Source organism: Lathyrus oleraceus, chromosome 3 (assembly GCF_024323335.1).
Source record: "Lathyrus oleraceus cultivar Zhongwan6 chromosome 3, CAAS_Psat_ZW6_1.0, whole genome shotgun sequence".
Taxonomy (NCBI): domain Eukaryota; kingdom Viridiplantae; phylum Streptophyta; class Magnoliopsida; order Fabales; family Fabaceae; genus Lathyrus; species Lathyrus oleraceus.
Window position 1 is genome coordinate 144,849,333 of NC_066581.1, and position 72,089 is coordinate 144,921,421.

The 72,089-nt window shown below is 35.7% G+C and overlaps 1 protein-coding gene across 1 annotated transcript; it reads left to right on the forward strand.

The window, feature by feature from the left end:
- The first annotated feature begins 19,998 nt into the window (after window positions 1-19,998).
- Window positions 19,999-39,245, forward strand: LOC127130101 (uncharacterized). The gene is made up of 13 exons (XM_051059170.1): window positions 19,999-20,059; window positions 20,996-21,076; window positions 21,566-21,652; window positions 22,025-22,105; window positions 24,086-24,169; window positions 25,112-25,186; window positions 27,169-27,243; window positions 28,198-28,272; window positions 29,225-29,299; window positions 30,252-30,326; window positions 31,277-31,351; window positions 32,304-32,394; window positions 39,119-39,245. Exons 1-13 carry the CDS (start codon window positions 19,999-20,001, stop codon window positions 39,243-39,245), a joined length of 1,062 nt encoding a protein of 353 aa, XP_050915127.1.
- The last annotated feature ends 32,844 nt before the right edge of the window (window positions 39,246-72,089 follow it).

Below are 72,089 nucleotides of genomic sequence, written 5' to 3' on the forward strand. Positions count from 1 at the left end.
TGCTGTAGATAACCATGATCATGCAGTGAACCTGACATTGAATCAAGCTCCCTCAAAGAACCTGAACCAGAACCAGCCTGAGGAAGTTGCTCATACTGAGAACCTTCTTGCTGCAGATAACGATGATCCTATACAGAACTTTCTTGCTGCAAATAACCATCATCCTATACAGAACTTTCTTGCTGCAGATAACCATAATCATAATCATGCATGTTTTTGTGCATTTTCTAGTTTTCTTGTTTTAGAAACTGCTTATTTATATGATCTTCTTTTTCTTGAATTTGCAAGTTTGTCATGCTTACATTTTTATAGTTTTCTTGCGTTAGATAATGATGATTTTAATGATCTTTATGTTAATGGCCTTTTCTTGAATTTGCAATTTCCTCACGTTGTTAATCATTTTTTCTTGATAGGTTTTTCATGATGATATTTACATTTTTAGCCATTGTATTACTACATTTTCACTGATTTTTCTAGGTGTTTTGGAATTAATAAATGTTACAGTTCTTACATTACTATGATCTTTCCTCACATTGTATTTGTTTTTAATTTCTGTTTATCATTTTTGTTATCATATTTTTGTAGTCTCCTCATTGAGGAATTGGAAGACAAACAACGTCTAATACAGAAAAAGATAACCAAATTGGAACAAAAGCTGGAAGACTAAAAGAGGGAAATGGATGTCATAGATAGCCATATGGAAAATCTAAGTAGGCATTGTAATAATAGATTATTGTAGCTTATTTTAAATTTTCACTTTTAGTTTAGTGAAACCTATATTTTGTTTGATTTTGCAGAAGTTGATGTTGATGAAGTTTCAAGAAATAATGAAGAGGATGATGATTATAACTGCTGCCAGAATGAGGACGACGATGATGACGGTGATTATAGCGGTTGGTACCAACATCATGATGAAGCAGGTGATTACAACGGTTGTAACCAATGGATGATTGATCTTGACAATGACTTGATTCTTACCTTGACCTTTGATTGATTGCCTTTTGTGTGATCCCTTATTTGTGATTACTGCATTCATGCAGTCATGCGCATCATAACATTCATCACATGAAAATCTCAAGGAACTGAGGTATTATTTGCAAAAAAATTCAGACCATGGATTATGGACGAAGGAACACTAATAAGTACATTTTCAGATGTCCCGACTTGAAAGAGTTAAGGAAGCTAGCATCTTTTATATTAGATCCCTTGGACTTCAAACAACGTCATGGAAAGCTTCTATCTATCTTGTATACTGATGTGGTTGAAGGACTCTTGAGTGTGTTGGTGCAGTTCTATGATCCTCTCTACCGTTGCTTCACTTTTCCTGATTATCAGTTTGTGCCTACATTGGAGGAGTATTCTCATCTCTTGGGGATACATGTTTCTAGCAAGGTACCTTTTAGTGGATTGGAAGAGATTCCTAGATCTCATCTTATTGTTGAAGCTCTTCACTTGAAGAAGCCTGAGATAGAGGCTCATTGAGTGAAGAAAGGAGGATTGTTTGGGTTACCATCTGATTTCCTCATTAAGGAAGCTACTACTGTTGCTCAAGCCGGTAGTGTGGATGCTTTTGAAGCTATCTTTGTGTTGCTCATTTATGGATTAACTTTGTTCCCTAACATTGACGATGATTATAGCGGTTGGTACCAACATCATGATGAAGCTGGTGATTACAATAGTTGGTACCAACATCATGAGGAAGACGATGAACACAACGGTTTGGACCAACAGTATGCTCCCGTACAGAACCTTTATCTTGCTGTAGATAACCATGATCATGCACTGAACCTGACATTGAATGAAGCTCCCTCAAAGAACCTGAACCAGAACCAGCCTGAGGAAGTTGCTCATACTGAGAACCTTCTTGCTGCAGATAACGATGATCCTATACAGAACTTTCTTGCTGCAAATAACCATCATCCTATACAGAACTTTCTTACTGCAGATAACCATAATCATAATCATGCATGTTTTTGTGCATTTTCTCGTTTTTTTTTGTTTTAGAAACTGCTTATTTATATGATCTTCTTTGTCTTGAATTTTCAAGTTTGTCATGCTTGCACTTTTATAGTTTTCTTGCGTTAGATAATGATGATTTTAACGATCTTTATGTTAATTGCCTTTTCTTGAATTTGCAAATTCCTCACGTTGTTAATCATTTTTTCTTGATTGGTTTTTCATGCTGATAGTTACACTTTTACCCATTGTATTACTACATTTTCACTGATTTTTCTAGGTGTTTTGGAATTAATAAATGTTACAGTTCTTACATTACTATGATCTTTCCTCACATTGTATTTGTTTTTATTCTGTTTATCATTTTGTTATCATATTTTGTAGTCTCCTCATTGAGGAATTGGAAGACAAACAACGTCTAATACAGAAAAAGATAACCAAATTGGAACAAAAGCTGGAAGACTATAAGAGGGAAATGGATGTCATAGATAGCCATATGGAAAATCTAAGTAGGCAGGGTAATAATAGATCTTTGTAGCTTATTTTAAATTTTTGATTTTAGTTTAGTGAAACTTATATTTTGTTTGATTTTGCAGAAGTTGATGATGACGAAGTTTCAAGAAATAATGAAGAGGATGATGATTATAACTGCAGCCAGAATGATGACGACGATGATGACGGTGATTGTAGCGGTTGGTACCAACATCATGAAGAAGCTGGTGATTACAAAGGTTGGTTCCAATATCACGATGAAGCTGGTGATTACAATAGTTGGTACCAACATCATGAGGAAGACGATTAACACAAAGGTTTGGTCCAACAGTATGCTCCCGTACAAAACCTTTATCTTGCTGCAGATAACCATGATCATGCACTGAACCTGACATTGAATGAAGCTCCCTCAAAGAACCTGAACCAGAACCAGCCTGAGGAAGTTGCTCATACTGAGAACCTTCTTGCTACAGATAACGATGATCCTATACAAAACTTTCTTGCTGCAAAAAACCATCATCCTATACAGAACTTTCTTGCTGCAGATAACCATAATCATAATCATGCATGTTTTTGTGCATTTTCTCGTTTTCTTGTTTTAGAAACTGCTTATTTATATGATCTTCTTTTTCTTGAATTTGCAAGTTTGTCAAGCTTGCACTTTATAGTTTTCTTGCGTTAGATAATTATGATTTAACGATCTTTATGTTAATTGCTTTTCTTGAATTTGCAAATTCTCACGTTGTTAATCATTTTTTGATAGGTTTTCATGCTGATAGTTACATTTTTAGGCATTGTAATACTACATTTTCACTGATTTTTCTAGGTGTTTTGGAATTACTAAATGTTACAGTTTTACATTACTATGATCTTTCCTCACATTGTATTTGTTTTAATTTTTGTTTATCATTTTTTGTATCATTTTTTTGTAGCTCCTCATTGAGGAATTGGAAGACAAACAACGTCTAATACAGAAAAAGATAACCAAATTGGAACAAAAGCTGGAAGACTATAAGAGGGAAATGGATGTCATAGATAGCCATTTGGAAAATCTAAGTAGTCAGTGTAATAATAGATCTTTGTAGCTTATTTTAAATTTTCACTTTTAGTTTAGTGAAACTTATATTTTGTTTGATTTTGCAGAAGTTGATGATTACAAAGTTTCAAGAAATAATGAAGAGGATGATGATTATAACTGCTGCCAGAATTATGACGACGATGATGATGGTGATTATAGCGGTTGGTACCAACATCATGACGAAGCTGGTGATTACAACGGTTTGTACCAATATCACGATGAAGCTGGTGATTACAATAGTTGGTACCCACATCATGAGGAAATGATGAACACAACGGTTGTGGACCAACAGTATGCTCCGTACAGAACCTTTATCTTGCTGCAGATAACATGATCATGCACTGAACCTGACATTGAATGAAGCTTCCTCAAAGAACCTGAACCAGAACCAGCCTGAGGAATTCTTGCTGCAAATAACCATCATCCTATACAGAACTTTCTTGCTGCAGATAACCATAATCATGCATGTTTTTGTGCATTTTCTCGTTTTTTTTTGTTTTAGAAACTACTTATTTATATGATCTTCTTTTTCTTGAATTTGCAAGTTTGTCATGCTTGCATTTTTATAGTTTTCTTGCGTTAGATACTGATGATTTTAACGATCTTTATGTTAATTTCCTTTTCTTGAATTTGTAAATTCCTCACGCTGTAATCATTTTTTCTTGATAGGTTTTTCATGTTGATAGTTACATTTTTAGCCATTGTATTACTACATTTTCACTGATTTTTCAAGGTGTTTTCGAATTACTAAATGTACAGTTCTTACATTACTATGATCTTTCCTCCATTGTATTGTTTTTAATTTCTATTTATCTTTTTTGTAGCCTCCTCATTGAGAATTGGAAGACAAACAACGTCTAATATAGAAAAAGATAACCAAATGGAACAAAAGCTGGAAGACTATAAGAGGGAAATGGATGTCATAGATAGCCATATGGAAAATCTAAGTAGTCAGGGTAATAATAGATCTTTGTAGCTTATTTTAAATTTTCACTTTTAGTTTAGTGAAACTTATATTTGTTTGGTTTGCAGAAGTTGATGATGATGACGTTTTCAAGAATAGTGAAGAGGATGATGATTATAACTGCTGCCAGAATGATGACGACGAGATGACGGTGATTGTAGCGGTTGGTACCAACATCATGATGGAGCTGGTGATTACAATGGTTGGTACCAACAACATGAGGAAGACGATGAACACAATGGTTTGGACTAACAGTATGCTCCCGTACAGAACCTTTATCTTGCTGTAGATAACCATGATCATGCACTGAACCTGACATTGAATGAAGCTCCCTCAAAGAACCTGAACCAGAACCAGCCTGAGGAAGTTGCTCATACTGAGAGCCTTCTTGCTACAGATAACGATGATCCTATACAAAACTTTCTTGCTGCAAATAACCATCATCCTATACAGAACTTTCTTGCTGCAGATAACCATAATCATAGTCATGCATGTTTTTATGCATTTTCTCTTTTTCTTGTTTTAGAAACTGCTTATTTATATGATCTTCTTTTTCTTGAATTTGCAAGTTTGTCAAGCTTGCACTTTTATAGTTTTCTTGCGTTAGATAATTATGATTTTAACGATCTTTATGTTAATTGCCTTTTCTTGAATTTGCAAATTCCTCACGTTGTTAATCATTTTTTCTTGATAGGTTTTTCATGCTGATAGTTACATTTTTAGCCATTGTATAACTACATTTTCACTGATTTTTCTAGGTGTTTTGGAATTACTAAATGTTACAGTTCTTACATTACTATGATCTTTCCTCACATTGTATTGTTTTAATTTTGTTTATCATTTTTGTTATCATTTTTTTGTTGCCTCCTCATTGAGGAATTGGAAGACAAACAACGTCTAATACAGAAAAAGATAACCAAATTGGAACAAAAGCTGGAAGACTATAAGAGGGAAATGCATGTCATAGACAGCCATTTGGAAAATCTAAGTAGTCAGGGTAATAATAGATCTTCGTAGCTTATTTTAAATTTTCACTTTTAGTTTAGTGAAACTTATATTTTATTTGCTTTTGAAGAATTTGATGATGATGATGTTTCAAGAAATAATGAAGAGGATGATGATTATTACTGCTTCCAGAATCATGACGATGATGATGATGGTGATTGTAGCGGTTGGTACCAACATCATGATGAAGCTGGTGATTACAACGGTTGGTACCAATATCACGATGAAGCTGGTGATTACAATACTTGGTAACAACATCATGAGGAAGACGATGAACACAACGGTTTGGACCAACAGTATGCTCCCGTACAGAACCTTTATCTTGCTGCAGATAACCATGATCATGCACTGAACCTGACATTGAATGAAGCTACCTCAAAGAACCTGAACCAGAACTAGCCTGATAAAGTTGCTCATACTGAGAACCTTCTTGCAGCAGATAACGATGATCCTATACAGAACTTTCTTGCTGCAAATAACCATCATCCTATACAGAACTTTCTTGCTGTAGATAACCATAATCATAATCATGCATGTTTTTGTGCATTTTCTCGTTTTCTTGTTTTAGAAACTGCTTATTTATATGATATTCTTTTTCTTGAATTTGCAAGTTTGTCATGCTTGCATTTTAATAGTTTTCTTGCGTTAGATAATGATGATTTTAACGATCTTTATGTTAATTGCCTTTCTTGAATTTGCAAATTCCTCACGCTGTAATCATTTTTTGATAGGTTTTCATTTGATAGTTACATTTTTAGCCATTGTATTACTACATTTTCACTGATTTTCTAGGTGTTTGGAATTACTAAATGTTACAGTTTTTACATTACTATGACTTTCCTCACATTGTATTTGTTTTTTTTGTTTATCATTTTTGTTATCATTTTTTTGTAGCCTCCTCATTGAGGAATTGGAAGACAAACAACGTCAATACAGAAAAAGATAACCAAATTGGAACAAAAGCTGGAAGAATATAAGAGGGAAATGGATGTCATAGATAGCCATATGGAAAATCTAAGTAGTCAGGGTAATAATAGATCTTTGTAGCTTATTTTAAATTTTCACTTTTAGTTTAGTGAAACTTATATTTGTTTGATTTTGCAGAAGTTGATGATGACGAAGTTCAAGAAATAATGAAGAGGATGATGATTATAACTGCTGCCAGAATGATGACGATGATGATGACGGTGATTGTAGCGGTTGGTACCAATATTATGATGAAGCTGGTGATTACAACGGTTGGTACCAATATCACGATGAAGCTGGTGATTACAATAGTTGGTACCAACATCATGAGGAAGACGATGAACACAACGGTTTGGACCAACAGTATGCTCCCGTACAGAACCTTTATCTTGAGCAGATAACCATGATCATGCACTGAACCTGACATGAATGAAGCTCCCTCAAAGAACCTGAACCAGAACCAGCTGAGGAAGTTGCTCATACTGAGAACTTCTTGCTGCAGATAACGATGATCCTATACAGAACTTTCTTGCTGCAAATAACCATCATCTTATACAGAACTTTCTTGCTGCAGATAACCATAATCATAATCATGCATGTTTTTGTGCATTTCTCGTTTTCTTGTTTTAGAAACTGCTTATTTATATGATCTTCTTTTCTTGAATTTGCAAGTTTGTCATGCTTGCATTTTATAGTTTTCTTGCGTTAGATAATGATGATTTTAACGATCTTTATGCTAATTGCCTTTTCTTGAATTTGCAAATTCCTCACGCTGTTAATCATTTTTCTTGATAGGTTTTTCATGTTGATAGTTACATTTTTAGCCATTGTATTACTACTTTTCACTGATTTTCTAGGTGTTTTGGAATTACTAAATGTTACAGTTCTTACATTACTATGATCTTTCCTCACATTGTATTTGTTTTTAATTTCTGTTTATCTTTTTTGTAGCCTCCTCATTGAGGAATTGGAAGACAAACAACGTCTAATACAGAAAAAGATAACCAAATTGGAACAAAAGCTGGAAGACTATAAGAGGGAAATAGATGTCATAGATAGCCATATGGAAAATCTAAGTAGTCAGGGTAATAATAGATCTTTGTAACTTATTTTAAATTTTCACTTTTAGTTTAGTGAAACTTATATTTTGTTTGATTTTGCAGAAGTTGATGATGACGAAGTTTCAAGAAATAATGAAGAGGATGATGATTATAGGTGCTGCCAGAATGATGACGACGGTGATGACGGTGATTGTAGCGGTTGGTACCAACATCATGATGAAGCTGGTGATTACAACGGTTGGTACCAATATCACGATGAAGCTGGTGATTACAATAGTTGGTACCAACATCATGAGGAAGACGATGAACACAACGGTTTGGACCAACAGTATGCTCACATACAGAACCTTTATCTTGCTGCCGATAACCATGATCATGCAGTGCACCTGACATTGCATGAAGCTCCCTCAAAGAACCTGAACAAGAACCAGCCTGAGGAAGTTGCTCATACTGAGAACCTTCTTGCTGCAGATAACGATGATCCTATACAAAATTTCTTGCTGCAAAAACCATCATCCTATACAGAACTTTCTTGCAGATACCATAATCATAATCATGCATGTTTTTGTGCATTTTCTCGTTTTCTTGTTTTAGAAACTGCTTATTTATATGATCTTCTTTTCTTGAATTTGCAAGTTTGTCATGCTTGCATTTTTATAGTTTCTTGCGTTAGATAATTATGATTTTAACGATCTTTATGTTAATTGCTTTTCTTGAATTTGCCAATTCTCACGCTGTTAATCATTTTTTCTTGATAGGTTTTCATGTTGATAGTTACATTAGCCATTGTATTACTACATTTTCATTGATTTTCTAGGTGTTTTGAAATTACTAAATGTTACAGTTCTTAAATTACTATGATCTTTCCTCACATTGTATTTGTTTTTAATTTCTGTTTATCATTTTTTTGTAGCCTCCTCATTGAGGAATTGGAAGACAAACAACGTCTAATACAGAAAAAGATAACCAAATTGGAACAAAAGCTCGAAGACTATAAGAGGGAAATAGATGTCATAGATAGCCATATGGAAAATCTAAGTAGTCAGGGTAATAATAGATCTTTGTAACTTATTTTAAATTTTTTACTTTTAGTTTATTGAAACTTATATTTTGTTTGATTTTGCAGAAGTTGATGATGACGAAGTTTCAAGAAATAATGAAGAGGATGATGATTATAGGTGCTGCCAGAATGATGACGACGGTGATGACGGTGATTGTAGCGGTTGGTACCAACATCATGATGAAGCTGGTGATTACAACGGTTGGTACCAATATCACGATGGAGCTGGTGATTACAATAGTTGGTACCAACATCATGAGAAAGACGATGAACACAACGGTTTGGACCAACAGTATGCTCCCGTACAGAACCTTTATCTTGCTGCAGATAACCATGATCATGCACTGAACCTGACATTGAATGAAGCTCCCTCAAAGAACCTGAACCAGAACCAGCCTGAGGAAGTTGCTCATACTGAGAACCTTCTTTCTGCAGATAACGATGATCCTATACAGAACTTTCTTGCTGCAAATAACCATTCCTATACAGAACTTTCTTGCTGCAGATAACCATAATCATAATCATGCATGTTTTGTGCATTTTCTCGTTTCTTGTTTTAGAAACTGCTTATTTATATGATCTTCTTTTTCTTGAATTTGCAAGTTTGTCATGCTTGCATTTTTATAGTTTTCTTGCGTTAGATAATGATGATTTTAACGATCTTATGTTAATTGCCTTTTCTTGAATTTGCAAATTCCTCACGCTGTTAATCATTTTTTTTGATAGTTTTTCATGTTGATAGTTACATTTTTAGCCATTGTATTACTACATTTTCACTTATTTTTCTAGGTGTTTTGGAATTACTAAATGTTACAGTTCTTACATTACTATGATCTTTCCTCACATTGTATTTGTTTTTAAATTCTGTTTATCATTTTTGTTATTACTTTTTTGTAGCCTCCTCATTGAAGAATTGGAAGACAAACAAAGTCTAATACAGAAAAAGATAACCAAATTGGAACAAAAGCTGGAAGACTATAAGAGGGAAATGGATGTCATAGATAGCCATATGGAAAATCTAAGTAGTCAGGGTAATAATAGATCTTTGTAGCTTATTTTAAAATTTCACTTTTAGTTTAGTGAAACTTATATTTTGTTTGATTTTGCAGAAGTTGATGATGACGAAGTTTCCAGAAATAATTAAGAGGATGATGATTATATTTGCTGCCAGAATGACGACGACGGTGATTGTAGCGGTTGGTACCAACATCGTGATGAAGCTGGTCATTACAACGGTTGGTACCAATATCACGATGAAGTTGGTGATTACAATAGTTGGTACCAACATCATGAGGGAGACGATGAACACAACGGTTTGGACCAACAGTATGCTCTTGTACAAAACCATTATCTTGCTGCAGATAACCATGATCATGCACTGAACCTACCATTGAATGAAGCTCCCTCAAAGAACCTGAACCAGAACCAGCCTGAGGAAGTTGCTCACACTGAGAACCTTCTTGCTGCAAATAGTGATGATCCTATACAGAACCTTCTTGCTGCAAATAACGATCATTCTATACAGAATTTTCTTGCCGCAAATAACCATAATCATAATCATGCATGTTTTTGTGCATTTTCTCGTTTTCTTGTTTTAGAAACTACTTATTTATATGATCTTCTTTTTCTTGAATTTGCAAGTTTGTCATGCTTGCATTTTTAAAGTTTTCTAGCGTTAGATAATGTTGATTTTAACGATCTTTTTGTGAATTGCCTTTTCTTGAATTTGCATATTCCTCACGCTGTTAATCATTTTTTCTGGATAGGTTTTTCATGATGATAGTTACTTTTTTAGCCATTGTATTACTACATTTTCACTGATTTTTCTAGGTGTTTGGAATTACTAAATGTTAGTTCTTACATTACTATGATCTTTCCTCACATTGTATTTGTTTTTAGTTTCTGTTTATCATTTTTCTGTAGCCTCCTCATTGAGGAATTGGAAGACAAACAACGTCTAATATAGAAAAAGATAACCAAATTGGAACAAAAGCTGGAAGACTATAAGAGGGAAATGGATGTCATAGATAGCCATATGGAAAATCTAAGTAGTCAGGGTAATAATAGATCTTTGTAGCTTATTTTAAATTTTCACTTTTAGTTTAGTGAAACTTATATTTTGTTTGATTTTGCAGAAGTTGATGATAATGAAGTTTTAAGAAATAATGAAGAGGATGATGATTATAATTGCTGCCAGAATGATGACGACAGTGATTGTAGCGGTTGGTACCAACATCATGATGAAGCTGGTGATTACAACGGTTGGTACCAATATCACGATGAAGCTGGTGATTACAATAGTTGGTACCAACATCATGAGGGAGACGATGAACACAACGGTTTGGACCAACAATATGCTCTTGTACAGAACCTTTATCTTGATGCAGATAACTATGATCATGCACTGAACCTGACATTGATTGAAGCTCCCTCAAAGAACCTGAACCAGAACCAGCCTGAGGAAGTTGCTCATACTGAGAACCTTTTTGCTGTAAATAGTGATGATCCTATACAGAACTTTCTTGCTGCAAATAACCATCATCCTATATAGAATTTTCTTGCTGCAGATAACCATAATCATAATCATGCATGTTTTTGTGCATTTTCTCGTTTTCTTGTTTTAGAAACTACTTATTTATATGATCTTCTTTTTCTTGAATTTGCAAGTTTGTCATGCTTGCATTTTTATAGTTTTCTTGCGTTAGATAATGATGATTTTAACGATCTTTTTGTCAATTGCCTTTTCTTGAATTTGCAAATTCCTCACGCTGTTAATCATTTTTTCTGGATAGGTTTTTCATGATGATAGTTACATTTTTAGCCATTGTATTACTACATTTTCACTGATTTTTCTAGGTGTTTTGGAATTACTAAATGTTACAGTTCTTACATTACTATGATCTTTCCTCACATTGTATTTGGTTTTAGTTTCTGTTTATCATTTTTTGTAGCCTCCTCATTGAGGAATTGGAAGACAAACAACGTCTAATACAGAAAAAGATAACCAAATTGGAACAAAAGCTTGAAGACTATAAGAGGGAACTGGATGTCATAGATAGCCATATGGAAAATCTAAGTAGTCAGGGTAATAATAGATCTTTGTAGCTTATTTTAAATTTTCACTTTTAGTTTAGTGAAACTTATATTTTGTTTGATTTTGCAGAAGTTGATGATAACGAAGTTTTAAGAAATAATGAAGAGGATGATGATTATAATTGCTGCCAGAATGATGACGACAGTGATTGTAGCGGTTGGTACCAACATCATGATGAAGCTGGTGATTACAACGGTTGGTACCAATATCACGATGAAGCTGGTGATTACAATAGTTGGTACCAACATCATGAGGGAGACGATGAACACAACGGTTTGGACCAACAATATGCTCTTGTACAGAACCTTTATCTTGATGCAGATAACTATGATCATGCACTGAACCTGACATTGATTGAAGCTCCCTCAAAGAACCTGAACCAGAACCAGCCTGAGGAAGTTGCTCATACTGAGAACCTTTTGCTGCAAATAGTGATGATCCTATACAGAACTTTCTTGCTGCAAATAACCATCATCCTATATAGAATTTTCTTGCTGCAGATAACCATAATCATAATCATGCATGTTTTTGTGCATTTTCTCGTTTTCTTGTTTTAGAAACTACTTATTTATATGATCTTCTTTTTCTTGAATTTGCAAGTTTGTCATGCTTGCATTTTATAGTTTTCTTGCGTTAGATAATGATGATTTTAACGATCTTTTTGTCAATTGCCTTTTCTTGAATTTGCAAATTCCTCACGCTGTTAATCATTTTTTCTGGATAGGTTTTTCATGATGATAGTTACATTTTTAGCCATTGTATTACTACATTTTCACTGATTTTTCTAGGTGTTTTGGAATTACTAAATGTTACAGTTCTTACATTACTATGATCTTTCCTCACATTGTATTTGGTTTTAGTTTCTGTTTATCATTTTTTGTAGCCTCCTCATTGAGGAATTGGAAGACAAACAACGTCTAATACAGAAAAAGATAACCAAATTGGAACAAAAGCTGGAAGACTATAAGAGGGAAATGGATGTCATAGATAGCCATATGGAAAATCTAAGTAGTCAGGGTAATAATAGATCTTTGTAGCTTATTTTAAATTTTCACTTTTAGTTTAGTGAAACTTATATTTTGTTTGATTTTGCAGAAGTTGATGATAACGAAGTTTTAAGAAATAATGAAGAGGATGATGATTATAATTGCTGCCAGAATGATGACGACAATGATTGTAGCGATTGGTACCAACATCATGATGAAGCTGGTGATTACAACGGTTGGTACCAATATCACGATGAAGCTGGTGATTACAATAGTTGGTACCAACATCATGAGGGAGACGATGAACACAACGGTTTGGACCAACAATATGCTCTTGTACAGAACCTTTATCTTGCTGCAGATAACCATGATCATGCACTGAACCTGACATTGAATGAAGCTCCCTCAAAGAACCTGAACTAGAACCAGCCTGAGGAAGTTGCTCATCTTGAGAACCTTCTTGCTGCAAATAGTGATGATCCTATACAGAACTTTCTTGCCGCAAATAACCATCATCCTATACAGAATTTTCTTGCTGCAGATAACCATAATCATAATCATGCATGTTTTTGTGCATTTTCTCGTTTTCTTGTTTTAGAAACTAATTATTTATATGATCTTCTTTTTCTTGAATTTGCAAGTTTGTCATGCTTGCATTTGTATAGTTTTCTTGCGTTAGATAATGCTGATTTTAACGATCTTTTGTTAATTGCCTTTTCTTGAATTTGCAAATTCCTCACGCTGTTAATCATTTTTCTGGATAGGTTTTTCATGATGATAGTTACATTTTTAGCCATTGTATTACTACATTTTCACTGATTTTTCTAGGTGTTTTGGAATTACTAAATGTTACAGTTCTTACATTACTATGATCTTTCCTCACATTGTATTTGTTTTTAGTTTCTGTTTATAATTTTTTTGTAGCCTCCTCATTGAGGAATTGGAAGACAAACAACGTCTAATACAGAAAAAGATAACCAAATTGGAACAAAAGCTGGAAGACTATAAGAGGGAAATGGATGTCATAGATAGCCATATGGAAAATCTAAGTAGTCAGGGTAATAATAGATCTTTGTAGCTTATTTTAAATTTTCACTTTTAGTTTAGTGAAACTTATATTTTGTTTGATTTTGCAGAAGTTGATGATAACGAAGTTTTAAGAAATAATGAAGAGGATGATGATTATAATTGCTGCCAGAATGATGACGACAATGATTGTAGCGGTTGGTACCAACATCATGATGAAGCTGGTGATTACAACGGTTGGTACCAATATCACGATGAAGCTGGTGATTAAAATAGTTGGTACCAACATCATGAGGGAGACGATGAACACAACGGTTTGGACCAACAGTATGCTCTTGTACAGAACCTTTATCTTGCTGCAGATAACCATGATCACGCACTGAACCTGACATTGAATGAAGCTCCCTCAAAGAACCTGAACCAGAACCAGCCTGAGGAAGTTGCTCATACTGAGAACCTTCTTGCTGCAAATAGTGATGATCCTATACAGAACTTTCTTGCTGCAAATAACCATCATCCTATACAGAATTTTCTTGCTGCAGATAACCATAATCATAATCATGCATGTTTTTGTGCATTATCTCGTTTTCTTGTTTTAGAAACTGCTTATTTATATGATCTTCTTTTTCTTGAATTTGCAAGTTTGTCATGCTTGCATTTTTATAGTTTTCTTGCGTTAGATAATGATGATTTTAACGATCTTTTTGTTAATTGCCTTTTCTTGAATTTGCAAATTCCTCACGCTGTTAATCATTTTTTCTGGATAGGTTTTTCATGATGATAGTAACATTTTTAGCCATTGTATTACTACATTTTCACTGATTTTTCTAGGTGTTTTGGAATTACTAAATGTTACAGTTCTTACATTACTATGATCTTTCCTCACATTGTATTTGTTTTTAGTTTCTGTTTATCATTTTTTTGTAGCCTCCTCATTGAGGAATTGGAAGACAAACAACGTCTAATAGAGAAAAAGATAACCAAATTGGAACAAAAGCTGGAAGACTATAAGAGGGAAATGGATGTCATAGATAGCCATATGGAAAATCTAAGTAGTCAGGGTAATAATAGATCTTTGTAGCTTATTTTAAATTTTCACTTTTAGTTTAGTGAAACTTATATTTTGTTTGATTTTGCAGAAGTTGATGATAACGAAGTTTTAAGAAATAATGAAGAGGATGATGATTATAATTGCTGCCAGAATGATGACGACAGTGATTGTAGCGGTTGGTACCAACATCATGATGAAGCTGGTGATTACAACGGTTGGTACCAATATCACGATGAAGCTGGTGATTACAATAGTTGGTACCAACATCATGAGGGAGACGATGAACACAACGGTTTGGACCAACAGTATGCTCTTGTACAGAACCTTTATCTTGCTGCAGATAACCATGATCATGCACTAAACCTGACATTGAATGAAGCTCTCTCAAAGAACCTGAACCAGAACCAGCCTGAGGAAGTTGCTCATACTGAGAACCTTCTTCCTGCAAATAGTGATGATCCTATACAAAACTTTCTTGCTGCAAATAACCATCATCCTATACAGAATTTTCTTGCTGCAGATAACCATAATCATAATCATGCATGTTTTTATGCATTTTCTCGTTTTCTTGTTTTAGAAACTAATTATTTATATGATCTTCTTTTTCTTGAATTTCCAAGTTTGTCATGCTTGCATTTGTATAGTTTTCTTGCGTTAGATAATGATGATTTTAACGATCTTTTTGTTAATTGCCTTTTCTTGAATTTGCAAATTCCTAACGCTGTTAATCATTTTTTCTGGATAGGTTTTTCATGATGATAGTTACATTTTTAGCCATTGTATGATTACATTTTCACTGATTTTTTAGGTGTTTTGGAATTACTAAATGTTACAGTTCTTACATTACTATGATCTTTCCTCACATTGTATTTGTTTTTAGTTTCTGTTTATCATTTTTTTGTAGCCTCCTCATTGAGGAATTGGAAGACAAACAACGTCTAATACAGAAAAAGATAACCAAATTGGAACAAAAGCTGGAAGACTATAAGAGGGAAATGGATGTCATAGATAGCCATATGGAAAATCTAAGTAGTCAGGGTAATAATAGATCTTTGTAGCTTATGTTAAATTTTCACTTTTAGTTTAGTGAAACTTATATTTTGTTTGATTTTGCAGAAGTTGATGATAACGAAGTTTTAAGAAATAATGAAGAGGATGATGATTATAATTGCTGCCAGAATGATGACGACATGGATTGTAGCGGTTGGTACCAACATCATGATGAAGCTGGTGATTACAACGGTTGGTACCAATATCACGATGAAGCTGGTGATTACAATAGTTGGTACCAACATCATGAGGGAGACGATGAACACAACGGTTTAGACCAACAATATGCTCTTGTACAGAACCTTTATCTTGCTGCAGATAACCATGATCATGCACTAAACCTGACATTGAATGAAGCTCCCTCAAAGAACCTGAACCAGAACCAGCCTGAGGAAGTTGCTCATACTGAGAACCTTCTTGCTGCAAATAGTGATGATCCTATACAGAACTTTCTTGCCGCAAATAACCATCATCCTATATAGAAATTTCTTGCTGCAGATAACCATAATCATAATCATGCATGTTTTTGTGCATTTTCTCGTTTTCTTGTTTTAGAAACTAATTATTTATATGATCTTCTTTTTCTTGAATTTGCAAGTTTGCCATGCTTGCATTTGTATAGTTTTCTTGCGTTAGATAATGATGATTTTAACGATCTTTTTGTTAATTGCCTTTTCTTGAATTTGCAAATTCCTAACGCTGTTAATCATTTTTTCTGGATAGGTTTTTCATGATGATAGTTACATTTTTAGCCATTGTATGATTACATTTTCACTGATTTTTTAGGTGTTTTGGAATTACTAAATGTTACAGTTCTTACATTACTATGATCTTTCCTCACATTGTATTTGTTTTTAGTTTCTGTTTATCATTTTTTTGTAGCCTCCTCATTGAGGAATTGGAAGACAAACAACGTCTAATACAGAAAAAGATAACCAAATTGGAACAAAAGCTGGAAGACTATAAGAGGGAAATGGATGTCATAGATAGCCATATGGAAAATCTAAGTAGTCAGGGTAATAATAGATCTTTGTAGCTTATGTTAAATTTACACTTTTAGTTTAGTGAAACTTATATTTTGTTTGATTTTGCAGAAGTTGATGATAACGAAGTTTTAAGAAATAATGAAGAGGATGATGATTATAATTGCTGCCAGAATGATGACGACATGGATTGTAGCGGTTGGTACCAACATCATGATGAAGCTGGTGATTACAACGGTTGGTACCAATATCACGATGAAGCTGGTGATTACAATAGTTGGTACCAACATCATGAGGGAGACGATGAACACAACGGTTTGGACCAACAATATGCTCTTGTACAGAACCTTTATCTTGCTGCAGATAACCATGATCATGCACTAAACCTGACATTGAATGAAGCTCCCTCAAAGAACCTGAACCAGAACCAGCCTGAGGAAGTTGCTCATACTGAGAACCTTCTTGCTGCAAATAGTGATGATCCTATACAGAACTTTCTTGCCGCAAATAACCATCATCCTATATAGAATTTTCTTGCTGCAGATAACCATAATCATAATCATGCATGTTTTTGTGCATTTTCTCGTTTTCTTGTTTTAGAAACTAATTATTTATATGATCTTCTTTTTCTTGAATTTGCAAGTTTGCCATGCTTGCATTTGTATAGTTTTCTTGCGTTAGATAATGATGATTTTAACGATCTTTTTGTTAATTGCCTTTTCTTGAATTTGCAAATTCCTCACGCTGTTAATCATTTTTTCTGGATAGGTTTTTCATGATGATAGTTACATTTTTAACCACTGTATTACTACATTTTCACTGATTTTTCTAGGTGTTTTGGAATTACTAAATGTTACAGTTCTTACATTTCTATGATCTTTCCTCACATTGTATTTGTTTTTAGTTTCTGTTTAAATTTTTTTGTAGCCTCCTCATTGAGGAATTGGAAGACAAACAACGTATAATACAGAAAAAGATAACCAAATTGGAACAAAAGCTGGAAGACTATAAGAGGGAAATGGATGTCATAGATAGCCATATGGAAAATCTAAGTAGTCAGGGTAATAATAGATCTTTGTAGCTTATTTTAAATTTTCACTTTTAGTTTAGTGAAACTTATATTTTGTTTGATTTTGCAGAAGTTGATGATAACGAAGTTTTAAGAAATAATGAAGTGGATGATGATTATAATTGCTGCCAGAATGATGACGACAGCGATTGTAGCGGTTGGTACCAACATCATGATGAAGCTGGTGATTACAACGGTTCGTACCAATATCACGATGAAGCTGGTGATTACAATAGTTGGTACCAACATCATGAGGGAGACGATGAACACAACGGTTTGGACCAACAGTATGCTCTTGTACAGAACCTTTATCTTGCTGCAGATAACCATGATCATGCACTGAACCTGACATTGAATGAAGCTCCCTCAAAGAACCTGAACCAGAACCAGCCTGAGGAAGTTGCTCATACTGAGAACCTTCTTGCTGCAAATAGTGATGATCCTATACAGAACTTTCTTGCTGCAAATAACCATCATCCTATACAGAATTTTCTTGCTGCAGATAACCATAATCATAATCATGCATGTTTTTGTGCATTATCTCGTTTTCTTGTTTTAGAAACTGCTTATTTATATGATCTTCTTTTTCTTGAATTTGCAAGTTTGTCATGCTTGCATTTTTATAGTTTTCTTGCGTTAGATAATGATGATTTTAACGATCTTTTTGTTAATTGCCTTTTCTTGAATTTGCAAATTCCTCACGCTGTTAATCATTTTTTCTGGATAGGTTTTTCATGATGATAGTAACATTTTTAGCCATTGTATTACTACATTTTCACTGATTTTTCTAGGTGTTTTGGAATTACTAAATGTTATAGTTCTTACATTACTATGATCTTTCCTCACATTGTATTTGTTTTTAGTTTCTGTTTATCATTTTTTTGTAGCCTCCTCATTGAGGAATTGGAAGACAAACAACGTCTAATACAGAAAAAGATAACCAAATTGGAACAAAAGCTGGAAGACTATAAGAGGGAAATGGATGTCATAGATAGCCATATGGAAAATCTAAGTAGTCAGGGTAATAATAGATCTTTGTAGCTTATGTTAAATTTACACTTTTAGTTTAGTGAAACTTATATTTTGTTTGATTTTGCAGAAGTTGATGATAACGAAGTTTTAAGAAATAATGAAGAGGATGATGATTATAATTGCTGCCAGAATGATGACGACATGGATTGTAGCGATTGGTACCAACATCATGATGAAGCTGGTGATTACAACGGTTGGTACCAATATCACGATGAAGCTGGTGATTACAATAGTTGGTACCAACATCATGAGGGAGACGATGAACACAACGGTTTGGACCAAAATATGCTCTTGTACAGAACCTTTATCTTGCTGCAGATAACCATGATCATGCACTGAACCTGACATTGAATGAAGCTCCCTCAAAGAACCTGAACCAGAACCAGCCTGAGGAAGTTGCTCATACTGAGAACCTTCTTGCTGCAAATAGTGATGATCCTATACAGAACTTTCTTGCCGCAAATAACCATCATCCTATATAGAATTTTCTTGCTGCAGATAACCATAATCATAATCATGCATGTTTTTGTGCATTTTCTCGTTTTCTTGTTTTAGAAACTAATTATTTATATGATCTTCTTTTTCTTGAATTTGCAAGTTTGCCATGCTTGCATTTGTATGGTTTTCTTGCGTTAGATAATGATGATTTTAACGATCTTTTTGTTAATTGCCTTTTCTTGAATTTGCAAATTCCTCACGCTGTTAATCATTTTTTCTGGATAGGTTTTTCATGATGATAGTTACATTTTTAGCCATTGTATTACTACATTTTCACTGATTTTTCTAGGTGTTTTGGAATTACTAAATGTTACAGTTCTTACATTACTATGATCTTTCCTCACATTGTATTTGTTTTTAGTTTCTGTTTATAATTTTTTTGTAGCCTCCTCATTGAGGAATTGGAAGACAAACAACGTCTAATACAGAAAAAGATAACCAAATTGGAACAAAAGCTGGAAGACTATAAGAGGGAAATGGATGTCATAGATAGCCATATGGAAAATCTAAGTAGTCAGGGTAATAATAGATCTTTGTAGCTTATGTTAAATTTACACTTTTAGTTTAGTGAAACTTATATTTTGTTTGATTTTGCAGAAGTTGATGATAACGAAGTTTTAAGAAATAATGAAGAGGATGATGATTATAATTGCTGCAAGAATGATGACGACATGGATTGTAGCGATTGGTACCAACATCATGATGAAGCTGGTGATTACAACGGTTGGTACCAATATCACGATGAAGCTGGTGATTACAATAGTTGGTACCAACATCATGAGGGAGACGATGAACACAACGGTTTGGACCAACAGTATGCTCTTGTACAGAACCTTTATCTTGCTGCAGATAACCATGATCATGCACTGAACCTGACATTGAATGAAGCTCCCTCAAAGAACCTGAACCAGAACCAGCCTGAGGAAGTTGCTCATACTGAGAACCTTCTTGCTGCAAATAGTGATGATCCTATACAGAACTTTCTTGCTGCAAATAACCATCATCCTATACAGAATTTTCTTGCTGCAGATAACCATAATCATAATCATGCATGTTTTTGTGTATTTCTCGTTTTCTTGTTTTAGAAACTGCTTATTTATATGATCTTCTTTTTCTTGAATTTGCAAGTTTGTCATGCTTGCATTTTTATAGTTTTCTTGCGTTAGATAATGATGATTTTAACGATCTTTTTGTTAATTGCCTTTTCTTGAATTTGCAAATTCCTCACGCTGTTAATCATTTTTTCTGGATAGGTTTTTCATGATGATAGTAACATTTTTAGCCATTGTATTACTACATTTTCACTGATTTTTCTAGGTGTTTTGGAATTACTAAATGTTATAGTTCTTACATTACTATGATCTTTCCTCACATTGTATTTGGTTTTAGTTTCTGTTTATCATTTTTTGTAGCCTCCTCATTGAGGAATTGGAAGACAAACAACGTCTAATACAGAAAAAGATAACCAAATTGGAACAAAAGCTGGAAGACTATAAGAGGGAAATGGATGTCATAGATAGCCATATGGAAAATCTAAGTAGTCAGGGTAATAATAGATCTTTGTAGCTTATGTTAAATTTACACTTTTAGTTTAGTGAAACTTATATTTTGTTTGATTTTGCAGAAGTTGATGATAACGAAGTTTTAAGAAATAATGAAGAGGATGATGATTATAATTGCTGCCAGAATGATGACGACATGGATTGTAGCGATTGGTACCAACATCATGATGAAGCTGGTGATTACAACGGTTGGTACCAATATCACGATGAAGCTGGTGATTACAATAGTTGGTACCAACATCATGAGGGAGACGATGAACACAACGGTTTGGACCAACAATATGCTCTTGTACAGAACCTTTATCTTGCTGCAGATAACCATGATTATGCACTGAACCTGACATTGAATGAAGCTCCCTCAAAGAACCTGAACCAGAACCAGCCTGAGGAAGTTGCTCATACTGAGAACCTTCTTGCTGCAAATAGTGATGATCCTATACAGAACTTTCTTGCCGCAAATAACCATCATCCTATATAGAAATTTCTTGCTGCAGATAACCATAATCATAATCATGCATGTTTTTGTGCATTTTCTCGTTTTCTTGTTTTAGAAACTAATTATTTATATGATCTTCTTTTTCTTGAATTTGCAAGTTTGCCATGCTTGCATTTGTATGGTTTTCTTGCGTTAGATAATGATGATTTTAACGATCTTTTTGTTAATTGTCTTTTCTTGAATTTGCAAATTCCTCACGCTGTTAATCATTTTTTCTGGATAGGTTTTTCATGATGATAGTTACATAGTTAGCCATTGTATTACTACATTTTCACTGATTTTTCTAGGTGTTTTGGAATTACTAAATGTTACAGTTATTACATTACTATGATCTTTCCTCACATTGTATTTGTTTTTAGTTTCTGTTTATAATTTTTTTGTAGCCTCCTCATTGAGGAATTGGAAGACAAACAACGTCTAATACAGAAAAAGATAACCAAATTGGAACAAAAGCTGGAAGACTATAAGAGGGAAATGGATGTCATAGATAGCCATATGGAAAATCTAAGTAGTCAGGGTAATAATAGATCTTTGTAGCTTATGTTAAATTTACACTTTTAGTTTAGTGAAACTTATATTTTGTTTGATTTTGCAGAAGTTGATGATAACGAAGTTTTAAGAAATAATGAAGAGGATGATGATTATAATTGCTGCAAGAATGATGACGACATGGATTGTAGCGATTGGTACCAACATCATGATGAAGCTGGTGATTACAACGGTTGGTACCAATATCACGATGAAGTTGGTGATTACAATAGTTGGTACCAACATCATGAGGGAGACGATGAACACAACGGTTTGGACCAACAATATGCTCTTGTACAGAACCTCTATCTTGCTGCAGATAACCATGATTATGCACTGAACCTGACATTGAATGAAGCTCCCTCAAAGAACCTTAACCAGAACCAGCCTGAGGAAGTTGCTCATACTGAGAACCTTCTTGCTGCAAATAGTGATGATCCTATACAGAACTTTCTTGCCGCAAATAGCCATCATCCTATATAGAATTTTCTTGCTGCAGATAACCATAATCATAATCATGCATGTTTTTGTGCATTTTCTCGTTTTCTTATTTTAGAAACTAATTATTTATATGATCTTCTTTTTCTTGAATTTGCAAGTTTGCCATGCTTGCATTTGTATGGTTTTCTTGCGTTAGATAATGATGATTTTAACGATCTTTTTGTTAATTGCCTTTTCTTGAATTTGCAAATTCCTCACGCTGTTAATCATTTTTTCTGGATAGGTTTTTCATGATGATAGTTACATTTTTAGCCATTGTATTACTACATTTTCACTGATTTTTCTAGGTGTTTTGGAATTACTAAATGTTACAGTTCTTACATTACTATGATCTTTCCTCACATTGTATTTGTTTTTAGTTTCTGTTTATAATTTTTTTGTAGCCTCCTCATTGAGGAATTGGAAGACAAACAACGTCTAATACAGAAAAAGATAACCAAATTGGAACAAAAGCTGGAAGACTATAAGAGGGAAATGGATGTCATAGATAGCCATATGGAAAATCTAAGTAGTCAGGGTAATAATAGATATTTGTAGCTTATTTTAAATTTTCACTTTTAGTTTAGTGAAACTTATATTTTGTTTGATTTTGCAGAAGTTGATGATAACGAAGTTTTAAGAAATAATGAAGAGGATGATGATTATAATTGCTGCCAGAATGATGACGACAGTGATTGTAGCGGTTGGTACCAACATCATGATGAAGCTGGTGATTACAACGGTTGGTACCAATATCACGATGAAGCTGGTGATTACAATAGTTGGTACCAACATCATGAGGGAGACAATGAACACAACGGTTTGGACCAACAGTATGCTCTTGTACAGAACCTTTATCTTGCTGCAGATAACCATGATCATGCACTGAACCTCACATTGAATGAAGCTCCCTCAAAGAACCTTAACCAGAACCAGCCTGAGGAAGTTGCTCATACTGAGAACCTTCTTGCTGCAAATAGTGATGATCCTATACAGAACTTTCTTGCTGCAAATAACCATCATCCTATACAGAATTTTCTTGCTGCAGATAACCATAATCATAATCATGCATGTTTTTATGCATTTTCTCGTTTTCTTGTTTTAGAAACTAATTATTTATATGATCTTCTTTTTCTTGAATTTCCAAGTTTGTCATGCTTGCATTTTTATAGTTTTCTTGCGTTAGATAATGATGATTTTAACGATCTTTTTGTTAATTGCCTTTTCTTGAATTTGCAAATTCCTCACGCTGTTAATCATTTTTTCTGGATAGGTTTTTCATGATGATAGTTACATTTTTAGCCATTGTATTACTACATTTTCACTAATTTTTCTAGGTGTTTTGGAATTACTAAATGTTACAGTTCTTACATTACTATGATCTTTCCTCACATTGTATTTGTTTTTAGTTTCTGTTTATAATTTTTTTGTAGCCTCCTCATTGAGGAATTGGAAGACAAACAACGTCTAATACAGAAAAAGATAACCAAATTGGAACAAAAGCTGGAAGACTATAAGAGGGAAATGGATGTCATAGATAGCCATATGGAAAATCTAAGTAGTCAGGGTAATAATAGATATTTGTAGCTTATTTTAAATTTTCACTTTTAGTTTAGTGAAACTTATATTTTGTTTGATTTTGCAGAAGTTGATGATAACGAAGTTTTAAGAAATAATGAAGAGGATGATGATTATAATTGCTGCCAAAATGATGACGACAGTGATTGTAGCGGTTGGTACCAACATCATGATGAAGCTGGTGATTACAACGGTTCGTACCAATATCACGATGAAGCTGGTGATTACAATAGTTGGTACCAACATCATGAGGGAGACGATGAACACAACGGTTTGGACCAACAGTATGCCCTTGTACAGAACCTTTATCTTGCTGCAGATAACCATGATCATGCACTGAACCTCACATTGAATGAAGCTCCCTCAAAGAACCTGAACCAGAACCAGCCTGAGGAAGTTGCTCATACTGAGAACCTTCTTGCTGCAAATAGTGATGATCCTATACAGAACTTTCTTGCTGCAAATAACCATCATCCTATACAGAATTTTCTTGCTACAGATAACCATAATCATAATCATGCATGTTTTTATGCATTTTCTCGTTTTCTTGTTTTAGAAACTAATTATTTATATGATCTTCTTTTTCTTGAATTTCCAAGTTTGTCATGCTTGCATTTTTATAGTTTTCTTGTGTTAGATAATGATGATTTTAACGATCTTTTTGTTAATTGCCTTTTCTTGAATTTGCAAATTCCTCACGCTGTTAATCATTTTTTCTGGATAGGTTTTTCATGATGATAGTTACATTTTTAGCCATTGTATTACTACATTTTCACTGATTTTTCTAGGTGTTTTGGAATTACTAAATGTTACAGTTCTTACATTACTATGATCTTTCCTCACATTGTATTTGTTTTTAGTTTCTGTTTATAATTTTTTTGTAGCCTCCTCATTGAGGAATTGGAAGACAAACAACGTCTAATACAGAAAAAGATAACCAAATTGGAACAAAAGCTGGAAGACTATAAGAGGGAAATGGATGTCATAGATAGCCATATGGAAAATCTAAGTAGTCAGGGTAATAATAGATCTTTGTAGCTTATTTTAAATTTTCACTTTTAGTTTAGTGAAACTTATATTTTGTTTGATTTTGCAGAAGTTGATGATAACGAAGTTTTAAGAAATAATGAAGAGGATGATGATTATAATTGCTGCCAGAATGATGACGACAGTGATTGTAGCGATTGGTACCAACATCATGATGAAGCTGGTGATTACAACGGTTGGTACCAATATCACGATGAAGCTGGGGATTAAAATAGTTGGTACCAACATCATGAGGGAGACGATGAACACAACAGTTTGGACCAACAGTATGCTCTTGTACAGAACCTTTATCTTGCTGCAGATAACCATGATCATGCACTGAACCTGTCATTGAATGAAGCTCCCTCAAAGAACCTGAACCAGAACGAGCCTGAGGAAGTTGCTCATACTGAGAACCTTCTTGCTGCAAATAGTGATGATCCTATACAGAACTTTCTTGCTGCAAATAACCATCATCCTATACAGAATTTTCTTGCTGCAGATAACCATCATCATAATCATGCATGTTTTTGTGCATTTTCTCGTTTTCTTGTTTTAGAAACAACTTATTTATATGATCTTCTTTTTCTTGAATTTGCAAGTTTGTCATGCTTGCATTTTTACAGTTTTCTTGCGTTAGATAAAGATGATTTTAACGATCTTTTTGTTAATTGCCTTTTCTTGAATTTGCAAATTCCTCACGCTGTTAACCATTTTTTCTGGATAGGTTTTTCATGATGATAGTTACATTTTTAGCCATTGTATTACCACATTTTCACTGATTTTTCTAGGTGTTTTGGAATTACTAAATGTTACAGTTCTTACATTACTATGATCTTTCCTCACATTGTATTTGTTTTTAGTTTCTGTTTATCATTTTTTTGTAGCCTCCTCATTGAGGAATTGGAAGACAAACAACGTCTAATACAGAAAAAGATAACCAAATTGGAACAAAAGCTGGAAGACTATAAGAGGGAAATGGATGTCATAGATAGCCATATGGAAAATCTAAGTAGTCAGGGTAATAATAGATCTTTGTAGCTTATTTTAAATTTTCACTTTTAGTTTAGTGAAACTTATATTTTGTTTGATTTTGCAGAAGTTGATGATAACGAAGTTTTAAGAAATAATGAAGAGGATGATGATTATAATTGCTGCCAGAATGATGACGACAGTGATTGTAGCGGTTGGTACCAACATCATGATGAAACTGGTGATTACAACGGTTGGTACCAATATCACGATGAAGCTGGTGATTACAATAGTTGGTACCAACATCATGAGGGAGACGATGAACACAACGGTTTGGACCAACAGTATGCTCTTGTACAGAACCTTTATCTTGCTGCAGATAACCATGATCATGCACTGAACCTCACATTGAATGAAGCTCCCTCAAAGAACCTGAACCAGAACCAGCCTGAGGAAGTTGCTCATACTGAGAACCTTCTCGCTGCAAATAGTGATGATCCTATACAGAACTTTCTTGCTGCAAATAACCATCATCCTATACAGAATTTTCTTGCTGCAGATAACCATCATCATAATCATGCATGTTTTTATGCATTTTCTCGTTTTCTTGTTTTAGAAACAACTTATTTATATGATCTTCTTTTTCTTGAATTTGCAAGTTTGTCATGCTTGCATTTTTACAGTTTTCTTGCGTTAGATAAAGATGATTTTAACGATCTTTTTGTTAATTGCCTTTTCTTGAATTTGCAAATTCGTCACGCTGTTAATCATTTTTTCTGGATAGGTTTTTCATGATGATAGTTACATTTTTAGCCATTGTATTACTACATTTTCACTGATTTTTCTAGGTGTTTTGGAATTACTAAATGTTACAGTTCTTACATTACTATGATCTTTCCTCACATTGTATTTGTTTTTAGTTTCTGTTTATAATTTTTTTGTAGCCTCCTCATTGAGGAATTGGAAGACAAACAACGTCTAATACAGAAAAAGATAACCAAATTGGAACAAAAGCTGGAAGACTATAAGAGGGAAATGGATGTCATAGATAGCCATATGGAAAATCTAAGTAGTCAGGGTAATAATAGATCTTTGTAGCTTATTTTAATTTTCACTTTTAGTTTAGTGAAACTTATATTTTGTTTGATTTTGCAGAAGTTGATGATAACGAAGTTTTAAGAAATAATGAAGAGGATGATGATTATAATTGCTGCCAGAATGATGACGACAGTGATTGTAGCGATTGGTACCAACATCATGATGAAGCTGGTGATTACAACGGTTGGTACCGATATCACGATGAAGCTGGGGATTACAATAGTTGGTACCAACATCATGAGGGAGACGATGAACACAACGGTTTGGACCAACAGTATGCCCTTGTACAGAACCTTTATCTTGCTGCAGATAACCATGATCATGCACTGAACCTCACATTGAATGAAGCTCCCTCAAAGAACCTGAACCAGAACCAGCCTGAGGAAGTTGCTCATACTGAGAACCTTCTTGCTGCAAATAGTGATGATCCTATACAGAACTTTCTTGCTGCAAATAACCATCATCCTATACAGAATTTTCTTGCTGCAGATAACCATCATCATAATCATGCATGTTTTTATGCATTTTCTCCTTTTCTTGTTTTAGAAACAACTTATTTATATGATCTTCTTTTTCTTGAATTTGCAAGTTTGTCATGCTTGCATTTTTACAGTTTTCTTGCGTTAGATAAAGATGATTTTAACGATCTTTTTGTTAATTGCCTTTTCTTGAATTTGCAAATTCGTCACGCTGTTAACCATTTTTTCTGGATAGGTTTTTCATGATGATAGTTACATTTTTAGCCATTGTATTATTACATTTTCACTGATTTTTCTAAGTGTTTTGGAATTACTAAATGTTACAGTTCTTACATTACTATGATCTTTCCTCACATTGTATTTGTTTTTAGTTTCTGTTTATCATTTTTTTGTAGCCTCCTCATTGAGGAATTGGAAGACAAACAACGTCTAATACAGAAAAAGATAACCAAATTGGAACAAAAGCTGGAAGACTATAAGAGGGAAATGGATGTCATAGATAGCCATATGGAAAATCTAAGTAGTCAGGGTAATAATAGATCTTTGTAGCTTATTTTAAATTTTCACTTTTAGTTTAGTGAAACTTATATTTTGTTTGATTTTGCAGAAGTTGATGATAACGAAGTTTTAAGAAATAATGAAGAGGATGATGATTATAATTGCTGCCAGAATGATGACGACAGTGATTGTAGCGATTGGTACCAACATCATGATGAAGCTGGTGATTACAACGGTTGGTACCAATATCACGATGAAGCTGGTGATTACAATAGTTGGTACCAACATCATGAGGGAGACGATGAACACAACGGTTTGGACCAACAGTATGCTCTTGTACAGAACCTTTATCTTGCTGCAGATAACCATGATCATGCACTGAACCTGTCATTGAATGAAGCTCCCTCAAAGAACCTGAACCAGAACGAGCCTGAGGAAGTTGCTCATACTGAGAACCTTCTCGCTGCAAATAGTGATGATCCTATACAGAACTTTCTTGCTGCAAATAACCATCATCCTATACAGAATTTTCTTGCTGCAGATAACCATCATCATAATCATGCATGTTTTTGTGCATTTTCTCGTTTTCTTGTTTTAGAAACAACTTATTTATATGATCTTCTTTTTCTTGAATTTGCAAGTTTGTCATGCTTGCATTTTTATAGTTTTCTTGCGTTAGATAATGATGATTTTAACGATCTTTTTGTTAATTGCCTTTTCTTGAATTTGCAAATTCCTCACGCTGTTAATCATTTTTTCTGGATAGGTTTTTCATGATGATAGTTACATTTTTAGCCATTGTATTATTACATTTTCACTGATTTTTAGGTGTTTTGGAATTACTAAATGTTACAGTTCTTACATTACTATGATCTTTCCTCACATTGTATTTGTTTTTAGTTTCTGTTTATCATTTTTTTGTAGCCTCCTCATTGAGGAATTGGAAGACAAACAACGTCTAATACAGAAAAAGATAACCAAATTGGAACAAAAGCTGGAAGACTATAAGAGGGAAATGGATGTCATAGATAGCCATATGGAAAATCTAAGTAGTCAGGGTAATAATAGATCTTTGTAGCTTATTTTAAATTTTCACTTTTAGTTTAGTGAAACTTATATTTTGTTTGATTTTGCAGAAGTTGATGATAACGAAGTTTTAAGAAATAATGAAGAGGATGATGATTATAATTGCTGCCAGAATGATGACGACAGTGATTGTAGCGATTGGTACCAACATCATGATGAAGCTGGTGATTACAACGGTTGGTACCGATATCACGATGAAGCTGGGGATTACAATAGTTGGTACCAACATCATGAGGGAGACGATGAACACAACGGTTTGGACCAACAGTATGCCCTTGTACAGAACCTTTATCTTGCTGCAGATAACCATGATCATGCACTGAACCTCACATTGAATGAAGCTCCCTCAAAGAACCTGAACCAGAACCAGCCTGAGGAAGTTGCTCATACTGAGAACCTTCTCGCTGCAAATAGTGATGATCCTATACAGAACTTTCTTGCTGCAAATAACCATCATCCTATACAGAATTTTCTTGCTGCAGATAACCATCATCATAATCATGCATGTTTTTATGCATTTTCTCGTTTTCTTGTTTTAGAAACAACTTATTTATATGATCTTCTTTTTCTTGAATTTGCAAGTTTGTCATGCTTGCATTTTTACAGTTTTCTTGCGTTAGATAAAGATGATTTTAACGATCTTTTGTTAATTGCCTTTTCTTGAATTTGCAAATTCGTCACGCTGTTAATCATTTTTTCTGGATAGGTTTTTCATGATGATAGTTACATTTTTAGCCATTGTATTACTACATTTTCACTGATTTTTCTAGGTGTTTTGGAATTACTAAATGTTACAGTTCTTACATTACTATGATCTTTCCTCACATTGTATTTGTTTTTAGTTTCTGTTTATAATTTTTTGTAGCCTCCTCATTGAGGAATTGGAAGACAAACAACGTCTAATACAGAAAAAGATAACCAAATTGGAACAAAAGCTGGAAGACTATAAGAGGGAAATGGATGTCATAGATAGCCATATGGAAAATCTAAGTAGTCAGGGTAATAATAGATCTTTGTAGCTTATTTTAAATTTTCACTTTTAGTTTAGTGAAACTTATATTTTGTTTGATTTTGCAGAAGTTGATGATAACGAAGTTTTAAGAAATAATGAAGAGGATGATGATTATAATTGCTGCCAGAATGATGACGACAGTGATTGTAGCGATTGGTACCAACATCATGATGAAGCTGGTGATTACAACGGTTGGTACCGATATCACGATGAAGCTGGGGATTACAATAGTTGGTACCAACATCATGAGGGAGACGATGAACACAACGGTTTGGACCAACAGTATGCCCTTGTACAGAACCTTTATCTTGCTGCAGATAACCATGATCATGCACTGAACCTCACATTGAATGAAGCTCCCTCAAAGAACCTGAACCAGAACCAGCCTGAGGAAGTTGCTCATACTGAGAACCTTCTTGCTGCAAATAGTGATGATCCTATACAGAACTTTCTTGCTGCAAATAACCATCATCCTATACAGAATTTTCTTGCTGCAGATAACCATCATCATAATCATGCATGTTTTATGCATTTTCTCCTTTTCTTGTTTTAGAAACAACTTATTTATATGATCTTCTTTTCTTGAATTTGCAAGTTTGTCATGCTTGCATTTTTACAGTTTTCTTGCGTTAGATAAAGATGATTTTAACGATCTTTTGTTAATTGCCTTTTCTTGAATTTGCAAATTCGTCACGCTGTTAACCATTTTTTCTGGATAGGTTTTTCATGATGATAGTTACATTTTTAGCCATTGTATTATTACATTTTCACTGATTTTTCTAAGTGTTTTGGAATTACTAAATGTTACAGTTCTTACATTACTATGATCTTTCCTCACATTGTATTTGTTTTTAGTTTCTGTTTATCATTTTTTGTAGCCTCCTCATTGAGGAATTGGAAGACAAACAACGTCTAATACAGAAAAAGATAACCAAATTGGAACAAAAGCTGGAAGACTATAAGAGGGAAATGGATGTCATAGATAGCCATATGGAAAATCTAAGTAGTCAGGGTAATAATAGATCTTTGTAGCTTATTTTAAATTTTCACTTTTAGTTTAGTGAAACTTATATTTTGTTTGATTTTGCAGAAGTTGATGATAACGAAGTTTTAAGAAATAATGAAGAGGATGATGATTATAATTGCTGCCAGAATGATGACGACAGTGATTGTAGCGATTGGTACCAACATCATGATGAAGCTGGTGATTACAACGGTTGGTACCAATATCACGATGAAGCTGGTGATTACAATAGTTGGTACCAACATCATGAGGGAGACGATGAACACAACGGTTTGGACCAACAGTATGCTCTTGTACAGAACCTTTATCTTGCTGCAGATAACCATGATCATGCACTGAACCTGTCATTGAATGAAGCTCCCTCAAAGAACCTGAACCAGAACGAGCCTGAGGAAGTTGCTCATACTGAGAACCTTCTCGCTGCAAATAGTGATGATCCTATACAGAACTTTCTTGCTGCAAATAACCATCATCCTATACAGAATTTTCTTGCTGCAGATAACCATCATCATAATCATGCATGTTTTTGTGCATTTTCTCGTTTTCTTGTTTTAGAAACAACTTATTTATATGATCTTCTTTTTCTTGAATTTGCAAGTTTGTCATGCTTGCATTTTTATAGTTTTCTTGCGTTAGATAATGATGATTTTAACGATCTTTTTGTTAATTGCCTTTTCTTGAATTTGCAAATTCCTCACGCTGTTAATCATTTTTTCTGGATAGGTTTTTCATGATGATAGTTACATTTTTAGCCATTGTATTATTACATTTTCACTGATTTTTAGGTGTTTTGGAATTACTAAATGTTACAGTTCTTACATTACTATGATCTTTCCTCACATTGTATTTGTTTTTAGTTTCTGTTTATCATTTTTTTGTAGCCTCCTCATTGAGGAATTGGAAGACAAACAACGTCTAATACAGAAAAAGATAACCAAATTGGAACAAAAGCTGGAAGACTATAAGAGGGAAATGGATGTCATAGATAGCCATATGGAAAATCTAAGTAGTCAGGGTAATAATAGATCTTTGTAGCTTATTTTAAATTTTCACTTTTAGTTTAGTGAAACTTATATTTTGTTTGATTTTGCAGAAGTTGATGATAACGAAGTTTTAAGAAATAATGAAGAGGATGATGATTATAATTGCTGCCAGAATGATGACGACAGTGATTGTAGCGATTGGTACCAACATCATGATGAAGCTGGTGATTACAACGGTTGGTACCGATATCACGATGAAGCTGGGGATTACAATAGTTGGTACCAACATCATGAGGGAGACGATGAACACAACGGTTTGGACCAACAGTATGCCCTTGTACAGAACCTTTATCTTGCTGCAGATAACCATGATCATGCACTGAACCTCACATTGAATGAAGCTCCCTCAAAGAACCTGAACCAGAACCAGCCTGAGGAAGTTGCTCATACTGAGAACCTTCTTGCTGCAAATAGTGATGATCCTATACAGAACTTTCTTGCTGCAAATAACCATCATCCTATACAGAATTTTCTTGCTGCAGATAACCATCATCATAATCATGCATGTTTTTATGCATTTTCTCGTTTTCTTGTTTTAGAAACAACTTATTTATATGATCTTCTTTTTCTTGAATTTGCAAGTTTGTCATGCTTGCATTTTTACAGTTTTCTTACCGTAGACATCCCTTGTTCTCCTTGAAAGCAACCGTCTGCGGCAAGTGCGAAATAAACCACTTGTACAGCAGGGGTAAACAGCAGACAATGACTCCTCCATTCTTCATATTCCTCAGGTGCAAGGAGACATATGTATCACCCAACAAAGTCGGAACTGGATTAAGAACCGAGAAGATCCTAATGGCGTTCATGTCCACGAACTTGTCGAAGTTGGGAAATAGCACCAATCCATAGATGAGTAACGCGAATAGAGCCTCAAAGGCATCCTCACTCATGGCCTTCCCATAAAAGGTAGCTTGGGCAATGAGGAACTCGGAAGGAAAACCCTGAATTCCGCCTTTGGTAGTCAGGTTAGCTCTAATCAGATCTTCATCTATATGCAACAAGCTAGCAATCTCTCGAGCAGATGGAATATCCTCTAAGCCACTGAACGGCACTTGATCCAGAATTGGAATCCCAATGAGATGAGAATACTCCTCCAAGGTTGGCAATAGCTGGAAGTCCGGAAATAAGAAGCAGTGATGCAACGGATCGTAGAACTGAGCCAGAGTACTCATCAACCCTTCGTCAACCTGAGTGGTGAGCAGTGGTAGAAGCTTCCCATAGCGAGCTTTGAAACCCAAGGGATCTAGTACATACGATGTCAGATTCCTTAACTCTTTTACATCGGGCTGTCTAAAGCTGTACTTCTTTGTATGTCTCTTTGGTCTTTCCATGTCTGAAAATTTTGCAAATAAACCCTTTTTTAAGTTCCTTGAAAATCTTCTTTTTGTGATGACACGAATGCGGATGAATGCGTGAATGCATGAATGCAACAAACACACTCAAGGATCAAGCAAAGCACACCAAACAAAGGTCGTGGGAAAGCTCTATGTATCCCTAATATCAATCATCCATTTTGGTGGATTTAGGTTTTCACCTTATCGACACCCAAGTTCCATTGATATTAACGGTACATGAACCGGTTCAGACATTCTTAATATCAACCAGCCGCTTTGGTGGATTTTAGGTCTTACACCTGATCCGGGATCCATTGATATTAACAATGTTTGAACGACTCAACCACGAATCACGGGTTTGTTGAGAGTCACGATCATGGAGTCTCGGTTAAGAACCACCCAAAGGGAGTGTACTAGGGTTTAAACCTGCCAGACATGTTCTATCAGAGGTTCCCATAATCATCGTTCCATCTTTCGAATATTATCGGAGGAACGAATACTCGTATTCCAAGAATATTCTCAAGAGAAACTCTCATGAGTGTAGTATCGCGTGACAATCGTATCAGAACTGACATCTGAACGACCTCCGCACTACGGTCCTAAAAAATAGGCCAAGATGGGTTTGGTAAACTACGGTCCTTGGCTTCTGCGGCACATGATTGAAAGAATAATGCCTAACCACAAATGACTTGTGTGACATTATTAATCCAACATGACCTCCACCAAGTGAATGGGCTCGCAAGTCAACTGGCTAAGGAATACTCCACACCAGTCAACAGGACTATGCCATTCTCCTATCCTAGAGTGCACTCGAGTTCGGGTATAGAACTCATCTCACAGATCACCAAAGCAAACAACAATTGTATATCAAGCAATTCAAACATTACAATTAATACAGTTATCCCAAATTGTACAAAAATATGTCAAATAACAGATAACAATATAGCACAACAAGGGTGAAAAGTAGGCAATACCACCAAGGATCGATAATCCCCAGCAGAGTCGCCACTTTTCTGTAGCGGTGTATTCGTCGCTATATGATTTATCGATTAAACCATAAGCAAAGCATACAATGATTTTCGAGTCGCCACCGCACTTTTATTTATCCAAAGGACTGGCTAAAAAGCGAACAAAAGCCTAAGAAGTTTTACACGTAGAAAACTAATAAAAGATCAGAGAGTCTGGATAAGGGGTAAATTACGCAATGGGAAGGTGTTAGGCACCCACTACGTCCTAGGTACTCCTAGGGAGCCCTTTTCACACTTGTTGTACTAAATTGTTATTTGTTATGACGTAAGTATTGTGCAAACATGATTGGGATGATGAGAAAAGAATATACAATTTTATTATTGGGTTTGAACGGATGAACCCGCTGCCTACGTACCTTCCATCAAAGGTAAGGATCAAAACGCCGTAGTTCGGCTAAAAGATTTCCAAAAGGTTGGTGGATTCAATTTTAAACACAAGCACTGAGGCTTTTCATTATCAATGGGAGAAAACTCGACCAAGACCAACATCCACCATGTGAGGATAGCTTCGACGCACTAGAGGGGTTAACCCTGTTTTCAGTACGGAAGTCTTATAGTCGACTCACTAAAGATAAGGTGAGGTTTACATCAACCACAATGATAATTGAAGCCTATGGCTAATGCATGAAAAGATTGATGGACAAAGCCAAAACAAGTAGGTGAGTGAAGTTAATTGATTGTGATTATGAAAGGAGTCAAAGTATGATTAAGATTAATTCAGATAAGTATTATGAAATGAAGTTTGAAAAAAGTCAAGGACTTGGGTCCAGGTTTTTAGTTTGGAAAACATGAAGATGTTTGCACAATATCAATGTCAAGTTTGAAATCAAAGTGTGAAAAGGTTTAGGACATAATGAATGATGAATGGATGAAGATGGGATTGTAAAACTTCTTAGAAGGTTCACTTCTTGAAATCATATAGCAGATGATTCAAGTGTGTCCTTTGGAATAGCAATGGATAATAACAAACAAACAAGAAAGTCAACAAAAGCGGATATCAGATGCCAATCATTGGTCTTATACCAATCTCCTAAAATAAAACTGGATATCAGATGCCACTCAATGGTCTTACACTAATCTCCTCAAACAAAGAAATAAAAGGTGGATACCGGATACCAATAGATGGATTTACACCAATCTCCTAAAACAAAACTGGATATCAGGGGCCACTCAATGGACTTATACTAATCTCCTAAAACAAAATGAAACTTGGATACCGGATGCCAATCTGTCTGGACTTATACCAATATCCAACATATGATCATAGGAAAGCAAATGCCAACTTGCAGGGACTTACAATTGCATCCTCACATAAACAAACGAAAGCAAAACATGGATGTTAGATGCCAATCTGTCTGGGCTTACTCTCACATACACAGTATGATCCTAGGAAACAAATGCCAACTTGCAGGGACTTACAGTCGTATCCTCACATACAATCAAACAATGCAACATGATCACAGGAGAGCAAATGCCAACTTGCAGGGACTTACAATTGCTTCCTCACAATCAAACAAACAAACAAAACAAAAGCTATGAGTGACCAATGAGGTCTTACACTCTATCTTTCCATATCATAGGAGCAAATGGCCAAAAGAGATGGACTTACAATTGTCCTCAATGGGCAAACAACAATGATAGCATCACAAAATCAAATGAGATGATCATGCATTAATGGCAATTGATGATGATAAATGCATAACATACAGGCAAACAAGTGCATTTGAAGCAATCAATCAATCAATGAATAGCAAACAGCACACTCTATAGCCAAACAATGGGGGGCTCACCCAAGAGGGTTTGACTTTGAAAGTCCACTGTAATAGGTGAAGGTCGCTCTTAACCTTGCCATTGAGAGGCTAAGGTGAAGCAGATGAATAGGAGATGAGGGGTGTGCCTCATTGCTTCTGTCTCAGGTCAGAGAGAGCATCAAATAGAAAGTGGGGGAGTTCAGAAAGATGGAACTCTTTCCCCTTTATTGACTCGATTAGATCTTGGGTTTTTATCTCAATGCTTCAACCATATAATGGGAGCCCAGAGAGGACACACTGAATAGTGGGGAATAGATTGCTTATCCCTACCTTCCACCAATTGCCTTACTTGAAGGACTTTTCCTGCTTGGGACAATTTTAAACACACACAGGCATTGCCTCTTAAGGAGGACTTCAGACAGTTTGCCCGGTCAAATAACAGACCGGGTCTCCAGACTACATGAAGAAGAAAGGTTTATACCTCAAAAGCAATTGCTAAATAGCAAAGCAAAGCAAGTTCAAGGAACTTAAGCAACTAAAGTACCTGAAAAAGTCAAACTTATTAGTAGACAAGTTAACAGTTTAAATCAAAGGAAAATGAAACAACAGTCAACCACAGAGGGACCAATGTGCATAGCACAAGACTCAAGTATATGAGTCACACCTACAAAACAAGGGTTAGCACATGATATATACAATCCAACTCAATCAAATTTGAATGATCTTTGAGGCATTGGTGCTTAACCTGAAACAATAGCTCAATTGTAAGCTCAAAAGACCACTAGGGCTAGCCTAGGGTTAAAGATGAAAGGAAAAAAAGTCAAACAGCAAAGGAAAGTCAACCCAATTCATGTTCAAACATTTAAGAAGCAATCTCAATTGGATTCATAATCAAATCATGCACCATTGTCATTTCATGAACATAGGAAGGCAATGCATGGCAAGGGAAGCATACAAATAGGTCAACAGCAAGACTTCATTCAAAAGTCAACCCAAACAATCTCAAAAATTATCAAATAAATCACATTCAATCCTAACATCTAGCATGGCAAGCATGTCAAATTTCATGGCATTTGGATGAGAGGAAGGCAGTCAATGAAAATCATGAAGTCAACATAATTTCAAGCATGCACCATGAAGGTCAACAAACATGGGTCAACTTCAAAAAATCATATCAAATTGAAAACAGAAGAGAAATGAATGAGATTAACACCAATGCAAAGCTCAATATGTCTAGTTATCACATATGAAGTTTCATGAACATAAAATATGGTATGAGAATTTCACAAAGGATTTGGCAATGTGTATCACATAAAGTCCACAAATGACTAAGCATGGAAGAAAATTCACAATCAAATGGAAAACAGCATGATTAATTCCAAGAAAATTCATACACGAACTAGACATGTGATAGATGATTCATGCAAAATTTGGGGTCATTTGGAGGCCAGGAGACATGTGAACAAAAATCAAGAAGATGCACATCATTGGTGTGACACAAATTGTCACACCCTAGTTCAAAAAATCATAACTAGCAAACCATAAACGATAAATGCACAATCTTTATATGGAAATGAAGGTGAGCATGTCTAGTTTTACCACAAAAAATTTCAAGCTCATTGGATGCAACATGACAATTTCACAAAAGGAATGGCACAATGTATCAATTATGCATACATGTCAAGAAAATAATTATCAATTAAAATCCAGCCAATGGAAAATTAATTGAAAATCACAATCAAATACTAGACATTCTTGTGGACATGATGCAAAAAAAATCAGAATTTTTGGAGTTGAAATGAATTAAAAATGAATTTGGCAAGTTGAGGAATAAATTGGATGAAGCATGAACAAGATAGCATGGTATATGGTCAACGTGGTCAACTGAATGGCAATTGTGTAAATAGGCGCCCCACTAACTAAAGCTGTGCGTTTTGGCCCAGAATTTGAAATAATTTCATTGGTTGGTGAGGAGAAGGGGCCATGCACGTGAGAATGTGAAGAAAAATTCTGGGCAAACATTTTGAAAGCTAGGGTTTCACATCTTCATCCCCAATTTGAGTTTCACAATTTTTCTCCAGAATTTAAAATTGGCCATACCATTGTATTCATCAAACATGATACAACAACATCCTAACATTGGTTTTTATTGATTTGAGCTATCCATCAAGTTATATGCAAAATAAGTTTGGCTCATCTATGTTTATTTCAAAATAACTCAAACATCATTTGACCATTACCAAAACTAAGGCCAACATTAAACTCAGCATTGAAAGACCTATTCAAAACATGTGTCAATTTTAAAAAAGGTGGGAGTGGAAAACTCACCAGTTTGGAAGAGCAGTTGTGTTGCTGATGCCTTTTGGTGGTTTTGAAGTGAACAGCTGCACCTTAGGGTCCCAGATGACGATTGATGAAGTTAGCTTTGCTTGAGATGGCTTGTTTTTGGCATCAATTTTGGACTGTCATGGCTGAGGCCTTTTCTAAAACAGTGCTAGAACAAATGCTTCCAAGTGTGAAAAATGTGATTGCAATGTGCTCATGATGTTGCCTTGATGATGAACCAACAAAACAAAGTCAAGGTTTTTGGAGTTTGTGGACTGAAAAATGAGAAAGTGTCAAGGTGTGTTTTTTGAGTGAATGAGAGAACCAATGCTGTTTCTTGTTGGTTTGATGATGCTAGTTCATTTTCATGACAGGAAGTGGTGAGGGTATGGTCAAGCCAGGTTTAGGTTTATGACTTTTGCTGCAGTTGGATGGTGGTAGCAGGTTTTGTTCCTTTGTTTGGACAGATAATGCTAAATGCCAAGGTTGAGAATGGAGATGAAAGAATGAGATTGGTTTGGTTGGCTGCAGAGCTGGTTAGTGACAAAGAATGAAGTTTGGTTTGCTGTTGGATACTTCTCTTGGCATGGCAGGGTTTGTGATGATGAATAGATGGTCCAAATGCAAGGCTTGGTTTACTGCTGTTGGATGTTAGCAGGATCCAATTTCTTTTTCAAGTTTTTTAGCTTTTGGTCAAATGGCCAAGGATGAGCAGTTTGGTTGTGTTGGCAAGGCTTGGCAAAATGATGAAAATGGCCAAAATGAGGCTTTGGAGTGAGTGTGCATCAGTGAAGTTCCACTGGTTTTTTGGTTGATGGCTACTAGTTTCAAAATGGTGAGAACATTGTGAAGTGGCAATGGCCAGGTTTGTGTAAGCTTGGACAGAAGAAATGAGATGCCAAACAAAGAGCGAGTGCAGTTAGGATGAGTTTGTGCTTCTTGGTTAGTCTGTTGGTTAGCAGGTTTTGAAACACAAGGCAAGGCCAAATGGATGCAGTTAGTTTAACATGATGAAGAGTTGTGGAAAATGCAATGGCTAGTTTTTTTCTTTTTGTCTGACAGAAAGCTTGAAAAATGCCAAGAAAATAGCAAGGTGGATGGATTTTGAGTGAAAGAATGGTCTATGGTCTTGTGGTTTTTTGGCTGCTGTAGCAGGGTTTTGGTTTTGAGCAATTGCCAAAGTTTTCTTCTTTCTGCTGCAGTGTTGTGACAGGTTTTTTAGAAGAGAAAAATGCCAAGGGTTTATGGTAATGCATCAGAAGTTCTCTTGATTTCTTTTCTACCTCCTATGCCTTGTGTGCCTGCTATTGGAGTTCAAAAGTGGCAGAAAATCTGCTGCATTGCTGGACAGTACAAGGTAAGGCATGGAGGGTGTGGTTGCTTTGTACTCATTTTCCAAATCTTAAGCAAGTGAGGCATGGCTTCTTTGTTTTGCTGTTGATTAGGCTGCTAATTAGGTTCACAAATGACAGAAAAAATGATGCATAATGCTGCTGCTCTTTTGAGGTACAAGGCATGGTTGTGGAAGCATGGACAAGTATGGTGAAATTGTACCTTTCTTACAATTCAAGCAACCAAACAATGGCCTCATGTACTGCATATTTTGACTTTGCAAACACATTCTAAATGACATTTCTGAGCTTTTCCAATTGGCCAAATGCTAGAAAAATGTTTAAATCAAAAAGTCAACTCTTGGTCAAACTTGCATTTAAATGAGAAGAGTCAAAATATGCCATTTTGATTGGTGAAGTTTTGGCTCATGAAATTTATATTTTTGGAAAGAGGGGATCAAATGTGACTCGTAGGAAAAAACCCCACCAAATTTGGCCTTATGGTTCATGAGATATGGCTATTTGAAGTTCATGAAATTGTGAAAATGAATTGATCATATCTTGACAACCACACATGGGATTTGAGAGTTCTTGGACTTTTTGAAAATGGGAGAACAAGATCTTCAACTTTCATGTTGGGCAAAAATTCATTTGAAGCTTGTATCATGATGTAAGTTGAGGATCAAGAAGTTTCCATTTATGGCAAGTTTCAGTTACAGGTCCAGTTTCCATTTCTGGAAATTTTCTGTTCGACTTCAAATTCTTCCATGATGAGGTTGGACATGACATATGAGGCTTGTATAGACATGAATGAACTCCTTCAAATCAATTCCATCCATCAAATCACTGATTAAATGGCCAGTTGACCAAGTTTGACTTTCTGTTGACTTTTCTAGGGTTTTGCATGATTGGACCACTTCGGATGAATTCCAAACCCTAATCCCTTAAGACTTTGATTTCCAATGATGTCCCAAGTTGTGTGAACTCTTGATTATTGGTCATGGTGCCCAAATTCTGCAAGAATGGCCATCATCCATTGCTTTGACTGACTGTTGACTGTCTTTGACCTAATTGCTGATAATTGCTTCAACTGCAAGCAACAAGGTTAGACTGACAATATTTTTGTACTTTTTGGATGATAAACATATGAAAAGCAATGATATACAAATGCAAAACATGCTTGGTGATCAAGAACCATACACACAAGGCAACCTATCCACTAGGAGGGAAGCAAAGGCATGCAATGATCCTTGAGGCTATGATATGAGATGATATGGGCCATGAGGGATCTTAGGGCCAAAATTGGGGTCTTACAGATGCCCCTATTTAAGGTCATGCTAGCCGGAGAAGTGAAGTTTAGAAATCTTCATCTCGACGCGGTAGAATGGGCTTAAATAACAGTAATGAGACAAATTTTGGTCCCTAAGAGACCTCATGATACAAATGTATGTATGCAAAAGACACAAATTCTGTGGGGAATATGGTTAACACAGAAGAAAAGACGATCCTATCGGAGTAATACACTCACCAGGAACAGAGACTCTGACAAGACTTTAGTTGGGGATAAACAATACTGACATAACGTGAACAAGACACGACTCTGATTAGAAGATAACAGAAAACAGACTGTAGGCCTCACTGGGGAGTGAAGGACTCACACTGGGGAAAAGAAATCCAAAGGAAAATAAATCCATTGGAGAGACACAAGCTGACTCCTGGGGAGAAGCAACGGGAAAACTTCACTGAGGAAGCACCAAAGAATGAGGTGTTACCGGTATGAGGGTAACAAAAAATTAGGAAGGAACACCAAGGATACCGGGTTGTAGGTATGTAACAGGTGACCGACCAAAGACGTGAATTGGTGTGTGTTCCAAAACACTCATCATCCTGAAGAGAGCGAAAGCAAACTTGTTTATAGGATGACTACTTTTGATTCTGTAAAGAATGCAAATCTTACTCAGTTGGGGAAACAAACAAAGTGTTCGACAAGAGAGTGCATGAGATATATTATCTATAGCCGTCAAAACGTAGATAATATACTCGCATGGAAAATTATCCTGAACCGGGTTGTAGGTTGTTTATAGGATAAAATCCGAAGACGTGAATTGGTTTGTGTTCCAAGACACTCATCACCCTGAAGAAAGCTAGAACAGCAGACTTGTTTATAGGATGGACATTCGATTCCACAAGGAATACGAATCTGACTCTGTGGAGAAAACAATCAAAAGATTGACTCGAGAGTGAACGAGATATAATATCCATTACCGTCAGAACGTGGATAATATACTCACAAAGGAAGATTATCCTGAACGGGTTGTAGGTTGTTTGTAGGATAAAATCCGAAGACGTGAATTGGTTTGTGTTCCAAAAACATCATCACCCTGAAGAAAGCTAGAGCAGCAGACTTGTTTATAGGATGGACATTCGAATCCACAACGGGGAAACGAATCTTACTCGACTGGGGAAGATCAACAAAGGATTCCGACCAAAGAGCGCATGAGACATATTATTCATAGCCGTCAAAACGTGAATAATAACCTCGCATGGAAGATTATCCTTAACCGGGTTGTAGGTTGTTTATAGGATAAAAATCCGAAAAGAAAGGCATCAGGATACCAGAATAGGTATATAATGATGACCAATCAAAAGGAGCAACAGACATTACCGACAAAAGGGTAAATGAAAGGCGATCTGTTGAGGATTCACTGGTGAAAACCAATGATCCAGGGAACACAATCACTGACACAAGGTGAAAGGACCCACTGGGGATAAAATTGCTAGCATACGGCAATTATCCACAAAAGACTTGCGAGGGATATAAGTGCTGATCTGAGCAACTTATCCAAGCAAAGGAAAAATCAACATCAAGAACTAGATGAAGATAACCAAAGGGAAATTGTCATCGGTTGAGATGAACAACAAAGTTAACTCTGCAAGTGGAGAAAACAGGGTTTATGACTACCGGTTTGTAGGTAGAAAAACCGCAAAGATAGGACTTACGACTGCTGGTTAGTAGGCAGAGGGCCAAAAAGGGTGGAGATGACCACAAAATTAGGGTTTACATCTACCGAATACGGGATAGAAGACCAACAACCCCACGTGGGGATAGAACGAATCACAAATCCGCACGGGAAACCAAAATAGGGTTTATAACAAACCACAAACTGCTGGAGAGCAGGAAAATAGGATTTACAACTACCGACTGTTAGGTAGAAAACCAAAACTCTGGCTGGAGAATAAAAGGTGTATAACCGCAAATTCTGTCAAGAAAGCCAGGAAAAGTAGGACTTATAACCACAGGTATGAGGGTAGCGGCCCAAAATTACTCCGCTGGGGAACAACCCACTGGGAAGCACAAGACATTTGACAAATAGCCAATTCGGGAATAATCCGAAAAGACAGGCTGAATCAAGACACGTCCTAATGAGGATGTAACTCAAATAGGAACATCCATCCCAAATATGTGTTGGGAGGAAACAGAAGAAACCGTCATCCACGAGGATATATCTCAGTGGGGAACTGCAGAAGGAAAGGCAACATTTTTGCTTATGGGGCTGACTCTATATGGAGAGATTTTAAACACCCGACATCTGCTTGGGGAGATCTATAAAGAGATCTATATCACCCGTGCAGGAGAACACGACAAGCAAAAGATACATGGCAAGAAATGCAACATGAATATCGGAATGTTTATGAATATGCATGAATATGCGTGATTTATGTTTGATGAATGCTGACAAAACAGACAACTCCAACACAAACAGGTTCAGGAATCAAAACGTCCGGTATTATACTTCCAGGGGAACAACCAGCTGGAGAGCCAATCTGCGGAGATCTTCATGCTGTAAAGCAAAGATCTGCGGGTACTGCTGAAGAAGCAGAGGATCAGAGATATCAGGAAACAACCCAATCAGGGTACAGAAAGTCACAATGGGCAAAGCAGTCACCAAGACGAATCTGTAGGGGAACAAGAGAAGTCCCAAAGTATCTGCAGGGGATCTCAGTGTCAACTGAGAAACAAAAGGATGCATTGCACAAGCACGAACTGTTGTAGAAGCAAATCCACATAACTCCGCTGGGGAACAACCCACTGAGGGAGAGTGATATCATCCAAATAGAATCTAACTGCATAAGCAACTCTACTGGGGAAAAACTGTCGGCTACCCTCTTGGGGAACAACCCACTGAGGGAGGACAGATCAAACAAGTAGATTCTGCAACGAACCACTCTACTTGGGAAAGAATATGCATAGCAAACTGATCACAACAAGTAGATTCTGCAATATAAGCCACTCTACTGGGGATCACAAACAGTCAGGAAATCAATCCGTTCTCTGGATGGTAGGGCCATCATCCGACCATACCGGGGATTGAAGGAGTACTCAACAGGCGAAATTGCCATAACAAATACTCTGCAGACTATGCTGAGGAAAAGATGGTTGAAAACACTGGGATGTCGACCCAATCAACCGCTGAATAGGAAAATAAATCCTACTCTGCTGAAGAGAACAAACTCGGATGGAGAGATAGCAACAATTCCGCAGACGACTTCGCCGGGGAAAAGGTAAAGTACCGGGTATCAAACCGCCGGCTTACCGAGTCTTCAAAGAAAGCGATCGTGCTGAGGAAACAACTCCGCTGGCAACTGCATTGGGAAGAGTGATAACAACTCTGCTCGCGAATCCGATGGGGATATCAATAACAGCTCTACTCATGACTGCCGAGGAGACAAATAAAGTCTGGGGCATACGACCCACTGGAGAAAGTGACGGGGCACCAAGATGACAAACCATCAACCGCCGAAACTCACAAGGAAACACCCATGCTGGGAAAACTGCTGCTGGAGAAAACGAAGTCTTCAACAACACTCTGCTTGCGACTATACTGGGGGAACAACCCCAACAACAACTCTATTTGAGGAACAACCCCAACAAAGATCTGAAGAAAGAAGATACCACCAAACCAGGAATATGAACCAATGTCCTACCTGTCGGAAATCATGCCACCCTCGGGAGAGCACTGAGATATTCTTGAGTATCCTTTCAATCTTGTGAATGTTCACTTTGTTTGAAAAATGATTTTGAAAAAGATTTGTTTTGTTTAAAACAATGACATTTTATCAATTTAAAACATGCAAAACATTTGTTGAATTGAAACAAATAAGAGTGCAAATAATTGGATAAAAGCTCAAATTGATTTGATGGAATGGTAGCCTGCAAATGGCAAGACTCCATAGATCTGTACAAATTTGAAATCAGTGATATATATTGGAAGAGGGCTACATTGAACATAATGATCCTTTCTCTACCAATTTGAATCTCGATGTATCCGAAGCTTCAGTTGACGACGAATCGAGAATCTTCTGACGAAATGACGACTGATGAACAGAAAGTCTTGTCAGGATGCAGTTACTTGCCAAATCCCTAATTTTCGCCTAGATTGCCCCAGAGTGAGGTGCTCAATCTAGCGGGATGCAAATATTCTCTTTTTTTTTCAAGTCTCTAATTTTTGCCTGGATTACCCTTGCGGGTTTTCCACCGAGACGCTCATTTTTGCCTAAGCCGCCCTTTCGGGTTTTCAACTTAGCGAGCTATTCTGTTTTTTCATTTGCATATACTTTTTTTTTTTAGGCAAAGTATCTCTTGACTGCATCTGAATTCACAGGACGAGTGAAATCCTCCCCATCCATTGTTGTAAGCATTAAAGCACCGCCTGAAAAGGCTCTCTTAACAACATATGGACCCTCGTAGTTTGGAGTCCACTTGCCCCTGGAATCGGGCGCGAAAGACAAAACTTTCTTGAGCACGAGGTCACCTTCTCGGAATACACGAGGCTTGACCTTCTTATCGAATGCTTTCTTCATTCTCTGCTGATATAACTGACCATGACACATGGCAGTTAATCGCTTCTCTTCGATCAAATTCAACTGGTCATAACGACTCTGAATCCATTCAGCATCAGTCAACTTGGCTTCCATCAAGACTCGCATTGATGGGATCTCCACCTCTACTGGGAGAACGGCTTCCATGCCATAAACAAGAGAAAAAGGGGTTGCCCCTGTTGAAGTGCGTACAGACGTACGGTATCCATGCAAAGCAAATGGCAGCATCTCATGCCAATCTTTGTACGTGACAGTCATCTTCTGGATGATCCTCTTGATATTCTTGTTAGCAGCTTCAACAGCCCCATTCATCTTAGGTCTGTAAGGAGAGGAGTTATGGTGTGCAATCTTGAATTCCGCGCACAACTCATCCATCATCTTATTGTTCAGATTGGATCCATTATCAGTAATGATCCTCTCTGGCACACCATAACGGCAAATCAGCTGGTTCTTGATAAACTTCACAACCACCTGTCTGGTTACATTCGCGTATGAAGCGGCTTCAACCCATTTGGTGAAGTAATCAATCGCTACGAGAATAAACCGATGCCCGTTGGATGCTTTCGGCTCAATCATGCCGATCATGTCGATTCCCCACATAGAGAAAGGCCATGGTGATGAAATCACATTCAGGAGTGTCGGAGGAATATGAATCTTATCCGCATAAATTTGACACTTGTGACATTTCTTCACATACTTGCAACAGTCAGACTCCATTGTCAGCCAATAATAGCCCGCTCTCAACATTTTCTTAGCCATGGCATGTCCATTGGAATGAGTACCAAATGAACCCTCATGGACCTCAGTCATCAATAGGTTTGCTTCGTGTCTATCCACGCATCTGAGCAAAACCATATCGAAATTCCTCTTATACAGCACTTCACCACTGAGGTAGAAACTGCCTGACAACCTTCTCAAAGTTTTCCTATCTTTCACAGATGCCCCAGGCGGGTAGACCTGGTTCTGGAGGAAATTTTTGATATCAAAATACCAAGGCTTGTCATCTCTCACTTCTTCGATTGCGAATATGTGAGCTGGTCTGTCCAAACGCATCACAGTAATATTGGGGACATCATTCCACCGTCTGACCACTATCATGGAAGCAAGCGTTGCAAGAGCATCCGCCATCCGATTATCCTCTCGAGGAATGTGATAAAATTCAACTTCTGTAAAGAATGTTGAAATTCTCCTTGCGTAATCTCTGTACGGAATGAGACTTGGCTGGTTCGTCTCCCATTCACCCTTGATCTGATTGACAACTAGGGCCGAATCACCATAGACATCAAGATACTTGATTCTCAAATCAATGCATTCTTCAAGTCCCATTATACAGGCTTCATACTCCGCCATATTATTCGTGCATTTGAAAGTTAGCCTTGCTGTAAACGGAATGTGTGAACCTTGAGGAGTGATAATCACTGCCCCAATTCCATTTCCATATTGATTAACAGCGCCATCAAACACCATCGTCCATCTGGAACCAGGTTCTGGACCTTCATCAAGTGTAGGCTCATCGCAATCTTTCATCTTCAAATACAGAATTTCCTCGTCAGGGAAGTCATACTGAACAGACTGATGATCTTCAATCGGCTGGTGCGCTAGATGGTCAGCCAAGATACTACCTTTGATAGCTTTCTGAGCTCGATACTCAATATCATACTCAGACAACAACATCTGCCAACGGGCAATCCTCCCAGTTAAAGCAGGCTTCTCGAAGATATACTTAATTGGGTTCCTTCTGGATATCAACCAAGTTGTATGATTTATCATGTACTGGCGCAAACGCTTAGCAGCCCAAGCTAAAGCACAGCACGTCTTCTCAAGTGTAGAGTATCGAGACTCACAATCAGTAAACTTCTTACTGAGGTAGTATATAGCAAACTCCTTCTTCCCTGATTCGTCTTGTTGACCGAGTACACAACCCATCGAGTCTTCAAGAACTGTTAAGTACATGATCAGAGGTCTTCCTTCTACAGGCGGAGACAAAATCGGAGGTTCGGACAGATAATCTTTGATACTGTCGAAAGCTTTCTGGCAATCCTCGGTCCAATCATGAGACTGATCTTTCCGGAGGAGCTTGAATATCGGCGCACATGTGGCAGTCATGTGGGATATAAATCTGGAAACGTAATTCAAACGGCCAAGAAAACCTCGGACTTGCTTCTCAGTTTTGGGTGCAGGCATCTCTTGTATTGCTTTGACCTTTGCAGGATCAACCTCAATACCTCTTTCGCTTACCACAAACCCAACAACTTGCCGGAACGGACTCCAAATGTACATTTGTTCGGATTCAGGCGAAGTTTGAACTTTCTCAAACGCTGAAAAAGCTTCAACAAATGCTCAACATGCTCAACTTCCGTTCGGGACTTAGCGATCATATCATCAACATAGACTTCGATCTCCTTGTGCATCATGTCATGAACAAGGTAGTCATAGCTCGTTGATACGTGGCTCCGGCGTTCTTCAAACCGAAAGGGCATCACTCGATAACAGAATGTTCCCCAAGGTGTGATGAATGTTGTCTTCTCCATATCCTCTGGTGCCATCTTAATTTGATTTAAACGGAAAATCCGTCCATAAGAAAAGACTTTGAATTTGGCTGTGTTGTCTACCAACATGTCGATGTGTGGTAGAGGAAAATCATCCTTTGGGCTAGCTTTATTCAAATCTCTGTAATTCAACGCACATACGGACTTTTCCATCCTTCTAGGAACAGGCACAATATTGGCCACCATTGAGGATATGTCGAAGTCACCAGAAACCCCGCATCAATTTGCTTCTGAACTTCCTCTTGATCTTCACTGCCATATCTGGATGAGTTCTTCTGAGCTTCTGCTTCACAGGCACGCACTCAGGCTTCAAAGGCAGGAAATGTTGCACAATATCTGTATCTAACCCGGCATGTCTTCATAGGACCAAGCAAAGATATCTGAATATTCTCGTAGCAAACTGATCAAATCTTCTTGACAGACTCTTCAAGAAGTGCCCCGATCTTCACCAGACGAACACAATCCTCAGACACCAAGTTGACTGTTTCCAAGTCTTCGAGATGCGGCTGAATGATCTTCTCCTCGTGCTCAAGGAGACGGGTAATCTCATCAGGAACCCCCTCAACGTCATCCTCTTCTGCCTCAAATACAGGGAATTCAAAATTGGAGATAGCGTTGGATCATTATGTTCAATGGGTTTTAGGATCAATCTGCATAATGATTTTGGTTAAGGAAAAATAACCATCATCCTATACAGAACTTTCTTGCTGCAGATAACCATAATCATAATCATGCTTTTTTGTGCATTTTCTCGTTTTCTTGTTTTAGAAACTGCTTATTTATATGATCTTCTTTTTCTTGAATTTGCAAGTTTGTCATGCTTGCATTTTTATAGTTTTCTTGCGTTAGATAATGATGATTTTAACGATCTTTATGTTAATTGCCTTTTCTTGAATTTGCAAATTCCTCACGCTGTTAATCATTTTTTCTTGATAGGTTTTTCATGTTGATAGTTACATTTTTAGCCATTGTATTACTACATTTTCACTGATTTTTCTAGGTGTTTTGGAATTACTAAATGTTACAGTTCTTACATTACTATGATCTTTCCTCACATTGTATTTGTTTTTAATTTCTGTTTATCATTTTTTTGTAGCCTCCTCATTGAGGAATTGGAAGACAAACAACGTCTAATACAGAAAAAGATAACCAAATTGGAACAAAAGCTGGAAGACTATAAGAGGGAAATGGATGTCATAGATAGCCATATGGAAAATCTAAGTAGTCAGGGTAATAATAGATCTTTGTAGCTTATTTTAAATTTTCACTTTTAGTTTAGTGAAACTTATATTTTGTTTGATTTTGCAGAAGTTGATGATGACGAAGTTTCAAGAAATAATGAAGAGGATGATGATTATAACTGCTGCCAGAATGATGACGACGATGATGACGGTGATTGTAGCGGTTGGTACCAACATCATGATGAAGCTGGTGATTACAACGGTTGGTACCAATATCACGATGAAGCTGGTGATTACAATAGTTGGTACCAACATCATGAGGAAGACGATGAACACAACGGTTTGGACCAACAGTATGCTCCCGTACAGAACCTTTATCTTGCTGCAGATAACCATGATCATGCACTGAACCTGACATTGAATGAAGCTCCCTCAAAGAACCTGAACCAGAACCAGCCTGAGGAAGTTGCTCATACTGAGAACCTTCTTGCTGCAGATAACGATGATCCTATACAGAACTTTCTTGCTGCAAATAACCATCATCCTATACAGAACTTTCTTGCTGCAGATAACCATAATCATAATCATGCATGTTTTTGTGCATTTTCTCGTTTTCTTGTTTTAGAAACTGCTTATTTATATGATCTTCTTTTTCTTGAATTTGCAAGTTTGTCATGCTTGCATTTTTATAGTTTTCTTGCGTTAGATAATGATGATTTTAACGATCTTTATGTTAATTGCCTTTTCTTGAATTTGCAAATTCCTCACGCTGTTAATCATTTTTTCTTGATAGGTTTTTCATGTTGATAGTTACATTTTTAGCCATTGTATTACTACATTTTCACTGATTTTTCTAGGTGTTTTGGAATTACTAAATGTTACAGTTCTTACATTACTATGATCTTTCCTCACATTGTATTTGTTTTTAATTTCTGTTTATCATTTTTTTGTAGCCTCCTCATTGAGGAATTGGAAGACAAACAACGTCTAATACAGAAAAAGATAACCAAATTGGAACAAAAGTTGGAAGACTATAAGAGGGAAATGGATGTCATAGATAGCCATATGGAAAATCTAAGTAGTCAGGGTAATAATAGATCTTTGTAGCTTATTTTAAATTTCACTTTTAGTTTAGTGAAACTTATATTTTGTTTGATTTTGCAGAAGTTGATGATGACGAAGTTTCAAGAAATAATGAAGAGGATGATGATTATAACTGCTGCCAGAATGATGACGACGATGATGACGGTGATTGTAGCGGTTGGTACCAACATCATGATGAAGCTGGTGATTACAACGGTTGGTACCAATATCACGATGAAGCTGGTGATTACAATAGTTGGTACCAACATCATGAGGAAGACGATGAACACAACGGTTTGGACCAACAGTATGCTCCCGTACAGAACCTTTATCTTGCTGCAGATAACCATGATCATGCACTGAACCTGACATTGAATGAAGCTCCCTCAAAGAACCTGAACCAGAACCAGCCTGAGGAAGTTGCTCATACTGAGAACCTTCTTGCTGCAGATAACGATGATCCTATACAGAACTTTCTTGCTGCAAATAACCATCATCCTATACAGAACTTTCTTGCTGCAGATAACCATAATCATAATCATGCATGTTTTTGTGCATTTTCTCGTTTTCTTGTTTTAGAAACTGCTTATTTATATGATCTTCTTTTTCTTGAATTTGCAAGTTTGTCATGCTTGCATTTTTATAGTTTTCTTGCGTTAGATAATGATGATTTTAACGATCTTTATGTTAATTGCCTTTTCTTGAATTTGCAAATTCCTCACGCTGTTAATCATTTTTTCTTGATAGGTTTTTCATGTTGATAGTTACATTTTTAGCCATTGTATTACTACATTTTCACTGATTTTTCTAGGTGTTTTGGAATTACTAAATGTTACAGTTCTTACATTACTATGATCTTTCCTCACATTGTATTTGTTTTTAATTTCTGTTTATCATTTTTTTGTAGCCTCCTCATTGAGGAATTGGAAGACAAACAACGTCTAATACAGAAAAAGATAACCAAATTGGAACAAAAGCTGGAAGACTATAAGAGGGAAATGGATGTCATAGATAGCCATATGGAAAATCTAAGTAGTCAGGGTAATAATAGATCTTTGTAGCTTATTTTAAATTTTCACTTTTAGTTTAGTGAAACTTATATTTTGTTTGATTTTGCAGAAGTTGATGATGACGAAGTTTCAAGAAATAATGAAGAGGATGATGATTATAACTGCTGCCAGAATGATGACGACGATGATGACGGTGATTGTAGCGGTTGGTACCAACATCATGATGAAGCTGGTGATTACAACGGTTGGTACCAATATCACGATGAAGCTGGTGATTACAATAGTTGGTACCAACATCATGAGGAAGACGATGAACACAACGGTTTGGACCAACAGTATGCTCCCGTACAGAACCTTTATCTTGCTGCAGATAACCATGATCATGCACTGAACCTGACATTGAATGAAGCTCCCTCAAAGAACCTGAACCAGAACCAGCCTGAGGAAGTTGCTCATACTGAGAACCTTCTTGCTGCAGATAACGATGATCCTATACAGAACTTTCTTGCTGCAAATAACCATCATCCTATACAGAACTTTCTTGCTGCAGATAACCATAATCATAATCATGCATGTTTTTGTGCATTTTCTCGTTTTCTTGTTTTAGAAACTGCTTATTTATATGATCTTCTTTTTCTTGAATTTGCAAGTTTGTCATGCTTGCATTTTTATAGTTTTCTTGCGTTAGATAATGATGATTTTAACGATCTTTATGTTAATTGCCTTTTCTTGAATTTGCAAATTCCTCACGCTGTTAATCATTTTTTCTTGATAGGTTTTTCATGTTGATAGTTACATTTTTAGCCATTGTATTACTACATTTTCACTGATTTTTCTAGGTGTTTTGGAATTACTAAATGTTACAGTTCTTACATTACTATGATCTTTCCTCACATTGTATTTGTTTTTAATTTCTGTTTATCATTTTTTTGTAGCCTCCTCATTGAGGAATTGGAAGACAAACAACGTCTAATACAGAAAAAGATAACCAAATTGGAACAAAAGTTGGAAGACTATAAGAGGGAAATGGATGTCATAGATAGCCATATGGAAAATCTAAGTAGTCAGGGTAATAATAGATCTTTGTAGCTTATTTTAAATTTTCACTTTTAGTTTAGTGAAACTTATATTTTGTTTGATTTTGCAGAAGTTGATGATGACGAAGTTTCAAGAAATAATGAAGAGGATGATGATTATAACTGCTGCCAGAATGATGACGACGATGATGACGGTGATTGTAGCGGTTGGTACCAACATCATGATGAAGCTGGTGATTACAACGGTTGGTACCAATATCACGATGAAGCTGGTGATTACAATAGTTGGTACCAACATCATGAGGAAGACGATGAACACAACGGTTTGGACCAACAGTATGCTCCCGTACAGAACCTTTATCTTGCTGCAGATAACCATGATCATGCACTGAACCTGACATTGAATGAAGCTCCCTCAAAGAACCTGAACCAGAACCAGCCTGAGGAAGTTGCTCATACTGAGAACCTTCTTGCTGCAGATAACGATGATCCTATACAGAACTTTCTTGCTGCAAATAACCATCATCCTATACAGAACTTTCTTGCTGCAGATAACCATAATCATAATCATGCATGTTTTTGTGCATTTTCTCGTTTTCTTGTTTTAGAAACTGCTTATTTATATGATCTTCTTTTTCTTGAATTTGCAAGTTTGTCATGCTTGCATTTTTATAGTTTTCTTGCGTTAGATAATGATGATTTTAACGATCTTTATGTTAATTGCCTTTTCTTGAATTTGCAAATTCCTCACGCTGTTAATCATTTTTTCTTGATAGGTTTTTCATGTTGATAGTTACATTTTTAGCCATTGTATTACTACATTTTCACTGATTTTTCTAGGTGTTTTGGAATTACTAAATGTTACAGTTCTTACATTACTATGATCTTTCCTCACATTGTATTTGTTTTTAATTTCTGTTTATCATTTTTTTGTAGCCTCCTCATTGAGGAATTGGAAGACAAACAACGTCTAATACAGAAAAAGATAACCAAATTGGAACAAAAGCTGGAAGACTATAAGAGGGAAATGGATGTCATAGATAGCCATATGGAAAATCTAAGTAGTCAGGGTAATAATAGATCTTTGTAGCTTATTTTAAATTTTCACTTTTAGTTTAGTGAAACTTATATTTTGTTTGATTTTGCAGAAGTTGATGATGACGAAGTTTCAAGAAATAATGAAGAGGATGATGATTATAACTGCTGCCAGAATGATGACGACGATGATGACGGTGATTGTAGCGGTTGGTACCAACATCATGATGAAGCTGGTGATTACAACGGTTGGTACCAATATCACGATGAAGCTGGTGATTACAATAGTTGGTACCAACATCATGAGGAAGACGATGAACACAACGGTTTGGACCAACAGTATGCTCCCGTACAGAACCTTTATCTTGCTGCAGATAACCATGATCATGCACTGAACCTGACATTGAATGAAGCTCCCTCAAAGAACCTGAACCAGAACCAGCCTGAGGAAGTTGCTCATACTGAGAACCTTCTTGCTGCAGATAACGATGATCCTATACAGAACTTTCTTGCTGCAAATAACCATCATCCTATACAGAACTTTCTTGCTGCAGATAACCATAATCATAATCATGCATGTTTTTGTGCATTTTCTCGTTTTCTTGTTTTAGAAACTGCTTATTTATATGATCTTCTTTTTCTTGAATTTGCAAGTTTGTCATGCTTGCATTTTTATAGTTTTCTTGCGTTAGATAATGATGATTTTAACGATCTTTATGTTAATTGCCTTTTCTTGAATTTGCAAATTCCTCACGCTGTTAATCATTTTTTCTTGATAGGTTTTTCATGTTGATAGTTACATTTTTAGCCATTGTATTACTACATTTTCACTGATTTTTCTAGGTGTTTTGGAATTACTAAATGTTACAGTTCTTACATTACTATGATCTTTCCTCACATTGTATTTGTTTTTAATTTCTGTTTATCATTTTTTTGTAGCCTCCTCATTGAGGAATTGGAAGACAAACAACGTCTAATACAGAAAAAGATAACCAAATTGGAACAAAAGTTGGAAGACTATAAGAGGGAAATGGATGTCATAGATAGCCATATGGAAAATCTAAGTAGTCAGGGTAATAATAGATCTTTGTAGCTTATTTTAAATTTTCACTTTTAGTTTAGTGAAACTTATATTTTGTTTGATTTTGCAGAAGTTGATGATGACGAAGTTTCAAGAAATAATGAAGAGGATGATGATTATAACTGCTGCCAGAATGATGACGACGATGATGACGGTGATTGTAGCGGTTGGTACCAACATCATGATGAAGCTGGTGATTACAACGGTTGGTACCAATATCACGATGAAGCTGGTGATTACAATAGTTGGTACCAACATCATGAGGAAGACGATGAACACAACGGTTTGGACCAACAGTATGCTCCCGTACAGAACCTTTATCTTGCTGCAGATAACCATGATCATGCACTGAACCTGACATTGAATGAAGCTCCCTCAAAGAACCTGAACCAGAACCAGCCTGAGGAAGTTGCTCATACTGAGAACCTTCTTGCTGCAGATAACGATGATCCTATACAGAACTTTCTTGCTGCAAATAACCATCATCCTATACAGAACTTTCTTGCTGCAGATAACCATAATCATAATCATGCATGTTTTTGTGCATTTTCTCGTTTTCTTGTTTTAGAAACTGCTTATTTATATGATCTTCTTTTTCTTGAATTTGCAAGTTTGTCATGCTTGCATTTTTATAGTTTTCTTGCGTTAGATAATGATGATTTTAACGATCTTTATGTTAATTGCCTTTTCTTGAATTTGCAAATTCCTCACGCTGTTAATCATTTTTTCTTGATAGGTTTTTCATGTTGATAGTTACATTTTTAGCCATTGTATTACTACATTTTCACTGATTTTTCTAGGTGTTTTGGAATTACTAAATGTTACAGTTCTTACATTACTATGATCTTTCCTCACATTGTATTTGTTTTTAATTTCTGTTTATCATTTTTTTGTAGCCTCCTCATTGAGGAATTGGAAGACAAACAACGTCTAATACAGAAAAAGATAACCAAATTGGAACAAAAGTTGGAAGACTATAAGAGGGAAATGGATGTCATAGATAGCCATATGGAAAATCTAAGTAGTCAGGGTAATAATAGATCTTTGTAGCTTATTTTAAATTTTCACTTTTAGTTTAGTGAAACTTATATTTTGTTTGATTTTGCAGAAGTTGATGATGACGAAGTTTCAAGAAATAATGAAGAGGATGATGATTATAACTGCTGCCAGAATGATGACGACGATGATGACGGTGATTGTAGCGGTTGGTACCAACATCATGATGAAGCTGGTGATTACAACGGTTGGTACCAATATCACGATGAAGCTGGTGATTACAATAGTTGGTACCAACATCATGAGGAAGACGATGAACACAACGGTTTGGACCAACAGTATGCTCCCGTACAGAACCTTTATCTTGCTGCAGATAACCATGATCATGCACTGAACCTGACATTGAATGAAGCTCCCTCAAAGAACCTGAACCAGAACCAGCCTGAGGAAGTTGCTCATACTGAGAACCTTCTTGCTGCAGATAACGATGATCCTATACAGAACTTTCTTGCTGCAAATAACCATCATCCTATACAGAACTTTCTTGCTGCAGATAACCATAATCATAATCATGCATGTTTTTGTGCATTTTCTCGTTTTCTTGTTTTAGAAACTGCTTATTTATATGATCTTCTTTTTCTTGAATTTGCAAGTTTGTCATGCTTGCATTTTTATAGTTTTCTTGCGTTAGATAATGATGATTTTAACGATCTTTATGTTAATTGCCTTTTCTTGAATTTGCAAATTCCTCACGCTGTTAATCATTTTTTCTTGATAGGTTTTTCATGTTGATAGTTACATTTTTAGCCATTGTATTACTACATTTTCACTGATTTTTCTAGGTGTTTTGGAATTACTAAATGTTACAGTTCTTACATTACTATGATCTTTCCTCACATTGTATTTGTTTTTAATTTCTGTTTATCATTTTTTTGTAGCCTCCTCATTGAGGAATTGGAAGACAAACAACGTCTAATACAGAAAAAGATAACCAAATTGGAACAAAAGTTGGAAGACTATAAGAGGGAAATGGATGTCATAGATAGCCATATGGAAAATCTAAGTAGTCAGGGTAATAATAGATCTTTGTAGCTTATTTTAAATTTTCACTTTTAGTTTAGTGAAACTTATATTTTGTTTGATTTTGCAGAAGTTGATGATGACGAAGTTTCAAGAAATAATGAAGAGGATGATGATTATAACTGCTGCCAGAATGATGACGACGATGATGACGGTGATTGTAGCGGTTGGTACCAACATCATGATGAAGCTGGTGATTACAACGGTTGGTACCAATATCACGATGAAGCTGGTGATTACAATAGTTGGTACCAACATCATGAGGAAGACGATGAACACAACGGTTTGGACCAACAGTATGCTCCCGTACAGAACCTTTATCTTGCTGCAGATAACCATGATCATGCACTGAACCTGACATTGAATGAAGCTCCCTCAAAGAACCTGAACCAGAACCAGCCTGAGGAAGTTGCTCATACTGAGAACCTTCTTGCTGCAGATAACGATGATCCTATACAGAACTTTCTTGCTGCAAATAACCATCATCCTATACAGAACTTTCTTGCTGCAGATAACCATAATCATAATCATGCATGTTTTTGTGCATTTTCTCGTTTTCTTGTTTTAGAAACTGCTTATTTATATGATCTTCTTTTTCTTGAATTTGCAAGTTTGTCATGCTTGCATTTTTATAGTTTTCTTGCGTTAGATAATGATGATTTTAACGATCTTTATGTTAATTGCCTTTTCTTGAATTTGCAAATTCCTCACGCTGTTAATCATTTTTTCTTGATAGGTTTTTCATGTTGATAGTTACATTTTTAGCCATTGTATTACTACATTTTCACTGATTTTTCTAGGTGTTTTGGAATTACTAAATGTTACAGTTCTTACATTACTATGATCTTTCCTCACATTGTATTTGTTTTTAATTTCTGTTTATCATTTTTTTGTAGCCTCCTCATTGAGGAATTGGAAGACAAACAACGTCTAATACAGAAAAAGATAACCAAATTGGAACAAAAGTTGGAAGACTATAAGAGGGAAATGGATGTCATAGATAGCCATATGGAAAATCTAAGTAGTCAGGGTAATAATAGATCTTTGTAGCTTATTTTAAATTTTCACTTTTAGTTTAGTGAAACTTATATTTTGTTTGATTTTGCAGAAGTTGATGATGACGAAGTTTCAAGAAATAATGAAGAGGATGATGATTATAACTGCTGCCAGAATGATGACGACGATGATGACGGTGATTGTAGCGGTTGGTACCAACATCATGATGAAGCTGGTGATTACAACGGTTGGTACCAATATCACGATGAAGCTGGTGATTACAATAGTTGGTACCAACATCATGAGGAAGACGATGAACACAACGGTTTGGACCAACAGTATGCTCCCGTACAGAACCTTTATCTTGCTGCAGATAACCATGATCATGCACTGAACCTGACATTGAATGAAGCTCCCTCAAAGAACCTGAACCAGAACCAGCCTGAGGAAGTTGCTCATACTGAGAACCTTCTTGCTGCAGATAACGATGATCCTATACAGAACTTTCTTGCTGCAAATAACCATCATCCTATACAGAACTTTCTTGCTGCAGATAACCATAATCATAATCATGCATGTTTTTGTGCATTTTCTCGTTTTCTTGTTTTAGAAACTGCTTATTTATATGATCTTCTTTTTCTTGAATTTGCAAGTTTGTCATGCTTGCATTTTTATAGTTTTCTTGCGTTAGATAATGATGATTTTAACGATCTTTATGTTAATTGCCTTTTCTTGAATTTGCAAATTCCTCACGCTGTTAATCATTTTTTCTTGATAGGTTTTTCATGTTGATAGTTACATTTTTAGCCATTGTATTACTACATTTTCACTGATTTTTCTAGGTGTTTTGGAATTACTAAATGTTACAGTTCTTACATTACTATGATCTTTCCTCACATTGTATTTGTTTTTAATTTCTGTTTATCATTTTTTTGTAGCCTCCTCATTGAGGAATTGGAAGACAAACAACGTCTAATACAGAAAAAGATAACCAAATTGGAACAAAAGTTGGAAGACTATAAGAGGGAAATGGATGTCATAGATAGCCATATGGAAAATCTAAGTAGTCAGGGTAATAATAGATCTTTGTAGCTTATTTTAAATTTTCACTTTTAGTTTAGTGAAACTTATATTTTGTTTGATTTTGCAGAAGTTGATGATGACGAAGTTTCAAGAAATAATGAAGAGGATGATGATTATAACTGCTGCCAGAATGATGACGACGATGATGACGGTGATTGTAGCGGTTGGTACCAACATCATGATGAAGCTGGTGATTACAACGGTTGGTACCAATATCACGATGAAGCTGGTGATTACAATAGTTGGTACCAACATCATGAGGAAGACGATGAACACAACGGTTTGGACCAACAGTATGCTCCCGTACAGAACCTTTATCTTGCTGCAGATAACCATGATCATGCACTGAACCTGACATTGAATGAAGCTCCCTCAAAGAACCTGAACCAGAACCAGCCTGAGGAAGTTGCTCATACTGAGAACCTTCTTGCTGCAGATAACGATGATCCTATACAGAACTTTCTTGCTGCAAATAACCATCATCCTATACAGAACTTTCTTGCTGCAGATAACCATAATCATAATCATGCATGTTTTTGTGCATTTTCTCGTTTTCTTGTTTTAGAAACTGCTTATTTATATGATCTTCTTTTTCTTGAATTTGCAAGTTTGTCATGCTTGCATTTTTATAGTTTTCTTGCGTTAGATAATGATGATTTTAACGATCTTTATGTTAATTGCCTTTTCTTGAATTTGCAAATTCCTCACGCTGTTAATCATTTTTTCTTGATAGGTTTTTCATGTTGATAGTTACATTTTTAGCCATTGTATTACTACATTTTCACTGATTTTTCTAGGTGTTTTGGAATTACTAAATGTTACAGTTCTTACATTACTATGATCTTTCCTCACATTGTATTTGTTTTTAATTTCTGTTTATCATTTTTTTGTAGCCTCCTCATTGAGGAATTGGAAGACAAACAACGTCTAATACAGAAAAAGATAACCAAATTGGAACAAAAGTTGGAAGACTATAAGAGGGAAATGGATGTCATAGATAGCCATATGGAAAATCTAAGTAGTCAGGGTAATAATAGATCTTTGTAGCTTATTTTAAATTTTCACTTTTAGTTTAGTGAAACTTATATTTTGTTTGATTTTGCAGAAGTTGATGATGACGAAGTTTCAAGAAATAATGAAGAGGATGATGATTATAACTGCTGCCAGAATGATGACGACGATGATGACGGTGATTGTAGCGGTTGGTACCAACATCATGATGAAGCTGGTGATTACAACGGTTGGTACCAATATCACGATGAAGCTGGTGATTACAATAGTTGGTACCAACATCATGAGGAAGACGATGAACACAACGGTTTGGACCAACAGTATGCTCCCGTACAGAACCTTTATCTTGCTGCAGATAACCATGATCATGCACTGAACCTGACATTGAATGAAGCTCCCTCAAAGAACCTGAACCAGAACCAGCCTGAGGAAGTTGCTCATACTGAGAACCTTCTTGCTGCAGATAACGATGATCCTATACAGAACTTTCTTGCTGCAAATAACCATCATCCTATACAGAACTTTCTTGCTGCAGATAACCATAATCATAATCATGCATGTTTTTGTGCATTTTCTCGTTTTCTTGTTTTAGAAACTGCTTATTTATATGATCTTCTTTTTCTTGAATTTGCAAGTTTGTCATGCTTGCATTTTTATAGTTTTCTTGCGTTAGATAATGATGATTTTAACGATCTTTATGTTAATTGCCTTTTCTTGAATTTGCAAATTCCTCACGCTGTTAATCATTTTTTCTTGATAGGTTTTTCATGTTGATAGTTACATTTTTAGCCATTGTATTACTACATTTTCACTGATTTTTCTAGGTGTTTTGGAATTACTAAATGTTACAGTTCTTACATTACTATGATCTTTCCTCACATTGTATTTGTTTTTAATTTCTGTTTATCATTTTTTTGTAGCCTCCTCATTGAGGAATTGGAAGACAAACAACGTCTAATACAGAAAAAGATAACCAAATTGGAACAAAAGTTGGAAGACTATAAGAGGGAAATGGATGTCATAGATAGCCATATGGAAAATCTAAGTAGTCAGGGTAATAATAGATCTTTGTAGCTTATTTTAAATTTTCACTTTTAGTTTAGTGAAACTTATATTTTGTTTGATTTTGCAGAAGTTGATGATGACGAAGTTTCAAGAAATAATGAAGAGGATGATGATTATAACTGCTGCCAGAATGATGACGACGATGATGACGGTGATTGTAGCGGTTGGTACCAACATCATGATGAAGCTGGTGATTACAACGGTTGGTACCAATATCACGATGAAGCTGGTGATTACAATAGTTGGTACCAACATCATGAGGAAGACGATGAACACAACGGTTTGGACCAACAGTATGCTCCCGTACAGAACCTTTATCTTGCTGCAGATAACCATGATCATGCACTGAACCTGACATTGAATGAAGCTCCCTCAAAGAACCTGAACCAGAACCAGCCTGAGGAAGTTGCTCATACTGAGAACCTTCTTGCTGCAGATAACGATGATCCTATACAGAACTTTCTTGCTGCAAATAACCATCATCCTATACAGAACTTTCTTGCTGCAGATAACCATAATCATAATCATGCATGTTTTTGTGCATTTTCTCGTTTTCTTGTTTTAGAAACTGCTTATTTATATGATCTTCTTTTTCTTGAATTTGCAAGTTTGTCATGCTTGCATTTTTATAGTTTTCTTGCGTTAGATAATGATGATTTTAACGATCTTTATGTTAATTGCCTTTTCTTGAATTTGCAAATTCCTCACGCTGTTAATCATTTTTTCTTGATAGGTTTTTCATGTTGATAGTTACATTTTTAGCCATTGTATTACTACATTTTCACTGATTTTTCTAGGTGTTTTGGAATTACTAAATGTTACAGTTCTTACATTACTATGATCTTTCCTCACATTGTATTTGTTTTTAATTTCTGTTTATCATTTTTTTGTAGCCTCCTCATTGAGGAATTGGAAGACAAACAACGTCTAATACAGAAAAAGATAACCAAATTGGAACAAAAGTTGGAAGACTATAAGAGGGAAATGGATGTCATAGATAGCCATATGGAAAATCTAAGTAGTCAGGGTAATAATAGATCTTTGTAGCTTATTTTAAATTTTCACTTTTAGTTTAGTGAAACTTATATTTTGTTTGATTTTGCAGAAGTTGATGATGACGAAGTTTCAAGAAATAATGAAGAGGATGATGATTATAACTGCTGCCAGAATGATGACGACGATGATGACGGTGATTGTAGCGGTTGGTACCAACATCATGATGAAGCTGGTGATTACAACGGTTGGTACCAATATCACGATGAAGCTGGTGATTACAATAGTTGGTACCAACATCATGAGGAAGACGATGAACACAACGGTTTGGACCAACAGTATGCTCCCGTACAGAACCTTTATCTTGCTGCAGATAACCATGATCATGCACTGAACCTGACATTGAATGAAGCTCCCTCAAAGAACCTGAACCAGAACCAGCCTGAGGAAGTTGCTCATACTGAGAACCTTCTTGCTGCAGATAACGATGATCCTATACAGAACTTTCTTGCTGCAAATAACCATCATCCTATACAGAACTTTCTTGCTGCAGATAACCATAATCATAATCATGCATGTTTTTGTGCATTTTCTCGTTTTCTTGTTTTAGAAACTGCTTATTTATATGATCTTCTTTTTCTTGAATTTGCAAGTTTGTCATGCTTGCATTTTTATAGTTTTCTTGCGTTAGATAATGATGATTTTAACGATCTTTATGTTAATTGCCTTTTCTTGAATTTGCAAATTCCTCACGCTGTTAATCATTTTTTCTTGATAGGTTTTTCATGTTGATAGTTACATTTTTAGCCATTGTATTACTACATTTTCACTGATTTTTCTAGGTGTTTTGGAATTACTAAATGTTACAGTTCTTACATTACTATGATCTTTCCTCACATTGTATTTGTTTTTAATTTCTGTTTATCATTTTTTTGTAGCCTCCTCATTGAGGAATTGGAAGACAAACAACGTCTAATACAGAAAAAGATAACCAAATTGGAACAAAAGTTGGAAGACTATAAGAGGGAAATGGATGTCATAGATAGCCATATGGAAAATCTAAGTAGTCAGGGTAATAATAGATCTTTGTAGCTTATTTTAAATTTTCACTTTTAGTTTAGTGAAACTTATATTTTGTTTGATTTTGCAGAAGTTGATGATGACGAAGTTTCAAGAAATAATGAAGAGGATGATGATTATAACTGCTGCCAGAATGATGACGACGATGATGACGGTGATTGTAGCGGTTGGTACCAACATCATGATGAAGCTGGTGATTACAACGGTTGGTACCAATATCACGATGAAGCTGGTGATTACAATAGTTGGTACCAACATCATGAGGAAGACGATGAACACAACGGTTTGGACCAACAGTATGCTCCCGTACAGAACCTTTATCTTGCTGCAGATAACCATGATCATGCACTGAACCTGACATTGAATGAAGCTCCCTCAAAGAACCTGAACCAGAACCAGCCTGAGGAAGTTGCTCATACTGAGAACCTTCTTGCTGCAGATAACGATGATCCTATACAGAACTTTCTTGCTGCAAATAACCATCATCCTATACAGAACTTTCTTGCTGCAGATAACCATAATCATAATCATGCATGTTTTTGTGCATTTTCTCGTTTTCTTGTTTTAGAAACTGCTTATTTATATGATCTTCTTTTTCTTGAATTTGCAAGTTTGTCATGCTTGCATTTTTATAGTTTTCTTGCGTTAGATAATGATGATTTTAACGATCTTTATGTTAATTGCCTTTTCTTGAATTTGCAAATTCCTCACGCTGTTAATCATTTTTTCTTGATAGGTTTTTCATGTTGATAGTTACATTTTTAGCCATTGTATTACTACATTTTCACTGATTTTTCTAGGTGTTTTGGAATTACTAAATGTTACAGTTCTTACATTACTATGATCTTTCCTCACATTGTATTTGTTTTTAATTTCTGTTTATCATTTTTTTGTAGCCTCCTCATTGAGGAATTGGAAGACAAACAACGTCTAATACAGAAAAAGATAACCAAATTGGAACAAAAGTTGGAAGACTATAAGAGGGAAATGGATGTCATAGATAGCCATATGGAAAATCTAAGTAGTCAGGGTAATAATAGATCTTTGTAGCTTATTTTAAATTTTCACTTTTAGTTTAGTGAAACTTATATTTTGTTTGATTTTGCAGAAGTTGATGATGACGAAGTTTCAAGAAATAATGAAGAGGATGATGATTATAACTGCTGCCAGAATGATGACGACGATGATGACGGTGATTGTAGCGGTTGGTACCAACATCATGATGAAGCTGGTGATTACAACGGTTGGTACCAATATCACGATGAAGCTGGTGATTACAATAGTTGGTACCAACATCATGAGGAAGACGATGAACACAACGGTTTGGACCAACAGTATGCTCCCGTACAGAACCTTTATCTTGCTGCAGATAACCATGATCATGCACTGAACCTGACATTGAATGAAGCTCCCTCAAAGAACCTGAACCAGAACCAGCCTGAGGAAGTTGCTCATACTGAGAACCTTCTTGCTGCAGATAACGATGATCCTATACAGAACTTTCTTGCTGCAAATAACCATCATCCTATACAGAACTTTCTTGCTGCAGATAACCATAATCATAATCATGCATGTTTTTGTGCATTTTCTCGTTTTCTTGTTTTAGAAACTGCTTATTTATATGATCTTCTTTTTCTTGAATTTGCAAGTTTGTCATGCTTGCATTTTTATAGTTTTCTTGCGTTAGATAATGATGATTTTAACGATCTTTATGTTAATTCCTCACGCTGTTAATCATTTTTTCTTGATAGGTTTTTCATGTTGATAGTTACATTTTTAGCCATTGTATTACTACATTTTCACTGATTTTTCTAGGTGTTTTGGAATTACTAAATGTTACAGTTCTTACATTACTATGATCTTTCCTCACATTGTATTTGTTTTTAATTTCTGTTTATCATTTTTTTGTAGCCTCCTCATTGAGGAATTGGAAGACAAACAACGTCTAATACAGAAAAAGATAACCAAATTGGAACAAAAGTTGGAAGACTATAAGAGGGAAATGGATGTCATAGATAGCCATATGGAAAATCTAAGTAGTCAGGGTAATAATAGATCTTTGTAGCTTATTTTAAATTTTCACTTTTAGTTTAGTGAAACTTATATTTTGTTTGATTTTGCAGAAGTTGATGATGACGAAGTTTCAAGAAATAATGAAGAGGATGATGATTATAACTGCTGCCAGAATGATGACGACGATGATGACGGTGATTGTAGCGGTTGGTACCAACATCATGATGAAGCTGGTGATTACAACGGTTGGTACCAATATCACGATGAAGCTGGTGATTACAATAGTTGGTACCAACATCATGAGGAAGACGATGAACACAACGGTTTGGACCAACAGTATGCTCCCGTACAGAACCTTTATCTTGCTGCAGATAACCATGATCATGCACTGAACCTGACATTGAATGAAGCTCCCTCAAAGAACCTGAACCAGAACCAGCCTGAGGAAGTTGCTCATACTGAGAACCTTCTTGCTGCAGATAACGATGATCCTATACAGAACTTTCTTGCTGCAAATAACCATCATCCTATACAGAACTTTCTTGCTGCAGATAACCATAATCATAATCATGCATGTTTTTGTGCATTTTCTCGTTTTCTTGTTTTAGAAACTGCTTATTTATATGATCTTCTTTTTCTTGAATTTGCAAGTTTGTCATGCTTGCATTTTTATAGTTTTCTTGCGTTAGATAATGATGATTTTAACGATCTTTATGTTAATTGCCTTTTCTTGAATTTGCAAATTCCTCACGCTGTTAATCATTTTTTCTTGATAGGTTTTTCATGTTGATAGTTACATTTTTAGCCATTGTATTACTACATTTTCACTGATTTTTCTAGGTGTTTTGGAATTACTAAATGTTACAGTTCTTACATTACTATGATCTTTCCTCACATTGTATTTGTTTTTAATTTCTGTTTATCATTTTTTTGTAGCCTCCTCATTGAGGAATTGGAAGACAAACAACGTCTAATACAGAAAAAGATAACCAAATTGGAACAAAAGTTGGAAGACTATAAGAGGGAAATGGATGTCATAGATAGCCATATGGAAAATCTAAGTAGTCAGGGTAATAATAGATCTTTGTAGCTTATTTTAAATTTTCACTTTTAGTTTAGTGAAACTTATATTTTGTTTGATTTTGCAGAAGTTGATGATGACGAAGTTTCAAGAAATAATGAAGAGGATGATGATTATAACTGCTGCCAGAATGATGACGACGATGATGACGGTGATTGTAGCGGTTGGTACCAACATCATGATGAAGCTGGTGATTACAACGGTTGGTACCAATATCACGATGAAGCTGGTGATTACAATAGTTGGTACCAACATCATGAGGAAGACGATGAACACAACGGTTTGGACCAACAGTATGCTCCCGTACAGAACCTTTATCTTGCTGCAGATAACCATGATCATGCACTGAACCTGACATTGAATGAAGCTCCCTCAAAGAACCTGAACCAGAACCAGCCTGAGGAAGTTGCTCATACTGAGAACCTTCTTGCTGCAGATAACGATGATCCTATACAGAACTTTCTTGCTGCAAATAACCATCATCCTATACAGAACTTTCTTGCTGCAGATAACCATAATCATAATCATGCATGTTTTTGTGCATTTTCTCGTTTTCTTGTTTTAGAAACTGCTTATTTATATGATCTTCTTTTTCTTGAATTTGCAAGTTTGTCATGCTTGCATTTTTATAGTTTTCTTGCGTTAGATAATGATGATTTTAACGATCTTTATGTTAATTGCCTTTTCTTGAATTTGCAAATTCCTCACGCTGTTAATCATTTTTTCTTGATAGGTTTTTCATGTTGATAGTTACATTTTTAGCCATTGTATTACTACATTTTCACTGATTTTTCTAGGTGTTTTGGAATTACTAAATGTTACAGTTCTTACATTACTATGATCTTTCCTCACATTGTATTTGTTTTTAATTTCTGTTTATCATTTTTTTGTAGCCTCCTCATTGAGGAATTGGAAGACAAACAACGTCTAATACAGAAAAAGATAACCAAATTGGAACAAAAGTTGGAAGACTATAAGAGGGAAATGGATGTCATAGATAGCCATATGGAAAATCTAAGTAGTCAGGGTAATAATAGATCTTTGTAGCTTATTTTAAATTTTCACTTTTAGTTTAGTGAAACTTATATTTTGTTTGATTTTGCAGAAGTTGATGATGACGAAGTTTCAAGAAATAATGAAGAGGATGATGATTATAACTGCTGCCAGAATGATGACGACGATGATGACGGTGATTGTAGCGGTTGGTACCAACATCATGATGAAGCTGGTGATTACAACGGTTGGTACCAATATCACGATGAAGCTGGTGATTACAATAGTTGGTACCAACATCATGAGGAAGACGATGAACACAACGGTTTGGACCAACAGTATGCTCCCGTACAGAACCTTTATCTTGCTGCAGATAACCATGATCATGCACTGAACCTGACATTGAATGAAGCTCCCTCAAAGAACCTGAACCAGAACCAGCCTGAGGAAGTTGCTCATACTGAGAACCTTCTTGCTGCAGATAACGATGATCCTATACAGAACTTTCTTGCTGCAAATAACCATCATCCTATACAGAACTTTCTTGCTGCAGATAACCATAATCATAATCATGCATGTTTTTGTGCATTTTCTCGTTTTCTTGTTTTAGAAACTGCTTATTTATATGATCTTCTTTTTCTTGAATTTGCAAGTTTGTCATGCTTGCATTTTTATAGTTTTCTTGCGTTAGATAATGATGATTTTAACGATCTTTATGTTAATTGCCTTTTCTTGAATTTGCAAATTCCTCACGCTGTTAATCATTTTTTCTTGATAGGTTTTTCATGTTGATAGTTACATTTTTAGCCATTGTATTACTACATTTTCACTGATTTTTCTAGGTGTTTTGGAATTACTAAATGTTACAGTTCTTACATTACTATGATCTTTCCTCACATTGTATTTGTTTTTAATTTCTGTTTATCATTTTTTTGTAGCCTCCTCATTGAGGAATTGGAAGACAAACAACGTCTAATACAGAAAAAGATAACCAAATTGGAACAAAAGTTGGAAGACTATAAGAGGGAAATGGATGTCATAGATAGCCATATGGAAAATCTAAGTAGTCAGGGTAATAATAGATCTTTGTAGCTTATTTTAAATTTTCACTTTTAGTTTAGTGAAACTTATATTTTGTTTGATTTTGCAGAAGTTGATGATGACGAAGTTTCAAGAAATAATGAAGAGGATGATGATTATAACTGCTGCCAGAATGATGACGACGATGATGACGGTGATTGTAGCGGTTGGTACCAACATCATGATGAAGCTGGTGATTACAACGGTTGGTACCAATATCACGATGAAGCTGGTGATTACAATAGTTGGTACCAACATCATGAGGAAGACGATGAACACAACGGTTTGGACCAACAGTATGCTCCCGTACAGAACCTTTATCTTGCTGCAGATAACCATGATCATGCACTGAACCTGACATTGAATGAAGCTCCCTCAAAGAACCTGAACCAGAACCAGCCTGAGGAAGTTGCTCATACTGAGAACCTTCTTGCTGCAGATAACGATGATCCTATACAGAACTTTCTTGCTGCAAATAACCATCATCCTATACAGAACTTTCTTGCTGCAGATAACCATAATCATAATCATGCATGTTTTTGTGCATTTTCTCGTTTTCTTGTTTTAGAAACTGCTTATTTATATGATCTTCTTTTTCTTGAATTTGCAAGTTTGTCATGCTTGCATTTTTATAGTTTTCTTGCGTTAGATAATGATGATTTTAACGATCTTTATGTTAATTGCCTTTTCTTGAATTTGCAAATTCCTCACGCTGTTAATCATTTTTTCTTGATAGGTTTTTCATGTTGATAGTTACATTTTTAGCCATTGTATTACTACATTTTCACTGATTTTTCTAGGTGTTTTGGAATTACTAAATGTTACAGTTCTTACATTACTATGATCTTTCCTCACATTGTATTTGTTTTTAATTTCTGTTTATCATTTTTTTGTAGCCTCCTCATTGAGGAATTGGAAGACAAACAACGTCTAATACAGAAAAAGATAACCAAATTGGAACAAAAGTTGGAAGACTATAAGAGGGAAATGGATGTCATAGATAGCCATATGGAAAATCTAAGTAGTCAGGGTAATAATAGATCTTTGTAGCTTATTTTAAATTTTCACTTTTAGTTTAGTGAAACTTATATTTTGTTTGATTTTGCAGAAGTTGATGATGACGAAGTTTCAAGAAATAATGAAGAGGATGATGATTATAACTGCTGCCAGAATGATGACGACGATGATGACGGTGATTGTAGCGGTTGGTACCAACATCATGATGAAGCTGGTGATTACAACGGTTGGTACCAATATCACGATGAAGCTGGTGATTACAATAGTTGGTACCAACATCATGAGGAAGACGATGAACACAACGGTTTGGACCAACAGTATGCTCCCGTACAGAACCTTTATCTTGCTGCAGATAACCATGATCATGCACTGAACCTGACATTGAATGAAGCTCCCTCAAAGAACCTGAACCAGAACCAGCCTGAGGAAGTTGCTCATACTGAGAACCTTCTTGCTGCAGATAACGATGATCCTATACAGAACTTTCTTGCTGCAAATAACCATCATCCTATACAGAACTTTCTTGCTGCAGATAACCATAATCATAATCATGCATGTTTTTGTGCATTTTCTCGTTTTCTTGTTTTAGAAACTGCTTATTTATATGATCTTCTTTTTCTTGAATTTGCAAGTTTGTCATGCTTGCATTTTTATAGTTTTCTTGCGTTAGATAATGATGATTTTAACGATCTTTATGTTAATTGCCTTTTCTTGAATTTGCAAATTCCTCACGCTGTTAATCATTTTTTCTTGATAGGTTTTTCATGTTGATAGTTACATTTTTAGCCATTGTATTACTACATTTTCACTGATTTTTCTAGGTGTTTTGGAATTACTAAATGTTACAGTTCTTACATTACTATGATCTTTCCTCACATTGTATTTGTTTTTAATTTCTGTTTATCATTTTTTTGTAGCCTCCTCATTGAGGAATTGGAAGACAAACAACGTCTAATACAGAAAAAGATAACCAAATTGGAACAAAAGTTGGAAGACTATAAGAGGGAAATGGATGTCATAGATAGCCATATGGAAAATCTAAGTAGTCAGGGTAATAATAGATCTTTGTAGCTTATTTTAAATTTTCACTTTTAGTTTAGTGAAACTTATATTTTGTTTGATTTTGCAGAAGTTGATGATGACGAAGTTTCAAGAAATAATGAAGAGGATGATGATTATAACTGCTGCCAGAATGATGACGACGATGATGACGGTGATTGTAGCGGTTGGTACCAACATCATGATGAAGCTGGTGATTACAACGGTTGGTACCAATATCACGATGAAGCTGGTGATTACAATAGTTGGTACCAACATCATGAGGAAGACGATGAACACAACGGTTTGGACCAACAGTATGCTCCCGTACAGAACCTTTATCTTGCTGCAGATAACCATGATCATGCACTGAACCTGACATTGAATGAAGCTCCCTCAAAGAACCTGAACCAGAACCAGCCTGAGGAAGTTGCTCATACTGAGAACCTTCTTGCTGCAGATAACGATGATCCTATACAGAACTTTCTTGCTGCAAATAACCATCATCCTATACAGAACTTTCTTGCTGCAGATAACCATAATCATAATCATGCATGTTTTTGTGCATTTTCTCGTTTTCTTGTTTTAGAAACTGCTTATTTATATGATCTTCTTTTTCTTGAATTTGCAAGTTTGTCATGCTTGCATTTTTATAGTTTTCTTGCGTTAGATAATGATGATTTTAACGATCTTTATGTTAATTGCCTTTTCTTGAATTTGCAAATTCCTCACGCTGTTAATCATTTTTTCTTGATAGGTTTTTCATGTTGATAGTTACATTTTTAGCCATTGTATTACTACATTTTCACTGATTTTTCTAGGTGTTTTGGAATTACTAAATGTTACAGTTCTTACATTACTATGATCTTTCCTCACATTGTATTTGTTTTTAATTTCTGTTTATCATTTTTTTGTAGCCTCCTCATTGAGGAATTGGAAGACAAACAACGTCTAATACAGAAAAAGATAACCAAATTGGAACAAAAGTTGGAAGACTATAAGAGGGAAATGGATGTCATAGATAGCCATATGGAAAATCTAAGTAGTCAGGGTAATAATAGATCTTTGTAGCTTATTTTAAATTTTCACTTTTAGTTTAGTGAAACTTATATTTTGTTTGATTTTGCAGAAGTTGATGATGACGAAGTTTCAAGAAATAATGAAGAGGATGATGATTATAACTGCTGCCAGAATGATGACGACGATGATGACGGTGATTGTAGCGGTTGGTACCAACATCATGATGAAGCTGGTGATTACAACGGTTGGTACCAATATCACGATGAAGCTGGTGATTACAATAGTTGGTACCAACATCATGAGGAAGACGATGAACACAACGGTTTGGACCAACAGTATGCTCCCGTACAGAACCTTTATCTTGCTGCAGATAACCATGATCATGCACTGAACCTGACATTGAATGAAGCTCCCTCAAAGAACCTGAACCAGAACCAGCCTGAGGAAGTTGCTCATACTGAGAACCTTCTTGCTGCAGATAACGATGATCCTATACAGAACTTTCTTGCTGCAAATAACCATCATCCTATACAGAACTTTCTTGCTGCAGATAACCATAATCATAATCATGCATGTTTTTGTGCATTTTCTCGTTTTCTTGTTTTAGAAACTGCTTATTTATATGATCTTCTTTTTCTTGAATTTGCAAGTTTGTCATGCTTGCA

What these genes read in the sequence shown, in the direction of transcription:
- LOC127130101 (XM_051059170.1), top strand. Translation starts at nt 19,999, where the DNA reads ATGAAGAGGATGATGATTATAATTGCTGCAAGAATGATGACGACATGG. An exon ending in TAATCATTTTTTCTGGATAG is followed by an intron (nt 21,653 to 22,024) that starts GTTTTTCATGAT and finishes TTGATTTTGCAG; the next exon opens with AAGTTGATGATAACGAAGTT. An exon ending in CTGCCAGAATGATGACGACA is followed by an intron (nt 25,187 to 27,168) that starts GTGATTGTAGCG and finishes TTGATTTTGCAG; the next exon opens with AAGTTGATGATAACGAAGTT.